Below are 72,089 nucleotides of genomic sequence, written 5' to 3' on the forward strand. Positions count from 1 at the left end.
TATTTATGGACTTTACTATGAGTTTGTGTGTTTTTCTGTGATTTAGGTATTTTTTGGCTGAAATTGAGGGAGTTGAGCAAAAATCTTATTCAGGCTGAAAAAGGACTGTTGATGTTGTTGGATTCTGACCTCCCTGAACTCGGAATGGATTTTTTAGAGCTACAAGAGTCCAATTGGTGCGCCCTCAATTGGGTTGGAAAGTAGACATCCAGGGCTTTCTAGCAATATATAATAGTCCATACTTTGCTCGACGATAAATGATGTAAACTGTCATGTTGCATTCTGGCGTTAAACGCCAGAAACAGGTTACCAGTTGGAGTTAAACGCCCAAAACAGGTCACAACCTAACGTTTAACTCCAGAAACAGCCCAGGCACGTGAGAAGCTCAAGTCTCAGCCCTAGCACACACCAAGTGGGCCTCAGAAATGGATTTCTGCACTATCTATCTTAGTTTACTCATTTTCTCTAAACCCAGGTTACTAGTTTAGTATTTAAACAACTTTTAGAGATTTATTTTGTATCTCATGACATTTTAGATCTGAACTTTGTACTTTTTGACGGCATGAGTCTCTAAACTCCATTGTTGGAGGTGAGGAGCTCTGCAGCATCTCGATGAATTAACGCAGTTATTTCTGTTTTCTATTCAAACACGCTTGTTTCTCTCTAAGATGTTCATTCGCACTTCAATATGATAAATGTGATGATCCGTGACACTCATCACTATTCTCAATCTATGAACGCGTGCCTGACAACCACCTCCGTTCTACCTTCGATTGAATAAGTATCTCTTGGATTCCTTAATCAGAATCTTCGTGGTATAAGCTAGAATCCATTGGCAGCATTCTTGAGAATCCGGAAAGTCTAAACCTTGTCTGTGGTATTTCGAGTAGGATTCAGGGATTGAATGACTGTGACAAGCTTCAAACTCACAAGGGTTGGGCGTAGTGACAGACACAAAAGGATCAATGGATTCTATTCCAGCATGAGTGAGAACCGACAGATGATTTGCCGTGCAGTGACAGCGCACCTGGACCATTTTCACTGAGAGGACGGATGGTAGCCATTGACAATGGTAATCCACCAATACACAGCTTGCCATAGGAGGAACCTTGCGTGCGTAAAAAAGAAGACATGGAGAAAGCAGAGATTCAGAAGACAAAGCATCTCCAAAACTCCAACATATTCTCCATTACTGCGTAACAAACACTCATTTCATGCTCTTTCACTTTTTATAATTGAAACTAAAGAACCCAATTGGTATCTTGACTAAGAATAATAAGATAACTATAGCTTGCTTCAAGCCAGCAATCTCCGTGGGATCAACCCTTACTCACGTAAGGTATTACTTGGACGACCCAGTGCACTTGCTGGTTAGTTGTGCGGAATTATATAGTGTGAGTGTAATTTTCGTGCACCAAGTTTTTGGCACCGTTTCCGGGGATTGTTTGAGTTTGAACAACTGACGGTGAATCTTGTTGCTTAGATTAGGAAAATTTTTGGGTCAGAGTCTTTTATTTTTTTTTTTCAAAAATTTTTCAAAAAATATTATTTTTCTTTATTAATTTTTAGTTTTTCTGTGAGTTTAGTGTCATGTTTTAAGTTTGGTGTCAATTGCATGCTTTTCTTTGTCTTTCAATTTTCAAATTGCATGTTTTTATTTTCCTTTAAAAATACCTTATTAAAACACGTTAAATTTATAGCTCAGTTGGCTAGAGCGTGGGCTTGTGTTCTTAGCAATTGGGTATCTTCCTTTTAAAACTTTTACAAAAATAATTTTTCTTTGATTAAATCTTGTGCCAAACTTTAAGTTTGGTGTTCTCTTGTTAATTTTTCTTTAGTTTTCGAAAATTTTATTTTGGTTTTCTAAAAATTTTAAGTTTGGTGTTATTTCTTTTGTTCTTGTTGTTCTTGTGAGTCTTCAAGGTGTTCTTGAGTCTTCTTTGTGTTTTGATCTTAAAATTTTTAAGTTTGGTGTGCCTTGGTGTTTTCCCTCCAAAATTTTAGAAAACAAGGAGCATTGGATTTAAAAATTTTAAGTCTTGTGTCTTTTGTGTGTTTTTCTCTTTCATAATAAAATTCAAAAATAAAAATATCTTTTCTAACTATTTTAAGCAATTATTTCGAAATTTTTCATAAAAATTCAGATTTCAATTTCAAAATTTTCAAACCATATCCTTTTAAGATTTTTTAAAATCAAATCTTTTTCAAAAATCTTCATAAAATAATTTCAACTTTTTTATTTTAGTTTTTATTTTATTTTATTTTATTATTTCAAAATTTTTTTATAATAAAATAAATAAAATAAATCCACATCATCTCCCTTTATCCATCATGGACCAAAGTGGAAATGAACAGTCCAGAAGGACTCTGGGGTCATATGCTAACCCCACTACTGCTTCATATGGGAGTAGTATTTGTACACCCTCCATCGGAGTCAGTAGTTTTGAGTTGAATCCTCAGCTCATTATCATGGTACAACAAAGTTGCCAGTATTCCGGTCTTCCATAGGAAGAACCTACAGAGTTTCTGGCACAGTTTTTACAAATTGCTGACACAGTACATGATAAGGAAGTAGATCAGGATGTCTACAGATTATTACTGTTTCCATTTGCTGTAAAAGACCAAGCTAAGAGGTGGTTAAATAACCAACCTAAGGCTAGCATAAGGACATGGAAACAGCTGTCAGAAAAATTCCTAAATCAATACTTCCCTCCAAAACGGATGACACAGCTAAGGCTGAACATCCAAGGCTTTAAACAAGGAGATAATGAATCTCTTTATGATGTTTGGGAGAGATACAGAGAGATGCTAAAAAAATGCCCCTCTGAAATGTGTTCAGAGTGGGTGCAGTTAGACATCTTCTATTATGGGCTTACAGAGAAAGCTCAGATGTCTTTAGACCACTCAGCTGGAAGATCTATACACATGAGAAAGACAATTGAAGAAGCTCAAGAGCTCATTGATACAGTTGCCAGGAATCAGCATCTGTACCTAAGTAGTGAACCTTCCATGAAAGAAGAGGCTAAAACAGTAATTGCTGAACTCAGTCCTATAGAACAAGTTACTGAATTCAATCAGCAATTAGATTTTCTAACAAAATAGCTAGCCGAATTCAAGGAGATATTACAAGACACAAGAATGACTAATATGAACATGGAAGTACAGTTGAAGCAAACAGAACAGCAGTTATCAAAACAAATAATAGAAGAGTGCCAATCAGTTCAATTAAGAAGTGGGAAGACATTAAATACCTCACTTCAAGGCCGCAGGAAGCTAAGAAATGAACAAACTGCTACCCAAAATCCCTCTGAGGACAGTAAGAGCCCAGAGAGGAATAATTCTGGCATTTAAACACCAGAAAAAGGTGAAGGGCTGGAGTTAAATGCACAACCCATGCTCAGTTCTGGCGTTCAAATGCCACAAACAGGCAAGGAAGTGGCGTTAAACGCCCAAAGGAAGCTCAGTTCTGGTGTTCAAACGCCAGAAACAGGTAAGGAATTGGCGTCCAATGCCAATCCAGCTTCCAACCCTAGCATTCAGACGCCAGTAGGGTATCAGACACATACAAGTGCTGATAGCAACCCTTCTAAGAAGGCTTTCCCAACCACCTCTCTAGGAAATAAACCTGCAGCAACTAAGGTTGAGGAATACAAAGGCAAGATGCCTTATCCTCAGAAACTCTGCCAAGCGGAACAGGATAAGCAATTTGCCTGCTTTACAAACTATCTCAGGACTCTTGAAATAAAGATTCCGTTTGCAGAGGCACTTGAGCAAATACCCTCTTATGCTAAGTTCATGAAAGAGATCTTAAGTCATAAGAAAGATTGGAGAGAAACTGAAAAAGTTTACCTCACTGAAGAATGCAGTGCAGTCATTCTGAAAAGCTTACCAGAGAAGCTTAAAGATCCCGGAAGCTTTATGATACCATGCACATTAGAGGGTACATGTACCAAGAAAGCTCTATGTGATCTTGGAGCAAGTATCAACCTAATACCTACATCCACTATCAAAAAGCTTGGTTTGACTGAAGAAGTCAAACCAACCCGGATATGTCTCTAACTTGCTGATGGCTCTATTAAATTCCCATCAGGCGTAATTGAAGACATGATTGTCAAGGTTGGGCCATTTGCCTTTCCCACTGACTTTGTGGTGCTGGAAATGGAGGAGCACAATAGTACAACTCTCATTCTAGGAAGACCTTTCCTAGCAACTGGACGAACCCTCATTGACGTCCAAAAAGGGGAATTAACCCTGAGAGTCAATGAGGACGAATTTAAGTTGAATGTTGTCAAAGCTATGCAGCATCCAGATACCCCAAACGACTGCATGAGCATTGATATTATTAACTCTCTGGTGGAAGAGGTCAATATGATTGAGAGTCTCTGACGTTAGGATTTTTGCTAGTGAAGAATTTTATAAAGTCGCGTTGTAGATATAGTTTCTAAACCAACAAAATCCCTTCGTGCAAACATTTTGGTTGTCACAAGTAACAAACCCCTAAATAAATTGATAACCGAAGTATTTAAACCTCGGGTCGTCTTCTCAAGGAATTGCAGGGAGGTATGTTCTTATTATTGGTTATGGAGATTGTAAATTGGGGTTTGAGAATGAGGAATGGATATGGCAAATAATTTAAATGGCAATTAAAATAAATAAATACTGTAAAGCAAACCCTTTGGCAAGGTATGAGAAATTGGAAGTCCAGACTTAGTTATTCTTATCAATAATAATGAAAGTTGAATCTTAATTCCACTTAGTTAACCTTTGCTAAAGCAAAGGAAAGTCAAGGGACTAATTAGTTTTGACCTTCAAATCCTATTTATTTCTTAAGGAAAGGTTGGGATTATTGAAGTTCAATTCAATTAGCAAAGATAACAGTTATCAATTATGTTGAGCTAAGATAACTCCTGAGTTACTGATTTCTTAACCAAGACCAAAAGGAAAGGGATTAAATCTACTGGAATAAAAATGTCTTCAGATTGGGAATAATCAATAACATAAATAAAAGAAAGCAATATTAACCGAAATACCTCAAATAACTTTAATTCGAAAGAGTAATCTGTAACATAGAAGAATTCATAAACTAAATTGAGAAAGCAAGTAATGAAAAAGGAATATTGAACCTGATAAAAAAGATAATACTCAAAGCAAATAAAATCCTAAATCTAAATCCTAATCCTAAAGAGAGAGGAGAGAACCTCTCTCCAACTAAACCTAAATCATGGAAAGTGACTCAAAAATTCCAGACTCCCCTGAATGGATGCATTCCCTCACTTCATAACCTCTGGTCTATGCCTTTTGGACTTGGATTTGGGCCAAAAAGGGCTTCAGAATTCACTATGAGCTTTTTCTGCAATTTCTGGTGCATGGCCTCTGTCACGCGTCCGCGTGGGTCACGCGGTCGCGTCAATTAGAGTTTTCCTTGTCGCGCGGTCACGTCAGTCATGTGGCCGCATCATAGATTTTCTTCTTTAGGTGCACGGTCGCGTCAGTCATGCGGCCGCGTCACTGCTTTTTCACTCTTGGTATGCGGTCGCGTCGTCCATGCGGTCGCGTCGCTGCCAGTTTCTTCACAAACTCCATTTTATGCTTTCCTTCCATTTTTGTATGTTTCCTTTCTACCATTTAAGCCATTCCTGCCTTGGGAGATCTAGAACAACTCAACACTCCAATCACGGCATCGAATGATAATAAAGGGTAATTAAAATAATTAATTTCAAAGCATAGAAAACATGTTTTTCACAAATATCACATAATAAGGAAGGGAAAGTAAAACCATGCAATTTACATGAATAAGTGGGTGAAGGATTGAATAAATCACTCAAATTAAGCACATAATATATCATAAAATATGGGTTTATCAGTCTCAAATCAGAGCTAGAGGATATCTTTAAAGATGTTCAGCCTGATTTGGAGGAACCAGAGAGAATAATAGAACCTCTAAAAATCCCTCAGGAAGAGGAGAAACCTCCTAAACCCGAGCTCAAATCATTACCATCATCCTTGAAATATGCATTTCTGGGAGAATGTGACACTTTTCCTGTAATCATAAGATCTACCTTAGAGCCACAGGAAGAGGAAGCACTAATTCAAGTGCTGAGGACACACAAGACAGCTCTTGGGTGGTTCATCAGTGATCTTAAAGGCATTAGCCCAGCCAGATGCATGCACAAGATCCTATTAGAGGATGACGCTAAGCCAGTGGTTCAACCACAGAGGCGACTGAATCCAGCCATGAAAAAGGTGGTGCAGAAGGAGGTCACTAAATTACTAGAGGCTGTGATTATTTATCCTATCTCTGATAGCCCCTGGGTAAGCCCTGTCCAAGTCGTCCTTAAGAAGGGTGGCATGACAGTGGTTCATAATGAAAAAAATAAACTGGTTCCTACAAGAACAGTTACAGGGTGGCGTATGTGTATCGATTACAGAAGGCTCAATACATCTACTAGAAAGGATCATTTTCATTTACCATTCATAGACCAGATGCTAGAAAGACTGGCAGGTCATGACTACTACTGCTTTCTGGATGGATATTCAGGATATAATCAAATTTTCAGAAGATCTTCAGGATCAAGAGAAAACAGCATTCACATGTCCATCTGGAGTATTTGCAAACAGAAGGATGCCATTTGGTCTGTGCAATGCACCTGCAACCTTTCAAAGGTGCATGCTCTCTATTTTCTCTGACATGGTGGAAAAATTTCTGGAAGTCCTCATGGATGAATTTTCAGTATTTGGAGACTCATTTAGCTCCTGTCTTGACCATCTAGCACTTGTTCTAAAGAGGTGCCAAGAGACTAACCTAGTTTTAAACTGGGAGAAATGTCACTTTATGGTGACTGAAGGAATTGTCCTTGGGCACAAAATTTTGAACAATGGAATAGAGGCGTATCAAGCTAAGGTAGAAGTAATTGAAAAATTACCACCACCTGCCAATGTTAAGGCAATCAGAAGCTTTCTGGGGCATGCAGGATTCTATAGGAGGTTTATAAAAGATTTTTCAAAAATTGCAAAACCTCTAAGTAATCTGCTAGCTGCTGACACACCATTTATCTTTGATAAGGAGTGTCTGCAGGCGTTTGAGACTCTAAAAGCTAAGCTGGTCACAGCACCAGTCATCTCTGCACCAGACTGGACATTACCATTTGAACTAATATGTGATGCCAGTGACCATGCCATTGGTGTAGTGTTGGGACAAAGGCATGACAAGCTACTGCACGTCATTTATTATGCCAGTCATGTTTTAAATGACGCACAGAAGAACTACACAACCACAGAAAAAGAGTTACTTGTAGTGGTTTATGCCATTGACAAGTTTAGATCTTATTTAGTAGGATCAAAAGTGATTGTGTACACTGACCATGTTGCTCCTAAATATCTACTCATAAAGTAGGATTCAAAACCCAGACTCATAAGATGGGTGTTGCTTCTGTAAGAGTTTGATATAGAAATAAGAGACAGAAAAGGGACAGAGAACCAAGTAACAGATCACCTGTCCCGAATAGAACCAGTAGAAGGGGCGTCCCTCCCTCTTACTGAGATCTCTGAAAACTTTTTGGATGAGCAACTCTTTTCCATCCAGGAAGTACCCTGGTTTGCAGACATTGCAAACTACAAGGCTGTGAGATTCATACCCAAAGAGTATAGTAGGCAGTAATCCAAGAAATTGATCTCAGATGCAAAGTACTATCTGTGGGATGAACCTTATCTCTTCAAGAGATGTGCAGATGGAGTAATTCGTAGATGTGTGCCTAAAGAAGAAGCACAAAAGATCCTCTGGCATTGCCATGGATCACAGTATGGTGGACATTTTGGAAGTGAGCGAACAGCCACAAGAGTCCTCCAATGTGGCTTCTACTGGCCTACTTTCTATAAAGATTCCCGAGAGTTTGTACTTAATTATGACAGTTGCCAAAGATCTGGCAATCTACCTCACAGTTATGCCATGCCTCAATAAGGGATCTTGGAGATTGAGTTATTTGATGTATGGGGCATTGACTTCATGGGGCCTTTTCCACCATCATACTCAAACACTTATATTCTGGTGGCAGTGGATTATGTATCCAAATGGGTGGAAGCTATTGCAACACCCACTCATTTCTGTAATAAACAGCTTTACTCTGCTATGGTTCGATATGGAGTTAGCCACAGGGTGGCAACTCCATATCATCCACAGACAAATGGGCAAGCTATGAAGTCTCTAATAGAGAACTTAAAAGAATCCTGGAACGGACGGTGATTAACTGTAGAAGAGATTGGGCAAGAAGCTTGGATGATGCTCTGTGAGCATACAGAACAACATTCAAGACTCCTATAGGGACCTCTTCATACCAGCTTGTGTATGGAAAAGCCTATCACTTGCCAGTGGAACTGGGACACAAGGCCTACTGGGCAACCAGATTCCTAAACCTTGATGCCAAGTTAGCTGGAGAAAAATAATTGCTCCAGTTAAATGAGCTAGAGGAATTCAGACTCAATGCTTTCGAAAATGCAAAAATTTACAAAGAGAAAGCAAAAAGATGGCATGATAAGAAGCTGTCATCCAGAGTCTTTGAGCCAGGGCAGAAAGTTTTGCTGTTTAACTCTAGGCTCAGATTATTTCTCGGAAAGTTGAAGTCCCGGTGGAGAGGACCATATAAGATTACAAGTGTGTCACCATATGGATATGTAGAGCTTCAGGATAATGACTCTAACAAAAAATTCATTGTTAATGGATAGAGAGTCAAACATTATCTTGAAAGCAATTTTGAGCAAGAATGCTCAAAACTGAGACTTGATTAAAGCTCAGTAATAGTCCATCTAAAGACAATAAAGAAGCGCCTGCTGGGAGGCAACCCAGCCATTAACAAAGCTTATTTGTTAAATTAAATGATAATTTTACAGATTCATATTAATTATCTTCAAGGTAAAATAGCAATTGCATGAGTTCACAGAGTTATAGAAGGATTCAGAGGATAAAACAGCAAAAAGAAGCTCACTGGTGCGAAAAAGCCAGTAAGAGCTGTTTTTGGCGTTAAATGACCAAAAGAAGCATCTACTGGGCGTTTAACGCCAGTAGAGATAGCCATCTGGGCGTTAAACGCCAGAAAGAAGCACCTTCTGGGCGTTTAACGCCAGATTTATAGCGTTCTAGGCGTTCAGAAAAATGCCCAGTGATAAAGGAGTTTCTGGCGTTTAACGCCAGCTAGAAGCAGCAGCTGGGCGTTAAGCAGCTGTTGGGCGTTTAACGACAGGATTGTGGAAGGGAGGAAGTTTTTATTCCCAACTTGATTTTTTTTAATTTTCATGTTTCCATCCATAATTTCTTGCAAAAACATATTACAAATCCTAATTTTTCAAATCCTTTTTCAAAGATATCAAATGTATCTTAATTCTAAACAAAATTTGTTTTAAATCCTCTTCAACTTCTTTTCAAATCTTTTTCAAAACTCGTCTCTCTTTTTGAATTCTTTTCAAATCTTTTTAATTTCTTCTCAAATCTTTTTCAAACTCATAATATTATCTTTTTAAATTCAAAGTTATCTTTTTCAAAATCTCATAATATCTTTTGAATTTTCGAAATTGCCTCTCCTTCTATTCCTCTCCTATTCTTTCTTTTGCTTGAGGACAAGCAAACCTCTAAGTTTGGTGTATTTTTCCGTGATCACTGAGCTAAAACTCATTAAGATCATGGCATCTAAGGAAAAACAAACCACTTCAAGAGGCAAGAAAGAGAATATTCCAAAACCACTTTAGAATCAAGAGAAGTTCTTAGCCAAAGAACATGCAGACCATCACCACAAAATAATGGGTCTGAGATCAGTGATTCCGGAAGTTAAATTCAATCTGAAAGAAGATGAATATCCGGAGATACAGGAGCTGAAGCACCAGAAGCTGTCTCTTGAAGGACCAGACACCCCACAGGTTGAAGGAGCACCCATCATCTCCTAAACTAAAGGTTGTTGAGTCCTAATCTTAACCTTAAATCTATGATAAGTTTTATTTTTAGGAACCTATTTGATTATTAGTAATTAGGATCTTTATTTTTATCTCCAAATAAGTTATAATCTATTTCTCTCATCATCATTAAACATGAATAAAATAGTAGATTTTTAGAATAAGAAGGCAATATTTTTTCGAGTTTTTTAATAAGGAAAATTCTAATTATTTATATGTGGTGGCAATACTTTTTGTCTTCTGAATGAATGCCTGAACAGTGCATATTTTTGATATTGAATTTTATGAATGTTAAAATTGTTGACTCTTGAAAGAATGATGAACAAGAGAAATGTTATTGATAATCTGAAAAATCATAAAATTAATTCTTGAAGCAAGAAAAAGCAGTGAATAACAAAAGGTTGCGAAAAAAATATAAAAAAAAGAAAAAGCAAGCAAAAAAGCCAATAGCCCTTAAAACCAAAAGGCAAGGGTAAAAAGGATCCAAGGCTTTGAGTATCAATGGAAAATAGGGCCTAAAGGAAATAAATCCTGGCCTAAGCAGCTAAATCAAGCTGTCCTTAACCATGTGCTTGTGGCATGCAGGTCCAAGTGAAAAGCTTGAGACTGAGTGGTTAAAGTCGTGATCCAAAGCAAAAGAGTGTGCTTAAGAACTCTGGACACCTCTAATTGGGGACTTTAGCAAAGCTAAGTCACAATCTGAAAAGGTTCACCCAGTTATGTGTCTGTGTCATTTATGTATCCGGTGGTAATACTGGAAAACAAAGTGCTTAGGGCCACGGCCAAGACTCATAAAGTAGCTGTGTTCAAGAATCAACATACTAAACTAGGAGAATCAATAACACTATCTGAATTCTGAGTTCCTATGATTGCCAATCATTCTGAATTTCAAAGGATAAAGTGAGATGTCAAAACTATTCGGAAGCAAAAAGCTACTAACCCCGCTCATCTAATTAGAATCTGAGCTTCACTTGAAACTCTGAGATATTATTTCTTCTTAATTTCTTTTTATCCTATTTTATTTATCTAGTTGCTTGGGAACAAGCAACAGTTTAAGTTTGGTGTTGTGATGAGCGGATATTTTATACGCTTTTTGGGGTAATTTCATGTAGTTTTTAGTATGTTTTAGTTAGGTGTTAGTATATTTTTATTTGTTTTTAGGCAAAATTCATATTTCTAGACTTTACTATGAGTTTGTGTGATTTTCTGTGATTTCAGGTATTTTCTGGCTGAAATTGAGGGAGCTGATAAAAAATCTGATTCAGGCTAAAAAAGGACTGCTGATGTTGTTGAATTCTGACCTCCCTGCACTCGGAATGGATTTTGTGGAGCTACAAGAGTTCAGTTGGCGCGATCTCAATTGAGTTGGAAGGTAGACATCCAGGGCTTTCCAGCAATATATAATAGTCCATACTTTGCTCGAAGATAAATGACGTAAACTGGTGTTTAACGCCAGTTCCATGTTGCATTCTGGCGTTAAACACCAGAAACAGGTTACCAGTTGGAGTTAAACGCCCAAAACAGGTCACAACCTGACATTTAACTCCAGAAACAGCCCAGGCACGTGAGAAGCTCAAGTCTCAGCCCCAGCACACACCAAGTGGGCCCCAGAAGTGGATTTCTGCACTATATATCTTAGTTTACTCATTTTCTGTAAACCTAGGTTACTAGTTTAGTATTTAAACAACTTTTAGAGATTTATTCTATACTGGATGACATTTTAGATTTGAATGTGATGATCCGTGATGAATGTGATGATCCATGACACTCATCACTATTCTCAATCTATGAACGCGTGCCTGACAACCACCTCTGTTCTACCTTCGATTGAATGAGTATCTCTTGGATTCCTTAATCAGAATCTTCGTGGTATAAGCTAGAATCCATTGGTAGCATTCTTGAGAATTCGGAAAGTCTAAACCTTGTCTGTGGTATTACAAGTAGGATTCAAGGATTGAATGATTGTGACAAGCTTCAAACTCACAAGGGTTGGGCGTAGTGACAGACGCAAAAGGATAAATGGTTCCTATTCCAGCATGAGTGAAAACCGACAGATGATTAACTGTGCGGTGACAGCGCACCTGGACCATTTTCACTGAGAGGACGGATGGTAGCCATTGACAACGGTGATCCACCAACACACAGCTTGCCATAGGAGGAACCTTGCGTGCGTGAAAAAGAAGACAGGGAGAAAGCAGAGATTCAGAAGATAAAGCATCTCCAAAACTCCAACATATTCTCCATTACTACGTAACAAACACTTATTTCATGCTCTTTCACTTTTTATAATTGAAACTAAAGAACCCTATTGGTATCCTGACTAAGAATAATAAGATAACTATAGCTTGCTTCAAGCTGGCAATCTCCGTGGGATCGACCCTTACTCACGTAAGGTATTACTTGGACGACCCAGTGCACTTGCTGGTTAGTTGTGCGGAATTATATAGTGTGAGTGTAATTTTCGTGCACCAGGGATCACCTTCTTCTTGGCCATAACTTCAGAAGTGGTCTTGATGGACCTTTGAGATGAATCTCTCCATCTCCCATGACTCGGAGGTGGAAGCTTTTGCCTTTTTTTTCCTATTTCTAGAGGTTTCTCTGGCCTTAGGTGCCATAAATGGTTATGAAAAAATAAAAAGCAATGATTTTACCACACCAAACTTAAAAGGTTTGCTCATCCTCGAGCAAAAGAAGAAAGAAAAAAGGGGGAGAAGAAGAAAATAGAGGAGATGGAGGGAGATAGAGGTTCGACCAAGGGGGTAGGAGAGTGTTTGTGATGTGTGAAAATGAAGGAGTGAAGAAGGGTATTTATAGGGAAAGAGAGGGAGAGTGGCCGAATGAAATTGGGTGGGTTTGGGAAGGAAAAGTGTTTGAATTTGAAAGTGAGGTAGGTGGGGTTTTTCGGGAAGAGATATAGAGGTGATTGGTGAAGAGAATATAGGGAAAAGGATAGGATTTGATTGGTGAGTGGTGTTTTGGGTAGAGTGTTATAGAGATGTGTGAGGGGGAGAGAGAGAGAGGTGGGGTAGGTAGGGATCCTGTGGGTCTACAGATCCTGAGGGGTCAAGGATTTCTCATCCCTGCTCCTTTTAGGCGTGCAAAATGCCCTTTCGGTGCAATCCTGGTGTTTAACACCAGACTGCTGCCTATTTTTGGCGTTAAATGCCAACTTTTATACCTTTCCTGGCATTTAACGCCAAGCTGTTGCTTGTTTATGGCGTTAAACGCCATCTTTGTGCCCTTTTCTGGCCTTAAACGCCCAGAATGGTGCCAGACTGGGCGTTTAACGCCCATTCTGCTACTCTTACTGGCGTTTAAACGCTAGTAAGTTCCTCCTCCAGGGTGTGCTGCTTTTAATGCTATTTTTGAATTTGTTTTGAATTTTGCAGTTGTTTTTGGGACTCCACATGATCATCATCCTAAAGAAAACATAAAATAACATAGATGAATAAAAATTGGGTTTCCTCCCAACAAGTGCTTCTTTAATGTCAATAGCTTGACAGTGGGCTCTCATGGAGCCTCACAGATATTCAGAGCATGGTTGGGGCCTCTCAACACCAAACTTAGAGTTTGGTTGTGGCCTCTTAACACCAAACTTAGAGTTTGGTTGTTTGACTCTGTATTGAGAGAAGCTTTTCATGCTTCCTCTCCATTTGTACAGAAGGAGAACATTGAGTCTTGGATACAAGGTAGTCCTCATTCAATTGAAGGACCAACTCTCCTCTGTCAACATCAATCATAGCTTTTGTTGTGGCTAGGAAAGGTCTGCCAAGGATGATGGATTCATCCTAATCTTTCTCAGTGTCTAGGATTATGAAATCAGTAGGGATGTAAAGGCCTTCAACCTTCACTAGCACGTCCTCTACTAGTCCATAAGCCTTTTTCATTGATTTGTCTGTCATCTCTAGTGAGATTCTTACAGCTTGAACCTCAAAGATTCCCAGTTCCTCTATGACAGAGAGTGGCATGAGGTTTATGCCTAATCCCAGGTCACACAGAGCCTTCTCAAAGGTCTTGGTGCCTATGGTACAAGGTATTAAGAACCTTCCAGAATCCTCTTTCTTTTGAGGTAATCTTTGCTGAACCCAGGTATTCAGTTCTTTATGAGCAATGAAGGTTCATCCTCCCAAGTCTCATTACCAAATAGCTTGGCATTCAGCTTTATGATTGCTTCTAAATACTAGGCAACTTACCCTTCAGTAATATCTTCATCCTCTTTAGAGGAGGAATAGTCATCAGAGCTCATGAATGGCAGAAGTAGGTTCAATAGAATCTCTATGGTCTCTAGATGAGCCTTAGATTCCTTAGGTTCCTCAAATGGGAACTCCTTTTTGTCCAGAGGATGTCCCATGAGGTCTTCCTCACTAGGATTCACGTCTTCCTCCTCCTCTCTAGGTTCAGCCACACCAAGTAAGGTTATGACCTTGCATTCTCTTTTTCGATTCTCTTCTGTATTGCTTGGGAGAATACTAAGACGAGTTTCAGTGACTATTTTACTCAGCTGGCCCACTTGTGCCTCCAAATTTCTAATGGAGGACCTTGTTTCATTCATGAAACTTAGAGTGGCTTTAAATAGATCAGAGACTATATTTGCTAAGCTAGAGGGGCTCTGCTCAGAATTCTCTATCTGTTACTGAGAGGATGATGGAAAAGTCTTGCTATTGCTAAACCTATTTCTTCTACCATTATTATTATTAAAGCCTTGTTGAGGCTTTTGTTGATCCTTCCATGAGAAATTTGGATGATTTCTCCATGAGGGATTATAGGTGTTTCCATAGGCTTCACCTATGTAATTCACCTCTGCCATTGCAGGGTTCTCAGGATCATAAGCTTCTTCTTCAGAAGATGCTTCTTTAGTACTGTTGGATGCATCTTGCAATCCATTCAGACTCTGAGAAACCATATTGACTTGCTGAGTCAATATTTTGTTCTGAGCCAATATGGCAATCAATGCATCAATTTCAAGAACTCCCTTCCTCTGAGGCGTCCCATTACTCACAGGATTCCTTTCAGGGGTGTACATGAACTAGTTATTTGCAACCATTTCAATGACTTCCTGAGCTTCTACAGGCATTTTCTTCAAGTGAATAGATCCACCTGTCAGAAGGACTCTTTTTGGTCAATTGCTTGTATCTTTCCCAAGCTTCATAGAGGGATTCACCTTCTTTCTGCTTGAAGGTTTGAACATCCACTCTAAGCTTGCTCAGCTTTTGAGGAGGAAAGAACTTGGCTAAGAAAGCCGTGACCAGCTTATCCCAAGAGTTCAGGCTATCTCTAGGTTGAGAGTCCAACCATGTTCTAGCTCTGTCTTTTACATCAAAAGGGAAAAGCATAAGCTTATAGACCTCATGATCAACTCTATTGGTCTTAAAAGTATCACAGATCTGCAAGAATTCAGTTAAGAACTAAAAAGGATCTTCTGATGGAAGTCCATGAAACTTACAATTCTGTTGCATCAGAGAAACTAATTGGGGCTTTTGCTCAAAATTGTTTGCTCCAATGGTAGGGATTGAGATGCTTCTTCCATGGAAGTTGGAATTTGGTGCAGTGAAGTCACCAAGCATCTTTCTTGCATTGTTGTTGGGTTCGGCCATTACTTCTTTTTCGAGATTCTCTGTAAGGTTTTCTCTAGATTGTTGTGCTTTAGCTTCTCTTAGCTTCTTCTTCAAAGTCCTTTCAGGTTCAGGGTCAGCTTCAACAAGAATATCCTTGTCCTTGCTCCTGCTCATATGAAAAAGAAGAGGACAGAAAAGAATAGAGATCCTCTTTACCCAGATATAGTGGTTCCTTTATGTGAGTAGAAGAAGAGAGGAGTAGAAGAAGGAGAAGAGAAAAATTTGAACACGGAGAGGGAGAGAGGGTTTGAATTATAAGAAGAAGAGAAAAGTGTTAATGATTAAATAGATAAATAGAAATAGATGAGAGAGAGAATTCGAAAATAATTAAAAGGAAAAGGAAGGAAAATATTTTTGTTTTTATTTTAAAATTTAGTTAGAATTCAAAAGTTAAGAGAAGAAATAAAATTAAAATTAAAATTTGAAACAATTAGTTATTTAAAAGAATTTTGAAAAAGGGTGAGGAGTTTTCGAAAATTAGAGAGAGAAAATTAGTTAGGTGGTTTTGAAAAATATAAGAATTTTTAAAATCAAACAAAAAGTTAAGTAGTTAATTGAAAAAGATTTGAAAATCAATTTTGGAAAGATAAGAAGTTAGAAAAGATTTTGAAATTGCTTTTGAAAAAGATATGATTTGAAAAAGATATGTTTGAAAAGAGATGATTAAAAAGATATGATTGAAATTTATTTTGAAAAAGATTTGAAAAAGAAATTTAGAAAGATTTGATTTTGAAAATTAAAGTTAATGGCTTGACTAACAAGGAACTAAAAGATACGATTCTAGAATTTAAAGGTTGAACCTTTCTTAACAAGAAAGTAACAGACCTGAAATTTTTGAATCAATCACATTAATTGTTAGTAAAGTTTTTGAAAATTTGAAATGAAAATAAGAAAAAGATTTTAAAAATCAATTTAAATTTTTTTTTCGAAAAACATAAAAATGAAAAATATTTGATTTTTGAAAAAGTTTTAAAAAGATAGGATTTTTTTTAAATTGAAATTTTGACTTGACTAACAAGAAATAACTAAATTTTAAAAATTTTTGACTCAGTCAACCCAAAATTTCGAAATTTATGAGAGAAATAAGGGAAAAATATTTTTTTGATTTTTGAATTTTTAATGAGGAGAGAGAAAAACACAAAAATGACTCAAAACATGAAAATTTTGAATCAAAACCAATGATGCATCCAAGAACACTATGAATGTCAAGATGAACACCAAGACCACTTTGAAGATCATGATGAACATTAAGAACTTATTTTTGAAAAATTTTCAAGAGAAGAAAAAATATGCAAGACACCAAACTTAGAAATTTTTCATGTTTAGAAACTATGAATTCAAAAATGCATATGAAAAACAAGAAAAGACACAAAACAAGAAAATATGAAGATCAAACAAGGAGACTCATTAAGAATGCAATGCATGAATTTTCAAAAATTTTTTAGAAAAATTAAAACATGCAATTGACACCAAACTTAAAACATGACTCTAGACTCAAACAAGAAACACAAAAATATTTTTGATTTTATGATTTTATAAAGTTTTTTGGATTTTTTGAAAATTATTTTTAAAAAACGAAAAAGAAGTAAAATTTTGAAAGATTTTTGAAAACTTTTTGAAAATAAAATAACGGTTAAAACAAGAAGAAAATTACGTAATCAAAGCAACAAGATGAACCGTCAGTTGTCCAAACTCGAATAATCCTCGGCAACGGCGCCAAAAACTTGATGCACGAAATTGTGATTTCAATGGCGCCAACAACTTTGTACGCACAATTGTAATCTCAACTCTTTTTCACAACTTCACACAACTAACTAGCAAGTGCACTGGGTCGTCCAAGTAATAAACCTTACGTGAGTAAGGGTCGATCCCACGGAGATTGTCGGCTTGAAGCAAGCTATGGTCATCTTTTAAATCTCAGTCAAGCGGATTCAAATGGTTATGGAGTTTTGATAATTAAAAGATAAATAAACATAAAATAAAGATAGAGATACTTATATAATTCATTAGTGGGAATTTCAGATAAGCGTATGAAGATGCGTTGTTCCTTCTGAATCTCTGCTTTCCTACTGTCTTCATCCAATCCTTCATACTCCTTTCTATGGCAAGCTGTATGTTGGGGGAGCACCGTTGTCAATGGCTACCGTCTGTCCTCTTAGTGAAAATGGTCCAAATGTGCTGTCACCGCATGACTAATCATCTGTCGGTTCTCACTCATGTTGGAATAGGATCTATTGATCCTTTTGCGTCTGTCACTACGCCCAACACTTGTGAGTTTGAAGCTCGTCACAGTCATGCCATCCCAGATTCTACTCAGAATACCACAGACAAGGTTTAGACTTTCTGGATCACAAGAATGCTATCAATTGATTCTAGCTTATACCACGAAGACTCTGATCGTGAACCAGAAGGCTAAGAGATATGCATCCAAGCTTGTTTGCATGTAGAACGAGAGTGTTTGTCAGGCACACGTTCATAAGTGAGAATGGTGATGAGCGTCACACAATCATCATATTCATCATGTTCTTGTGTGCGAATAGATATCTTAGAACAGGAATAAGCATGAATTCAATAGAAAATAGTAGTAATTGCATTAATACTCGAGGAACAGCAGAGCTCCACACCTTAATCTATGGTGTGTAGAAACTCCACTGTTGAAAATACATAAGTGATGATGGTCCAGGCATGGCTGTGAGGCCAGCCCCCAATGTCTAAGATAGCATAAAACTGATCAAAGATTCCAACATGTCTAATACAACAGTAAAATGTCCTATTTATACTAGACTAGTTACTAGGGTTTACAAAAATAAGTAAATGATGCAGAAATCCACTTCCGGGCCCACTTGGTGTGTGCTTGAGCTGAACATTGAAGCTTTCATGTGTAGAGACTTCTCTTGAAGTTAAACGCCAGTTTGCAGCCTATTTTGGGCGTTTAACTCTAGCTTGTAACCTGTTTCTGGTGTTTAACGTCAGAATAGGGCAGGGAGTTGGCGTTTGAATGCCCATTTGTATCGTCAAAACTCGAGCAAAGTATGGACTATTATATATTTCTGGAAAGCCCTGGATGTTTACGTTCCAATGCAACTAAGAGCGTGCCATTTGGGTTTCTATAGCTCCAAAAAATCTATTTCGAGTGCAGGGAGGTCAGAATCCAACAACATCAGCAGTCCTTTTTCAGCCTCTGAATAAGATTTTTGCTCAGGTCCCTCAATTTCAGCCAGAAAATACCTGAAATCATAGAAAAACACACAAACTCCTAGTAAAGTCAAGAAATATGAATTTTGCTTAAAAACTAATAAAAATATACTAAAAAGTAGCTAGATCCTACTAAAAATTATCTAAAAATAATGCCAAAAAGCGTATAAATTATCCACTCATCAGTTGGCACCATCATTGCCACACTAACACTAAAACTATTAATTGAGGTGATAAATGAATGTTGGTTAATGGTGACCAATGTGGTACTTAACTCTCTTTAAAACCCTAAATATATTAATCCTCCTTAAACCCCAAATTGAATCAGTTTGTGTTCATACTTATTCTTTCCATCATTTCTTTCTTATAGTATCCTTTTAGTAACTATAAACTTTGATAGGAGGTAGGAGTCAGGTGTTGGAAAAAACTCAACAAAAGGTTGAAATAAGAATTTGTCTAATAGTAGAAGCACCAAAAATAATTTTTTTCACAATCTGTGCGATTAAATAGGCAATACCAAAGATACTTCAAGCAGCAAATATAATGGCAGAAATTAAATAATCAGACACCAGAATTTTAACGTGGGAAAACCACCAAAAGAGGGTCAAAAAATCTACGGGACCTAGTCTAGAAAAATCTTCCAGTATCAAAATAATGGGTACACTATTAGTCTTTCTAGTAGCACTAGGGCATCTCAACAATCAACAAAATACATCATCAAATATGATGGAATCAACATAAACCCTCCACAAAGTGGGTATCTTAAATCAAACAAAAGAGAAGGCAATACAACTAGCAAGTTATATCCTAATGTTCATCTCTACACTAGGAATAACATACTAAAATTTCATAAGAAATGGAGCAAGTTACCAGTTCAATCGGATAAAACATGGCTTGCCCTTTTCCCCCAATTTTCTTCTCCTCTTCGACGTCAAAGACACTCATCACTCTCTCTGTTTTCCTTTGTTTTGAAAAAGAGGGCTTCCAAATCTCTCTCTCTCTCTCTCTCCTTACCGTGGCTTATTAGCCACTTTTCTTTTATTTATTTATTTTTTGTTTTAAAAGTTGTGTGGGCCCCACTTGAAGTTAGGGATCCACAAAAAAATCTCACGCTGACCAACTCAAGTAGGGATAGGCTGCTCCACCAAGCCCGCCTTCTCTTTGCAAGAATCAAACTTTACTGCAGGTAAACTCTTAGTCATCATATTTGAATCATTATCATCAGTATGGATCTTCTCAAGTGCATATGACTTCATCTCAAGCGCTTGACATATCCAATGATACCTCACCTCTATGTGCTTCGATCTGGAATGAAATGTCAGATTCTTGCTAAGATGGATAGCACTTTGACTGTCACAAAATAACATAAACTTCTCTTGATTGATGCTTAACTCTTGTAGAAACTTTTCCATCCATAAGAGTACTTTAGAAGTTTCAACAACAGCAATGTATTCTGCCTCTATAGTAGACAAAGTAACAGATTTCTAATGTCGAGATTGCCACGATACAGCTCCCCCTGCAAAAGTCATCATATAACCAAAAGTAGACTTCCTTGAATCAAGATCTCCAACCATATCCGCATCTGTGTAACCATCCAACACAGGTTGGCCACTTTGAAAGCATAAACAAATTTTGGAAGTAATATTAAGGTATCTGAGAATCCACTTCACTGCTTGACAGTGTTCCTTGCCAGGATTAGAGAGAAACCGACTAACAACTCCAACGGCATGAGCAATATCTGGCCTGGTGCAAATCATAGCATACATCAAACTGCCAACTGTAGATGCATATGGAATCTTCTTCATTTTTGCTTTCTCTTTCTCACTTGTAGGACATTGCTGTGAACTCAACCTGAAATGACTAGCAAGTAAAGTACTAATAGGTTTGGAATTACTCATGATAAACCTCTCTAAAACCTTCTCACTATACTTCTGTTGTGACAACCACAATTTTCCATTCTTCTCGTCACGAGTGATACTCATGCCAGGGATTTACTTTGCAGGACCCAAATTCTTCATAGCAAAGGATCTGTTCAAGTCTTTCTTAAGACTTTCAATTTTCTTAGTGTCATAACAAACAATCAACATGTCATCAACATAAAGTAAGAGAATTATAAAATCACCATCAGAGAATTTCTTAACATACACACAATGATAAGAAGAAGTCTTACTATACCGATGTCCTTCCATGAAGGAATCAAACTTTGTGTACCACTGCCTTGGCGCTTGCTTCAACCCATATAAGCTCTTCTTCAACTTGCATACAAGGTGCTCCTTTCCTTTAACCTTGAAACCCTCTGGTTGCTTGATGAGCAGATAATTTATATGCTTTTTGGCATTGTTTTTAGGTAGTTTTTAGTAGGATCTAGCTACTTTTTGGGATGTTTTTATTAGTTTTTATGCAAAATTCATATTTCTGGACTTTACTATGAGTTTGTGCATTTTTCTGTGATTTTAGGTATTTTCTGACTAAAATTGAGGGACCTGAGCACAAATCTGATTCAGAGGCTAAAAAGGACTGCAGATGCTATTGGATTTTGACCTCCCTGCACTCGAAGTGGATTTTCAGGAGTTACAGAACTCCAAATGGCGTGCACTCAATTGAGTTGGAAAGTATACATCTAGAGCTTTCCAGCAATATATAATAGTTCATACTTTGCTCGAGTTTTGATGACGCAAACTAGCATTCAAACGCCCCTTCTCTGCCCTACTCTGAAGTTAAACGCCAGAAACACGTTACAAACCAGAGTTAAACGCCCAAACTGGCATAAAAGCTGGCGTTTAACTCTAAGAGAAGCCTCTACACGTGTAAAGCTCAATGCTTAGCCCAAGCACACACCAGTGGGCCCCAGAAGTGGATTTCTGCACCATTTTCAATTTTATAAACCCTAGTAGCTAGTTTCATTATAAATAGGACTTTTTACAATTGTATTAGAAACTGGGGGATCTTGGTATCTATCTTTGATCAGTGTATGTGATCTTAGGCATTGGGGGCTGGCCTCACGGCCATGCCTAGACCTCTATCACTTATGTATTTTCAACGGTGAAGTTTCTACACACCATAGATTAAGGGTGTGGAGCTCTGCTGTTCCTCGAGTATTAATGCAATTAATATTGTTTTCTATTCAATTCATGCTTATTCTTATTCTAAGATATTCATTCGCACTTCAACCTGATGAATGTGATGATCCGTGACACTCATCACCATCCTCACTTATGAACGCGTGCCTGACAAACACTTTTGTTCTACCTGCGAAAGCTAGCGTGTGTATCTCTTGGATTCCTGGTCCACGACGCATGGTTGCCTCTCCTGACAATAGAGCCTTCCATTCTGTGAGATCAGAGTCTTCGTGGTATAAGCTAGAATCCATTGGCAGCATTCGTGAGATCCAGAAAGTCTAAACCTTGTCTGTGGTATTCCGAGCAGGATCTGGGATGGCATGACTCTGACAAGCTTCAAACTCACGACTGTAGGGCATGGTGACAGATGCAAAAGGATAGTAAATCCTATTCCTACACGATCAAGAACCAACAGCTGATTAGCTATGCGGGAAACCGTAGAGGACTTTTTTCACTGAGAGGATGGGAAGTAGCCATTGACAATGGTGACGTCCTACATATAGCTTGCCATAGAAATGAGTATGAAGGACTGGATGAAATTCCCACCAATGGATTACATAAGTATCTCTATCTTTATTTTATGTTTATTTATCTTTTTAATTATCAAAACCCTATAACCATTTGAATTCGCCTGACTGAGATTTGCAAGGTGACCATAGCTTGCTTCAAGCTGACAATCTCCGTGGGATCGACCCTTACTCACGTAAGGTTTATTACTTGGACGACCCAGTGCACTTGCTGGTTAGTTGTGCGAAGTTGTGAAAAAGAAGTGAGATTACAATTGTGCGTACCAAGTTGTTGGCGCCATTGTGTATCACAATTTCGTGCACCAAGTTTTTTGCGCCATTGCCGGGGATTGTTCGAGTTTAGACAACTGACGGTTCATCTTGTTCCTCAGATTAGGTAATTTTTATTTTCTTTTCAAAAAGCTTTCAAAAATCTTTTAAGATTTTTTCTTCTTTTTTGTTCTTCTAAAAATAATTTTCGAAAAAAAACCCAAAAAAATTCATAAAATCATAAAAACTCAAAAATATTTCATGGTTCTTGTTTGAATCTAAGGCCAAATTTTAAGTTTGATGTCAATTGCATGATTTTTATTGTCTTGCAATTTCGAAACACATACATTGTGTTCTTGATGATCTTCAAGTCGTTCTTGATGAATTGCCTTGTTTGATCTTCATGATTTATTAATTTGCACTGCATGATGTTCTACATATGCATTCTTGCATTCATATGGCCCAAACTTGAGAAAGTTCTAAGTTTGGTGTCCTCCATGTTTTCTTTTATTAAGAAAACTGAGTTCTTGATGTTCATCTTGATCTTCAAGATTGTTCTAAGTGTTCATCTTGCATATATCTTATGTTTTGATCCAAGAATTATATGTTTCGACTCATTTTGTTGTTTTTCAAAATTGAAAATATATCTTCTTGAATAAAGGATTTAGCAAAATGAAGATCCAAGAACATAAAGCAGAGGAATTACAGAGAAAAAGCTGGGCGTTCAAAATGCCCAGTGAAGAAGGAAAACTGGCATTTAAACGCCAGCCAGGGTACTTGGCTGGGCGTTTAAACGCCCAAACCATGCAGCAATTGGGTGTTAAACACCCAAAACATGTAGCTCTTGGGCGTTTAACGCCAGGATGACACAAGGAGAGGAATTTTGTTTTCAAATCAAATCTTTTTCAAATCAAATATTTTCTATCATATCTTTTTCAAAGTCATATCTTTTCAAACATATCTTTTTCAAAAATAAAATCTTTTCCTCATATTTTCAAAAATCTTGATTCAAAAATTTCAAGTTTGTTACTTTCTTGTTAAGAGAGATTCAATATTTGAAATTTAGAATCATATCTTTTAGTTTATTGTTAATCAAGTCATTAACTTTTTAAAAGTCAAATCTTGTTAATTTTATCTTTTCAACCATATCTTTTCAAATCATATCTTTTTCAAATCACATTTTTTTTAAATTCTAATTTCAAAATCTTTTTATAACTTCTTATCTTTTTCAACTTTATTTCTTATCTTTTTCAAAACCACAACCAATTTTTCAAAAATTTATTTTAAATTTTATTCTTTTTATTTTAAAAAATTCTCCCTCCTCTCTTATCTTTTTCTATTTAAACACTAACATTCCTCCTCCATTGTCAATTTGAACTCCATCTCTCTTTGTGTGTTCGAATTCTTCGTTACCTACCTCATCCTTCCATTCTTGTTTTCCTCTAACACCTTAAGGAATCTCTATACTATGACATAGAGGATTCCATATTTTCTTTGTTTTCTTCTCTTTCATATGAGCAGGAACAAAGATAAAGGCATACTTGTTGAAGCTGATCCTGAACCTGAAAGGACTCTGAAGAGGAAGCTAAGAGCAGCTAAAGCACAAAACTCTGAAGAGGACCTCACTGAAATTTTCAAAAAGGAAGCAGCAAAATAAACAATTATGGCCGAACCAAACAATAATGCAAGGAAGATGCTTGGTGATTTTACTACACCAACTTCCAACTTCTATGGAAGAAGCATCTCAATCCCTGCCATAGGAGCAAACAATTTCAAGCTAAAGCCTCAATTAGTTTCTCTACTGCAACAGAACTGCAAGTTTCATGGACTTTCATCAGAAGACCCTTATCAGTTTTTAACTGAATTCTTGCAGATCTGTGATACTGTTAAGACCAATGGAGTTGATTCTGAGGTCTACAAGCTTATGCTTTTTCCTTTTGCTGTAAGGGACAGAGCTAGATCATAGTTGGACTCACAACCTAGAGATAGCCTAGACTCTTGGGATAAGCTGGTCACAGCTTTCTTAGCCAAGTTCTTTCCTCCTCAAAAGCTGAGCAAGCTTAGAGTGGATGTTCAGACCTTCAAACAAAAAGATGGTGAGTCCCTCTACGAAGCTTGGGAAAGATACAAGAAACTGCCCAAAAAGTGTCCTTCTGACATGCTTTCAGAATGGACCACATTAGATATATTCTATGATGGTCTGTCTGAATTTTCCAAGATGTCACTGGACCACTCTTCAGGTGGATCCATTCACCTAAAGAAAACGCTTGTAGAAGCTCAGGAACTTATTAAAATGGTTGCAAATAACCAGTTCATGTATACCTCTGAGAGGATTCCTGTGAGTAATGGGACGCCTCAAAAGAGAGGAGTTCTTAAAATTGATGCTCTGAATGCCATACTGGCTCAGAACAAAATATTGACCCAACAAGTCAATATGATCTCTCAGAGTATGAATGGATTGTGACGTGGCAGAAATTGGTAGATTAAGAAATTAATATGAGAGAAACGTTGCAAGTACAGTTCTTAACCAACAAAAATCCACTTGTCAATTTAGAAAAGAGTTGTCACAAAATTAGAATTAAAATACTCGGAGTATGAATCCCAGGTTGTCTCCCAACGAGTTGCAGAAAGGTATGCTACTCTATTAATCAGAGGTTTTCAAAAATGGTTTTGAGTTTGATAAACAGGAAATTAAATCAGAGAATTTATGTAATTTAAATAAAAATCTTGATCGGGAGTAGATTAATTGGAAGTTCTATCCTTGTTGGAGTTCTCCCAAGATCAATTGATAATTGAAGGTTGTTCTACTTAGTTATCCTTTACTAGGTAAAGGAAAGTCAAGTAAGTTGGAAGTCTACTTCTATTCACAAGTTCTAATCCTCTCCCTTAGGAAGGATTAGTGTCAATGACTAGAGAGCCATCCAACAATAAACCCAATTACAATTTTACTCTTGAGCATTCCAACTCAAGGTTCTCCTTTCAATCAACTCCCATTCAAGTTAGAGAACTACTCGCTCATCATGAATGTAAACTTCACAAAATAAAAATAAGAATTAAAGAAAGACATGACAGATAATAATACAAAAGATCAATTAAAAGTAAAAATGGTTCTTGTATTAATAAATTCTAAAAATACTCCAATTGTAACTCTGAACAAATTAAGGATATGAAAGAGTAAGTAAAAGGTAGAGAAAACAAACTAGAGAGATGAAGTCTTGCAGAGGAAACAACTCTTCTCATTATCCTAATCCAAAAAGCAATAAAAACAAAATCCTAAGAACTATGAATGTGTAGAGAGAAAACCTAGAAGAGGAGTAAAATCAGGTCTAAAACTAAAAATTATGCAGAATGAATGTTGTCCCTGGTCTCTGCATGTTCCCTAGCTCTAATCTGCATTTCTGGGCAGAAAACTGGGTTGAAATACGGCCCAGAATCCACGTCAGCAATCTCTGTAAATTCTGTAGATCGCGCATGCCACGCAACCGCGTCATCCACGCGTTCGCGTCATCCAGCGTTTTTTCTTGCCACGCGTGCACGTCATCTACGCATTTGCATCACTCGTGCAACTTCCAAGCCACGCGTTTGCGTCAGGCACGCGAGCGCGTAACTGCGATTTCCTTCATTTCATGCGGTCGCGTGAGCCATGCGCCCGCGTCACTTCTCGCTGGTCATCTCCTCAATTTCTTGTGTTCCTTCCATTTTTGCAAGCTTCCTCTCCATTCCCTAAGCCATTCATGCCCTATGAAGCCTGAAACACTTAACACATAGATCACGGTATCGAATGGTATAAAGAAGAATAAAAATATACAATTAAAAGATCTTTAGGAAGCAAGTTTTCAATCATAGAACAATTTTGGAAAGGACTTACAATATCATGCTAATCATATGCACCATTGCTCCATATAAATTTCTTTATCTATGTCACCGTGAATGAATGTAGTCTTTATATCAAGCTGCTTAACCTCTAAATTCAAGCTAGCCGCTAATCCAAGTACAACTCAAATAGAGGACATCTTCACAACTGGAGAAAAATCTCCTCAAAATCAATACCTTTCTTTTGCTCAAAACCTTTCACAGCAAATCGAGCTTTGTACCTTGGTCGTGAGGCATTTTCATTCGCTTTCAATTTGAACATCCATTTATTCTTGAATGCTCTCTTACCATTTGGTAGCATCACCAATTCAAACGTATAATTCTCATGCAAGGATTTCATTTCTTCTTGCATGGCCTTCAACCAATCTTCCTTATGCTCATCAGACATAGCTTCCTGGTAGCTCTCTGGCTCTCCAGTCTAAGTGTTCATCACATACTCATGAGAAGAGTATTTCTGAGAAGGATGATGATCTCTAGTAGATCTTCTCAATTCAGGCTCAACTGGTGGTTTAGGTGAAACTTCAACTTCTAGTGAAACTTTTGCATCTGGTACCTCAGGTTGAGGTGTAGGTTTATCATGCAAATCATGACGATCATTATCAACTTATACATGTCCCCCATCAATAGAATGTCTAGTGGAAGGACCAGGTTCATCATCAACAGAGCGTCTAATAGTTATTGTTGGCTTATCTGTCTTCTCCAAATCTTCAATAGTTTGGTCTTTAAGAAAAATTACATCTAGGCTTCTAATTATCTCACCGGATCCCATAATCAGTAACCAAAGTCTTTGTGACCATAACCCATGAAGATACATTGCTTTGACTTTCCATCAAGTTTGGACCTTTCATCTCTTAGAATGCGAACAAAAGCTCTGCAGCCGAACACTTGCAAGTGACTATAGGAGACATCTTTCCTTCTCCAAACTTTTTCTGGAACATCACCATTTAGTAGAACTAAAAGAGAAAGGTTGATCAAATCTATTGCAGTCCTCATTGCTTCACCCAAAAAGATTTTGGCCACTTTGCATGAGAGAGCATACACTTGACTCTATCATTGATAGTGCGATTCATTCTCTCTACAACTCCATTATGTTGAAGAGTCTTAGGAACCATCTTCTCAAGCTTGATCCCATGTCCTTTACAATAATCTTCAAATGGACTCCTGTATTCACCACCATTATCTGCTCGAACACATTTCAATTTCCTTCCTATTTCTCTTTCAACACTTGCATGAAAGTGTTTGAAGATTATGAGCACCTGGTCTTTAGATTTCAAAACAAAAGCCCACACTTTTTGAGAATAATCATCAATAAAAGTAACAAAATATGATGCATCACCTAGTGTCTTAGCACTCATAGTACAAACATCAGTGTGAACTAAATCTAGAACATGTGATATCCTATGAGGTACAAAACTATGAAATGATACTCTAGCATGCTTTCCAACAAAATAATGAGTACAAGTATTTAAAGTTGTACCTTTCATGGGAAGTGAGTACTTCTTGGCTAAGACGCTTAGTCCTTTATCGCTCAAGTGACCAGGACGCATATGCCACAAATCATAAGAGGAATCATCAGCTTTATTTACCTCTTCTTTGCACAACTTTTCTTGTAACCGGTAGAGAGAAGTGAGACTATTGTCTTCTTTAGCAACAATGGGAGCCCCTTTGGTAATCTTGCATTGTGATCATCAATGGCGCCATCAACATGGTACGCACAATTGTAATCTCACTTCTTTATCACAACTTCGCACAACTAACCAGCAAGTGTACTGGGTCGTCCAAGTAAGAAACCTTACGCGAGTAAGGGTCGATCCCACAGAGATTGTTGGTATAAAGCAAGCTATGGTCACCTTGTAAATCTTAGTCAGGCAAACTCAAATGGTTATGAATGATGAATAAAACATAAAGATAAAGATAGAGATACTTATGTAATTCATTGGTGGGAATTTCAGATAAGCGTATGAAGATGCTTGTCCCTTCCGTCTCTCTGCTTTCCTACTGTCTTCATCCAATCCTTCTTACTCCTTTCCATGGCAAGCTGTATGCAAGGGTTTCACCGTTGTCAGTGGCTACCTCCCATCCTCTTAGTGGAAATGTTCAACGCACCCTGTCACGGCACGGCTATCCATCTGTCGGTTCTCAATCAGGCCGGAATAGAATCCAGTGATTCTTTTGCGTCTGTCACTAACGCCCCGTGGTGCGCGAAATTGTGAACAATACTTTTTCACAACTCTCATAATCCCCGGTCATGAACCCCAAAAACTTGGTAGCTCAATACCATGGCATTACACAACTTCGCACAACTAACCAGCAAGTGCACTGGGTCGTCCAAGTAATAAACCTTACGCGAGTAAGGGTCGATCCCACGGAGATTGTTAGTATTGAAGCAAGCTATGGTCATCTTGTAAATCTTAGTCAGGCAAACTCAAATGTATATGGTGATGAACGAAAATAACATAAAAGATAAAGATAGTGATACTTATGTAATTCATTGGTAGGAACTTCAGATAAGCGTATGAAGATGCCTTCCCTTCCGTCTCTCTGCTTTCCTACAGTCTTCATCCAATCCTTCTTACTCCTTTCCATGGCAAGCTCGTGTAGGGTCTCACTGTTGTCAGCAGCTACCTCCCATCCTCGCAGTGAAAGCTAATGCACACACTCTGTCACAGTGCTGCCAATCACCGGTGTGGTTCCCTCCCCTACTGGAATAGAATCCAGTGATTCTTTTGCGTCTGTCACTAACGCCCAGTAAGTTACAGGTTTGAAGCACGTCACAGTCATTCAGTCATTGAATCCTACTCAGAATACCACAGACAAGGTTAGACCTTCCGGTTTCTCTTGAATGCCGCCATCAGTTCTTGCCTATACCACGAAGACTCTGATCTCACGGAATGGTTGGCTCGTTTGTCAGGCGAGCACTCGGTTGTCAGGCGATCAACCATGCATCGTGCAATCAGGAATCCAAGAGATATTCACTAAGCCTCAAATGCTTGTAGAACAAGAGTGGTTGTCAGTCACTTTGTTCATGGGTGAGAATAGTGATGGGCGTCAATCATCACCTTCATCAAGTTGAAGAACAAGTGATATCTTGGAACAAGAACAAGAGGAATTGAATGGAAGAACAATAGTAATTGCATTAATACTCGAGGTACAGCAGAGCTCCACACCTTAATCTATGGTGTGTAGAAGCTCCACCGTTGAAAATACATAAGCATAAGGTCTAGGCATGGCCGAATGGCCAGCCTCCCAAAGAGGGTTCAATCATCAAAACATGATCAAAAGATCAAAATACAATAGTAAAAGGTCCTACTTATAGAAAACTAGTAACCTAAGGTGTACAAAGATGAGTAAATGACATAAAAATCCACTTCCGGGCCCACTTGGTGTGTGCTTGGGCTGAGCAATGAAGCATTTTTCGTGTAGAGACTCTTCTTGGCGTTTAACTCCAGCTTTTATGCCAGTTTGGGCGTTTAACTCCCAATTAGGTGCCAGTTCCGGCGTTTAACGCTGGGAATTCTGAGGGTGACTTTGAACGCCGGTTTGGGCCATCAAATATTGGGCAAAGTATGGACTATCATATATTGCTGGAAAGACCAGGATGTCTACTTTCCAACGCCGTTGAGAGCGCGCCAATTGGGCTTCTGTAGCTCCAGAAAATCCACTTCGAATGCAGGGAGGTCAGAATCCAACAGCATCTGCAGTCCTTTTCAGTCTCTGAATCAGATTTTTGCTCAGGTCCCTCAATTTCAGCCAGAAAATACCTGAAATCACAGAAAAACACACAAACTCATAGTAAAGTCCAGAAAAGTGAATTTTAACTAAAAACTAATAAAAATATACTAAAAACTAACTAAATCCTACTGAAAACATACTAAAAACAATGCCAAAAAGTATACAAATTATCCGCTCATCACAACACCAAACTTAAATTGTTGCTTGTCCCCAAGCAACTGAAAATCAAATAGGATAAAAAGAAGAGAATATACTATAGACTCCAAATTATCAATGAAACTAAGCTCCAAATTAGATGAGCGGGACTAGTAGCTTTTTGCCTCCGAACAGTTTTGGCATCTCACTCTATCCTTTGAAATTCAGAATGATTGGCTTCTTTAGGAACTCAGAATCCAGATAGTGTTATTGATTCTCCTAGTTAAGTATGATGATTCTTGAACACAGCTACTTTATGAGTCTTGGCCGTGGCCCAAAGCACTCTGTCTTCCAGTATTACCACCGGATACATACATGCCACAGACACATAATTGGGTGAACCTTTTCAGATTGTGACTCGGCTTTGCTAAAGTCCCCAATTAGAGGTGTCCAGGGTTCTTAAGCACACTCTTATTGCCTTGGATCACAACTTTATTTCTTTCTTTTTCTTTTTCTCCCCTTTTTTTTCGTTTTTCTCCTTCTCTCTTCTCTTTTTTTTTTTTTTGTATTCACTGCTTTTTCTTGCTTCAAGAATCATTTTTATGATTTTTCAGATCCTCAGTAACATGTCTCCTTTTTCATCATTCTTTCAAGAGCCAACAATTTTAACATTCATGAACCACAAATTCAAAAGACATATGCACTGTTTAAGCATACATTCAGAAAACAAAAGTATTGCCACCACATCAAACTAATTAAGCTAGTTTTAAAGATGAATTCGAAATCCTGTACTTCTTGTTCTTTTGTGATAAAAACAGTTTTCATTTAAGAAAGGTGATGGATTCATATAACTTTTTGGCATAGACACTAAGACACTAATGATCACAAGACACAAACATGGATAAACATAAGCATAAAATTCAAAAAACAGAAGAATAAATAGCAAGGAAATCAAGGATCGGGTCCACCTTAGTGATGGCGGCTCTTTCTTGCTCTTGAAGATCCTATGGAGTGCTTGAGCTCCTCAATGTCTCTTCCTTGTCTTTGTTGCTCCTCCCTCATGATTCTTTGATCTTCTCTTAATCTCACTGAAAGGATGATGGAGTGTTCTTGATGCTCCACCCTTAGTTGTCCCATGTTGGAACTCAATTCTCCTAGGGAGGTGTTTAGTTGCTCCCAATAGTCTTGTGGAGGAAAGTGCATCCCTTGAGGTATCTCAGGGATCTCATGATGAGGGGGGTCTCTTGTTTGCTCCATCTTTTTTTTCTTAGTGATGGGCTTGAGGTCATGCCTTCTCAGTTGAACCGGCTTTGGATGCCATAAATGGTTATGGAAAAGCAAAAAGCAATGCTTTTACCACACCAAACTTAAAAGGTTTGCTCGTCCTCGAGCAAAAGTAGAAAGAAGAGAGTAGAAGTAGAAGGAATGAGGAAGAAGGGAATGGCTTTGTGTTCGGCCAAAGAGAAGGGGAGAAGTGGTGTTTAGGTTGTGTGAAGATGAAGGGGTGAAGAAGGGTTTATATATGGGTGTTGAGGTGATTGGTGAATGGGTGAAGAAGAGAGAGGGTGGTGGGGTTGGTGGGGATCCTGTGGGGTCCACAGATCCTTAGGTGTCAAGGAAAAGTCATCCCTGCACCAAATGGCATCAAAATCCACGTTTTGAGCCATTTCTGGCGTTAAACGCCGGGCTGGTGCCCATTCCTGGCGTTTAACGCCAGGTTCTTGCCCTTTCCTGGCGTTTAACGCCAGTCTGGTGCCCCTTTCTGGCGTTAAACGCCCAGAATGGTGCCAGACTGGGCGTTAAACGCCCAACTGCTAGGCTTACTGGCGTTTGAACGCCAGCAGCATCTTCCTCCAGGGTGTGCTGTTTTTCTTCCTGTTTTTCATTCTGTTTTTGCTTTTTTCATTATTTTTGTGACTTCTTATGATCATCAACCTACAAAAAAGATAAAATAACAAAAGAAAATAATTAATTATAAAACATTGGGTTGCCTCCCAACAAGCGCTTCTTTAGTGTCACTAGCTTGACAGAGGACTCTCATGGAGCCTCAGAAATGCTCAGAACCGTGTTGGAACCTCCCAACACCAAACTTAGAGTTTGAATGTGGGGGTTCAACACCAAACTTAGAGTTTGGTTGTGGCCTCCCAACACCAACTTAGAGTTTGACTGTGGGGGCTCTGTTTGGCTCTGTTTTGAGAGAAGCTTTTCATGCTTCCTCTCCATGATGACAGAGGGATATCCTTGGGCCTTAAACACCAAGGATTCTTCATTCACTTGAATGATCAACTCTCCTCTATCAACATCAATCACAGCCTTTGCTGTGGCTAGGAAGGGTCTGCCAAGGATGATGGATTCATCCATGCATTTCCCAGTCTCTAGGACTATGAAATCAGTAGGGATGTAATGGTCTTCAACTTTAACAAGAACATCCTCTACAAGTCCATAGGCTTGTTTTCTTGAGTTGTCTGCCATCTCTAGTGAGATTTTTGCAGCTTGCACCTCTAAAATTCCTAACTTCTCCATTACAGAGAAGGGCATGAGGTTTACACTTGACCCTAAGTCACACAAGGCCTTTTTGAAGGTCATGGTGCCTATGGTACAAGGTATAGAAAACTTCCCAGGATCTTGCCTCTTTTGAGGTAGTTTCTGCCTAGACAAGTCATTCAGTTCTTTGGTGAGCAAAGGGGATTCATCCTCCCAAGTCTCATTTCCAAATAACTTGTCATTTAGCTTCATGAATGCTCCAAGGTATTTAGCAACTTGCTCTTCAGTGACATACTCATCCTCTTCAGAGGAAGAATACTCATCAGAGCTCATGAATGGCAGGAGTAAGTCCAATGGAATCTCTATGGTCTCAATTTGAGCCTCAGATTCCCAAGGTTCCTCATTGGGGAACTCATTGGAGGTCAGTGGACGTCCAGTGAGGTCTTCCTCAGTGGCGTTCACTGCCTCTTCTTCCTCCCAGAATTCGGCCATGTTAATGGCTTTGCACTCTCCTTTTGGATTTTCTTCTGTATTGCTTGGAAGAGTACTTGGAGGGAGTTCAGTAATTTTCTTGCTCAGCTGACCCACTTGTCCTTCCAGATTTCTGATGGAGGACCTAGTTTCAGTCATGAAACTTTGAGTGGTTTTGATCAGATCAGAGACCATAGTTGCTAAGTCAGAGGTATTCTGCTTAGAACTCTCTGTCTGTTGCTGAAAAGATGATGGAAAAGGCTTGCTATTGCTAAACCTGTTTCTTCCACCATTATTGTTATTGAAACCTTGTTGGGGTCTCTGTTGATCCTTCCATGAAAGATTTGGATGATTCCTCCATGAAGGATTGTAGGCGTTTCCATAGGGTTCTCCCATGTAATTCACCTCTTCTATTGAAGGGTTCTCAGGATCATAAGCTTCTTCCTCAGATGAAGCTTCCTTAGTACTGCTTGGTGCATTTTGCATCCCAGACAGACTTTGAGAAATCATATTGACTTGTTGAGTCAATATTTTATTCTGAGCCAATATGGTATTCAGAGTGTCAATCTCAAGAACTCCTTTCTTCTGACTAGTCCCATTGTTCACAGGATTTCTTTTAGAAGTGTACATGAATTGGTTATTTGCAACCATTTCAATCAGTTCTTGAGCTTCAGTAGGCGTCTTCTTCAGATGAAGAGATCCTCCAGAAGAGCTATCCAAGGACATCTTGGACAGTTCAGAGAGACCATCATAGAAAATACCTATGATGCTCCATTCAGAAAGCATATCAGTGGGACACTTTCTGATCAATTGTTTGTATCTTTCCCAAGCTTCATAGAGGGATTCTCCTTCCTTCTGTCTGAAGGTTTGGACTTCCACTCTAAGCTTACTCAATTTTTGAGGTGGAAAGAACTTTGCCAAGAAGGCATTGACTAGCTTTTCCCAAGAGTCCAGGCTTTCTTTAGGTTGAGAGTCCAACCATGTTCTAGCTCTGTCTCTTACAGCAAAAGGGAATAGCATCAGTCTGTAGACCTCAGGGTCAACCCCATTAGTCTTGACTGTGTCACAGATTTGCAAGAACTCAGCTAAAAACTGATGAGGATCTTCCAGTGGAAGTCCATGGAACTTGCAATTCTGTTGCATTAGAGAAACTAATTGAGGCTTAAGCTCAAAGTTGTTTGCTCCAATGGCAGGGATAGAGATGCTTCTCCCATAGAAATCGGGAGTAGGTGCAGTAAAGTCACCAAGCATCTTCCTTGCATTGTTGGCATTGTTGTTGTTTTCGGCTGCCATGAGTTCTTCTTCCTTGAAGAGTTCGTTCGGGTGCTCTAAAGAGAGTTGTGCTTTGGCTTCTCTTAGCTTTCTCTTCAAGGTCCTTTCAGGTTCAGGATCTGCCTCAACAAGAATGCCTTTGTCTTTGCTCCTGCTCATAAGAAAGAGAAGGAAACAAGAAAATATGGAATCCTCTATGTCACAGTATAGAGATTCCTTGAAGTGTCAGAGGAAAAGAAGAGTAGAAGACAGAAGTGGAAAATTCGAACTTATCAAAGAAGATGGAGTTCGAATTTTGCATTAAGGGATAGTGTTAGTCCATAAATAGAAGGATGTGAGAAGGAGGGAAGTAATTTTCGAAAATTAAGTGAAAATTTTGAAAGCATTTTTGAAAAACATTACTTAATTTTCGAAAATGAAAGTGGAAAAGAAATCAAGTGATTTTTGAAAAAGATTTTGAAATCAGAAATCAAAAAGATTTGATTGAAAACTATTTTGAAAAAGATGTGGTTAAGAAGATATGATTAGTTTAAAAAAAATGTGATTGAGAAGATATGATTTGAAAACAATTTTAAAAGATATGATTTGAAAGCAATTTGAAAAGATATGATTTTAAAAATTAATGACTTGCCTAACAAGAAAAGATATGAATCAAACATAAAACCTTCCTCAACAGAAAAGGCAAAAAATGTTCAATCAAATCATTAATTGTTAATAAGTATTTTTGAAAAAGGAAAGAAATTGATTTTGAAAAAGATTTGATTGAAAAGATTTGATTTGAAAAAGATTTGATTTTGAAAAACTTTGAGAACTTAAAAAAAAATTGATTTTGAAAACAAAATCTTCCCCCTTGTGCCATCCTGGCGTTAAACGCCCAGAATGGTATCCATTCTGGCGTTTAACGCCCAAAATGCTACCCTTTTGGGCGTTAAACGCCCAACCAGGTACCCTGGCTGGCGTTTAAACGCCAGTCTGTCCTTCTTCACTGGGCGTTTTGAACGCCCAGCTTTTTCTGTGCAATTCCTCTGCTGTATGTTCTGAATCTTCAATTCTCTGTATTATTGACTTGAAAAGACACAAATTAAAAATATTTTTGGATTTTTAATAATAAGGACAAACCAAAATGCAACAAGAATCAAATGACAATGCATGCAAGACACCAAACTTAGCAGTTTGTATACTACTGACACTAACAAAACGAAAATGCATATGAGACACACAAAACACTCAAGTCAATAGAATTCAAAGATCAGAACAAGGAAATCATCAAGAACAACTTGAAGATCAATGAGGACACATGCATGAATGCAATAAGAACAGAAACATGCAATTGACACTAAACTTAAGATGAGACTCTAGACTCAAAAAAGAAATATTTTTGGATTTTATGATTTTATAATTTTTTTTTGGATTTTTCGAAAATTATGTAGAAAAAGAAAATAAAGGTATCAAAATTCTTAATGAGAATTCCAGGAATCATGCAATGTTAGTCTAAAGCTTTAGTCTAAAGAAATTAGACATGGCCGGCCAAGCTTCAGCAGGACATTGCATTCAAGAGCTAAATTGATGAAGATCAATCAGCTTTGGTGATGATAAGAACATCACCTTGAAACACTAGAATTCATTCTTAAGAGCTCTGAAAAAAAAATACCTAATCTAAGCAACAAGATGAACCGTCAGTTGTCCAGCCTAAACAATCCCGGGCAATAACACCAAAAACTTGATGTTGTTGCCAGATCTTGGCACTGATGTTACCAAAAGCTTGCTCAAAACTTGAACAATCCCCGGCAACGGCGCCAAAAACTTGGTGCGCGAAATTGTGAACAATACTTTTTCACAACTCTCATAATCCCCGGTCATGAACCCCAAAAACTTGGTAGCTCAATACCATGGCATTACACAACTTCGCACAACTAACCAGCAAGTGCACTGGGTCGTCCAAGTAATAAACCTTACGCGAGTAAGGGTCGATCCCACGGAGATTGTTAGTATTGAAGCAAGCTATGGTCATCTTGTAAATCTTAGTCAGGCAAACTCAAATGTATATGGTGATGAACGAAAATAACATAAAAGATAAAGATAGTGATACTTATGTAATTCATTGGTAGGAACTTCAGATAAGCGTATGAAGATGCCTTCCCTTCCGTCTCTCTGCTTTCCTACAGTCTTCATCCAATCCTTCTTACTCCTTTCCATGACAAGCTCGTGTAGGGTCTCACTGTTGTCAGCAGCTACCTCCCATCCTCGCAGTGAAAGCTAATGCACACACTCTGTCACAGTGCTGCCAATCACCGGTGTGGTTCCCTCCCCTACTGGAATAGAATCCAGTGATTCTTTTGCGTCTGTCACTAACGCCCAGTAAGTTACAGGTTTGAAGCACGTCACAGTCATTCAGTCATTGAATCCTACTCAGAATACCACAGACAAGGTTAGACCTTCCGGTTTCTCTTGAATGCCGCCATCAGTTCTTGCCTATACCACGAAGACTCTGATCTCACGGAATGGTTGGCTCGTTTGTCAGGCGAGCACTCGGTTGTCAGGCGATCAACCATGCATCGTGCAATCAGGAATCCAAGAGATATTCACTAAGCCTCAAATGCTTGTAGAACAAGAGTGGTTGTCAGTCACTTTGTTCATGGGTGAGAATAGTGATGGGCGTCAATCATCACCTTCATCAAGTTGAAGAACAAGTGATATCTTGGAACAAGAACAAGAGGAATTGAATGGAAGAACAATAGTAATTGCATTAATACTCGAGGTACAGCAGAGCTCCACACCTTAATCTATGGTGTGTAGAAGCTCCACCGTTGAAAATACATAAGCATAAGGTCTAGGCATGGCCGAATGGCCAGCCTCCCAAAGAGGGTTCAATCATCAAAACATGATCAAAAGATCAAAATACAATAGTAAAAGGTCCTACTTATAGAAAACTAGTAACCTAAGGTGTACAAAGATGAGTAAATGACATAAAAATCCACTTCCGGGCCCACTTGGTGTGTGCTTGGGCTGAGCAATGAAGCATTTTTCGTGTAGAGACTCTTCTTGGCGTTTAACTCCAGCTTTTATGCCAGTTTGGGCGTTTAACTCCCAATTAGGTGCCAGTTCCGGCGTTTAACGCTGGGAATTCTGAGGGTGACTTTGAACGCCGGTTTGGGCCATCAAATCTTGGGCAAAGTATGGACTATCATATATTGCTGGAAAGCCCAGGATGTCTACTTTCCAACGCCGTTGAGAGCGCGCGAATTGGGCTTCTGTAGCTCCAGAAAATCCACTTCGAATGCAGGGAGGTCAGAATCCAACAGCATCTGCAGTCCTTTTCAGTCTCTGAATCAGATTTTTGCTCAGGTCCCTCAATTTCAGCCAGAAAATACCTGAAATCACAGAAAAACACACAAACTCATAGTAAAGTCCAGAAAAGTGAATTTTAACTAAAAACTAATAAAAATATACTAAAAACTAACTAAATCCTACTGAAAACATACTAAAAACAATGCCAAAAAGTATACAAATTATCCGCTCATCACCCCGCCCTCAGGAGTTTGAAGCTCGTCACAGTCATTCAATCATTGAATCCTACTCAGAATACCACAGACAAGGTTTAGACCTTCCGAATTCTCTTGAATGCTGCCATCAGTTCTAGCTTATACCACGAAGATTCCGGTTAAAGAATCCAAGAGATATCCACCCAATCTAAGGTAGAATGGAGGTGGTTGTCAGGCACACGTTCATAGGTGAGAATGATGATGAGTGTCACGGATCATCACATTCATCAAGTTGAAGAACAAGTGATATCTTGGAACAAGAACAAGCGGAATTGAATAAAAGAACAATAGTAATTGCATTAATACTCGAGGTACAGCAGAGCTCCACACCTTAATCTATGGTGTGTAGAAACTCCACCGTTGAAAATACATAAGAACAAGGTCTAGGCATGGCCGTGAGGCCAGCCTCCCAATGATCAAAAGATCTAAAGATCAAAAGATTCCAAAGATCAGAAGATGAAAATACAATAGTAAAAGGTCCTATATATAGAGAACTAGTAGCCTAGGGTGTACAGAGATGAGTAAATGACATAAAAATCCACTTCTGGGCCCACTTGGTGTGTGCTTGGGCTGAGCATTGAAGCATTTTCGTGTAGAGACTCTTCTTGGAGTTAAACGCCAGCTTTGGTGCCAGTTTGGGCGTTTAACTCCCATCCTTGTGCCAGTTCCGGCGTTTAACGCTGGGAATTCTGAGGGTGACTTTGAACGCCGGTTTGGGCCATCAAATCTTGCGCAAACTATGGACTATCATATATTGCTGGAAAGCCCAGGATGTCTACTTTCCAACGCCATTGAGAGCGCGCCAATTGGGCTTCTGTAGCTCCAGAAAATCCACTTCGAGTGCAGGGAGGTCAGAATCCAACAGCATCTGCAGTCCTTTTTAGTCTCTGAATCAGATTTTTGCTCAGGTCCCTCAATTTCAGCCAGAAAATACCTGAAATCACAGAAAAACACACAAACTCATAGTAAAGTCTAGAAAAGTGAATTTTAACTAAAAACTAATAAAAATATACTAAAAACTAACTCAAACATACTAAAAACATACTAAAAACAATGCCAAAATGCGTACAAATTATCCGCTCATCAGTTCACCGCCTCCTGAAAAATGCTCAAGTGCTCCGGTATTGATTTACCTTCAACATACCTCATATTGACAAGCTTCCTAATCAACAACGCTTTGTTTTGCACATTCTTCCTCTCACATAACTCCTTCAATTTGTTCCACATATTCTCGGCATTCATTTTGGTGTCAACATGTGGATACATGCTAAGATCAAGCCATTTTCTAATCAAAGCAACTGCCTTCCAATTCAGCTTCTTCTATTCAGCATCAGATTTGGTACCTTTAGATTTATCCCTATACAATATATCTTCCATGAGAGTCTTCCAAATTGAGTAATTTTGGGAATTCAATTTGACTATATTCGGTCCATGAGTATTTTCCTCCATTTAATCAGTACAGAGATAAACAACTAAAGCTTTAGATATCACTTTGTTGGAAAAAACTCAACAAAATGTTCAAATAAGAACCTATCTAATAGTAGGAGCACCAAAAATAATTTTTCACAAACTATGTGATTAAATAGGCAATACCAAAGATACTCCAAGTAGCAAATATAATGGCATAAATTAAATAATCAGACACCAAAATTTTAACGTGGGAAAACTCCCAAAACAAGGACAAAAAACTCATGGTACCTAGTGCAGAAAAATCTTCCACTATCAAAATAATGGGTACCAGTCTTCCTAGTAGCACTAGGGCATCTCAACAATCTACAAAATACATCATCAAAACTGATGAAATCAACATAAATCCTCCATAAAGTAGGTATCTCAAATCAGATAAAAGAGAAGACAATACAACTAGCAAGTTATATCCTAATATTTATCTCTATACCAGAAATAACATACTAAAATTTCATAAGAAATAAAGTTAGTTTACCGATTCAATCGAATCAAAAATAGCTTGTCCTTTTTCTCTAATTTTCTTCTCCTCTTCAACACTGAAGACACTCCTCACTCTCTCTGCTATCCTTTGTTTCAGAAAGAAGGCTTCCAAATCTCTCTCTCCTTACCGTGGTTTATTAGCCACTTTTCTTTTTATTTTTTTATTTTATTTATTTTTGTTTTTAAAATTGTGTGGCCCCACTTGAAGTTGGGACCCACCAACATTAGGCAACAAAGATCTTGATTTAGTCACTATCCAAAATAAATAGCAAGGACCCCAAATCAAAGCAAGATTGTGTGGTTGCCAAAATGGTCTGGTTGTAGGTGTCATCCCATTTTTTTTGGTGGTTTGGAATAAATTTAAACTCTAATAAAATATTTTTTTTAATGTCGCAATTAAAATATGAATGATGGAAATAACTTTTTTATTCATTTTTTCTTTATTTTCCTAATTGTTAATGTGGAAGGGCAATGACATTGCTTGGTTTTAGACTAGTAGAAAAAGGTAGTGTGAGTTATTTATTTATACAAATAATGTGCATGAAGTGACTAGAAAGCAGACTCTATTAGTATGAAAATAATGAATTTTGGATGAATAATTTTGTTTAGAGACTTGGGAGGTTGGAAGCTAATGTAAAGAATCGAAAATTGATAAACCAAGTATTGTTTCTGGTTGTGTTTCTACTTTCTAGTGTCTGGTTAAGTAATGATGTGTAAGATTTGAGAAGAATGTGATCAATGTATATAATTAGTAGTGATTTATAATTCTATTTAATCCTTTTATGAATGAAAATAATTGGTCGCACCAAATATTGATGTCATCCTGCTCCTATTCTATGAACACATTTAATGAACACGTGATAATACATCCTATCTTATACATGAAAAGTTTAGAATAGAAAACTTCTTTAAAAGCTTATAACCAAACAAGGTATTGTCATCATTAAAAAATTGTCATAGATGCAAATGTCAACGTGGCAACGGAAAAAAAGGCCCTATCATATACATTTAGGAATAAATCTTATATATATCATTAAAAATTTTTATTCTTTTTTTTATGGTTTGAAATCCAGAGTTGGAACAAACTTCACAAAGTTGGCTAATTTTATGTTGTACCCTAATTTAGAGGCCTTTCTTCTAGTTGGCAACTTCATTAATATTAGTATTAGGATCTTATTTATTTCAGGTGCCTATACTAATTAAATAAAATTAACTCAAAGTTCAAACTTAGTAAACTTAAAACTTATAACCAAACTTTTGTGAAACTCAAAAGTTTGTACTTAATTGAAAGTCTTTTGGTTCAGCATAAATTGGTTAAGAGAGGTTAATCTTAAAAGATTAGATGTTTGAAATAATAAGAAAAATATGTGCATCAGGAATGGTGTTGCAATAATAAAATGAGAATCAACATCAGCTGGTGATTCACTTTCAATGAGGTTGGACATTAGCTAAGGGCGAAGCTAGATAATATTTAATAGGGGAGAGTTTTTTTTAGTTTTTTTTTTGTTTTAACAAAAAATAATTAAAAATAAATATATAACAACAACAACAACAACAACAGAGTTTTGTCCCACTAAGTGGGGTCGGCTACATGAATCAAACGATACTATTGTGTTTCTGTCATGTATCATGTCTACAGAGAGACCGTTTACATTTAGATCTCATTTGACCACCACATGGATGGTCTTCTTATGTCTTTCTCTGCCCTTCGCCCCTTGTCCATCTTCCATCTCATCCACCCTCCTGACTGGATGTTCTATCGGTCTTCTTCTCACATGTCCAAACCACCTGAGACGTGATTCAACCATCTTTTCCACAATGGGTGCTACTCCAACTCTCTCCCTTATATCTTCGTTCCTTATTTTATCCAATCGCGTATGACCACTCATCCATCTCAACATCTTCACCTCTGCCACACTCAACTTATGTTTGTGCTTGGTGGACGAAATTGTGATCACATCAATGTAGTATTCTTTGTTGTTGTATGGAATCATTATTGTGGCTCTTGGCTATGTGTGTACACAACTCCGTTCAACTAGCCAGCAAGTGTACTGGGTCGTCCAAGTAATACCTTACGTGAGTAAGGGTCGATCCCACAGAGATTGTTGGTATGAAGCAAGCTATGGTCATCTTGTAAATCCCAGTCAGGAGGATAAAATTATGGAATTTAGAAAATCAAATATGATTAATAAAAATAAACAGAAAATAAAATGGATAGAGATACTTATGTAAATCAATAGTGGAAATTTCAGATAGGCGTATGGAGATGTTGTGCTCCTCTTGAATCTCTACTTTCTTATTACATTCATCCTATCCTTCTTACTCCTTTCCATGGCAAGCTGTATGTAGGGCATCACCGTTGTCAATGGCTACATCCCATCCTCTCAGTGAAAACGTTCCTATGCTCTGTCACAGCACCGCTAATCATCTGTCGGTTCTCAATCAGGTTGGAATAGAATCCCTTGATTCTTTTGCGCTTGTCATCACGCCCAGCCTTTAGGAGTTTGAAGCTTGTCACAGTCATTCAATCCCAGAATCCTACTCGGAATACCACAGACAAGGTTTAGACTTTCCGGATCCTCATGAATGCCGCCATCTATCTAGCTTATACCACGAAGATTCTGTTGGGGAATCTAAGAGATATGCGCCCGGCCTAAGGTAGAACGGAAGTGGTTGTCAGTCACGCGCGTTCATGGGTGAGAATGATGATGAGTGTCACGGATCATCACATTCATCAAGTTGAAGTGCAACGTATATCTTGGAATAAGAATAAAAGAGAATTGAATAGAAAGTAATAGTAATTGTATTGAAACTTGAGGTACAGCAGAGCTCCACACCCTTAATCTATGGTGTGCAGAAACTCCACCGTTGAAAATACATAAGTGAAAGGTTCAGGCATGGCCGAATGGCCAGCCCCCAAAACGTGATCACAGGATTCAAAATACAATCCAGGATGATAATATGATAGTAAAAAGTTCTCTTTATAATAAACTAGCTCCTAGGGTTTACATGAGTAAGTAATTGATGCATAAATCCACTTCCGGGGCCCACTTGGTGTATGTTTGGGCTGAGCTTGATCTATCCACGAGCTGAGGCTTCTCTTGGAGTTGAACTCCAAGTTATAACGTGTTTTGGGCGTTCAACTCCGGATCATGACGTTTTTCTGGCGTTTAACTCCAGACAGCAGCATGTACTTGGCGTTCAACGCCAAGTTACGTCGTCAATTTCCGAATAAAGTATGGACTATTATATATTGCTGGAAAGCTCTGGATGTCTACTTTCTAACGTCGTTGAGAGAGCTCCAATTGGAGTTCTTTAGCTCCAGAAAATCCATTTCGAGTGCAGGGAGGTCAGATTCCAACAGCATCAGCAGTCCTTTTGTCAGCCTTTTTCAGAGTTTTGCTCAAGTCCCTCAATTTCAGCCAGAAATTACCTGAAATCACAGAAAAACACACAAACTCATAGTAAAGTCCAGAAATGTGAATTTAACATGAAAACTAATGAAAACATCCCTAAAAGTAGCTTGAACTTACTAAAAACTACCTAAAAACAATGCCAAAAAGCGTATAAATTATCCGCTCATCACAACACCAAACTTAAATTGTTGCTTGTCCCCAAGCAACTGAAAATCAATTAGGATAAAAAGAAGAGAATATACTATAAATTCCAGAATATCAATGAATATTAATTATAATTAGATGAGCGGGACTTGTAGCTTTCTGCTTCTGAACAGTTTTGGCATCTCACTTTTTCCTTTGAAGTTCAGAATGATTGGCTTCTCTAGGAACTTAGAATTTCGGATAGTGTTATTGACTTTCCTAGTTAAGCATGTTGATTCTTGAACACAGCTACTTATGAGTCTTGGCCATGGCCCTAAGCACTTTGTTTTCCAGTATTACCACCGGATACATAAATGCCACAGACGCATAACTGGGTGAACCTTTTCAGATTGTGACTCAGCTTTGCTAGAGTCCCCAGTTAGTGGTGTCCAGAGCTCTTAAGCACACTCTTTTTGCTTTGGATCACGACTTTAACCACTCAGTCTCAAGCTTTTCACTTGGACCTTCATGACACAAGCACATGGTTAGGGACAACTTGATTTAGCCGCTTAGGCCTGGATTTTATTTCCTTGGGCCCTCCTATCCATTGATGCTCAAAGCCTTGGATCCTTTTTACCCTTGCCTTTTGGTTTTAAGGGCTATTGGCTTTTTCTGCTTGCTTTTTCTTTTTCTTTCTATTTTTTTTCGCCACTTTTTTTTTCGCAAGCTTTCTTTTTCACTGCTTTTTCTTGCTTCAAGAATCAATTTCATGATTTTTCAGATCATCAATAACATTTCTCTTTGTTCATCATTCTTTCAAGAGCCAACAATTTTAACATTCATAAACAACAAGATCAAAAATATGCACTGTTCAAGCATTCATTCAGAAAACAAAAAGTATTGTCACCACATCAATATAATTAAATTAAATTCAAGGATAAATTCGAAATTCATGTACTTCTTGTTCTTTTGAATTAAAACATTTTTCATTTAAGAGAGGTGAAGGATTAATGGATTTATTCATAACTTTAAGACATAGTTACTAACTACTAATGATCATGTAATAAAGACACAAGTATAGATAAACATATAACATAAAAAAAATGAAAAGCAGAAGAAAAATTTAAGAACAAGGAATAAGTCCACCTTAGTGAGGGTGGCGCCTTCTTGAAGGACCATTGATGTCCTTGAGCTCTACTATGTCTCTGAATTGTTGTAATTTAGTTTCTCTTAGTTTCCTCTTCAGAGTCCTTTCAGGTTCTGGATCAGCTTCAACAAGAATGCCTTTTTCCTTGTTCCTGCTCATATGAAAGAGAAGAGGAAAAGAAAAGGAAGAGGAATCTTCTATGTCATAGTAAAGAGGATCCTTATTATTAGTAGAAGAAGAAAGGGGATAATGGAAGGAGAGGGATGAATAGTCTGTATAAAGAGTAAGGATAGGGGAGGTGATAAGAGATGAAGAGAAGTGTTAGTAAATAAATAAATAAATAAATAAATAGAAGAAGATGAGAGAGGGATTTTCGAAAATATTTTTGAAAAGGAGTTAGTAATTTCGAAAATTAAAGATGAATTAAAATTAAAATTAAAAGTTGAAACAATTAGTTAATTAAAAAGAATTTTTTGAAAAAGAGGGAGGTATTTTCGAAAATTAGAGAGGGAAAGGTAGTTAGGTGGTTTTGAAAAAGATAAGAAACAACCAAAAAGTCAAATTTGAAAAAGATAAGAAAATAAGTTAGATAAGATATTTTGAAATCAAATTTTGAAAAAGATAAAATTTTGAAAAAGATAAGATAAAAAGATAAGATAATTAGATAAGATAAAAAGATATGAAAAGATAAGATTAAAAAGATATTTTTTTGAAAAGATATGATTTTAAAAGATATGGTTTTAAAAAGATATGATTGAAATTAGTTTTGAAAAAGATTTAATTTTTTAAAAGTAAAATTAATTACTTAACTAACAAGAAACTAAAAGATAAGATTCTAGAATTTAAAGATTGAACCTTTCTTAACAAGAAAGTAACAAACATCAAATTTTTGAATCAATCACATTTACTTGTTAGCTAATTTTCGAAAATATGATGTAAAAGATAAGAAAAAGATTTTGAAAAATATTTTAAAAAAAATTTCGAAAATTAATAAAAAAAAGGAAAAGATTTAATTTTTGAAAAAGTTTTGAAAAGATAAGATTTTTAAAATTGAAACTTTGACTTGACTTGTAAGAAACAACTAATTTTTAAAATTTTTGACTAAATCAACTCAAATTTTCGAAAATTAGGAGATAAAAAAGGAAAAGATAATTTTTTTATTTTTTTGAATTTTTTTTATGATGAGAGAGAAAAACACAAAAATGACCCAAAACATAAAGATTTTGGATCAAAACACAAGATGCATGCAAGAACACTATGAATGTCAAGGTGAACACCAAGAACACTTTGAAGATCATGATGAACATCAAGAACATAATTTTGAAAAATTTTTGATGCAAAGAAAACATGCAAGACACTAAACTTAGAAATCTTTAATGCATGGACTCTAACAAACGAAAAATGCATATGAAAAACAACAAACAACACAAAACAAGAAAACCTCAAGATCAAACAAGAAGACTTGTCAAGAACAACTTGAAGATCATGAAGAACACCATGAATGCATGAATTTTCAAAAAAATGCAAGAAAAAATTTTTAAAGCATGCAATTGACACCAAACTTAAAAATTGACTCAAGACTCAAACAAGAAACACAAAATATTTTTGGTTTTTATGATTTTATGATTTTTTTTGTATTTTTATTATTTTTTTCGAAAATATTTTTGGAAAAACGAAAAATAAAAGAAAAAATTTTGAAAAAGATTTTTGAAAAGAAAATTACCTAATCTGAGCAACAAGATGAACCGTCAGTTGTCCATACTCGAACAATCCCCGGCAACGGCGCCAAAAACTTGGTGGACGAAATTGTGATCACATCAATGTAGTATTCTTTGTTGTTGTATGGAATCATTATTGTGGCTCTTGGCTATGTGTGTACACAACTCCGTTCAACTAGCCAGCAAGTGTACTGGGTCGTCCAAGTAATACCTTACGTGAGTAAGGGTCGATCCCACAGAGATTGTTGGTATGAAGCAAGCTATGGTCATCTTGTAAATCCCAGTCAGGAGGATAAAATTATGGAATTTAGAAAATCAAATATGATTAATAAAAATAAACAGAAAATAAAATGGATAGAGATACTTATGTAAATCAATAGTGGAAATTTCAGATAGGCGTATGGAGATGTTGTGCTCCTCTTGAATCTCTACTTTCTTATTACATTCATCCTATCCTTCTTACTCCTTTCCATGGCAAGCTGTATGTAGGGCATCACCGTTGTCAATGGCTACATCCCATCCTCTCAGTGAAAACGTTCCTATGCTCTGTCACAGCACCGCTAATCATCTGTCGGTTCTCAATCAGGTTGGAATAGAATCCCTTGATTCTTTTGCGCTTGTCATCACGCCCAGCCTTTAGGAGTTTGAAGCTTGTCACAGTCATTCAATCCCAGAATCCTACTCGGAATACCACAGACAAGGTTTAGACTTTCCGGATCCTCATGAATGCCGCCATCTATCTAGCTTATACCACGAAGATTCTGTTGGGGAATCTAAGAGATATGCGCCCGGCCTAAGGTAGAACGGAAGTGGTTGTCAGTCACGCGCGTTCATGGGTGAGAATGATGATGAGTGTCACGGATCATCACATTCATCAAGTTGAAGTGCAACGTATATCTTGGAATAAGAATAAAAGAGAATTGAATAGAAAGTAATAGTAATTGTATTGAAACTTGAGGTACAGCAGAGCTCCACACCCTTAATCTATGGTGTGCAGAAACTCCACCGTTGAAAATACATAAGTGAAAGGTTCAGGCATGGCCGAATGGCCAGCCCCCAAAACGTGATCACAGGATTCAAAATACAATCCAGGATGATAATATGATAGTAAAAAGTTCTCTTTATAATAAACTAGCTCCTAGGGTTTACATGAGTAAGTAATTGATGCATAAATCCACTTCCGGGGCCCACTTGGTGTATGTTTGGGCTGAGCTTGATCTATCCACGAGCTGAGGCTTCTCTTGGAGTTGAACTCCAAGTTATAACGTGTTTTGGGCGTTCAACTCCGGATCATGACGTTTTTCTGGCGTTTAACTCCAGACAGCAGCATGTACTTGGCGTTCAACGCCAAGTTACGTCGTCAATTTCCGAATAAAGTATGGACTATTATATATTGCTGGAAAGCTCTGGATGTCTACTTTCTAACGTCGTTGAGAGAGCTCCAATTGGAGTTCTTTAGCTCCAGAAAATCCATTTCGAGTGCAGGGAGGTCAGATTCCAACAGCATCAGCAGTCCTTTTGTCAGCCTTTTTCAGAGTTTTGCTCAAGTCCCTCAATTTCAGCCAGAAATTACCTGAAATCACAGAAAAACACACAAACTCATAGTAAAGTCCAGAAATGTGAATTTAACATGAAAACTAATGAAAACATCCCTAAAAGTAGCTTGAACTTACTAAAAACTACCTAAAAACAATGCCAAAAAGCGTATAAATTATCCGCTCATCACAACACCAAACTTAAATTGTTGCTTGTCCCCAAGCAACTGAAAATCAATTAGGATAAAAAGAAGAGAATATACTATAAATTCCAGAATATCAATGAATATTAATTATAATTAGATGAGCGGGACTTGTAGCTTTCTGCTTCTGAACAGTTTTGGCATCTCACTTTTTCCTTTGAAGTTCAGAATGATTGGCTTCTCTAGGAACTTAGAATTTCGGATAGTGTTATTGACTTTCCTAGTTAAGCATGTTGATTCTTGAACACAGCTACTTATGAGTCTTGGCCATGGCCCTAAGCACTTTGTTTTCCAGTATTACCACCGGATACATAAATGCCACAGACGCATAACTGGGTGAACCTTTTCAGATTGTGACTCAGCTTTGCTAGAGTCCCCAGTTAGTGGTGTCCAGAGCTCTTAAGCACACTCTTTTTGCTTTGGATCACGACTTTAACCACTCAGTCTCAAGCTTTTCACTTGGACCTTCATGACACAAGCACATGGTTAGGGACAGCTTGATTTAGCCGCTTAGGCCTGGATTTTATTTCCTTGGGCCCTCCTATCCATTGATGCTCAAAGCCTTGGATCCTTTTTACCCTTGCCTTTTGGTTTTAAGGGCTATTGGCTTTTTCTGCTTGCTTTTTCTTTTTCTTTCTATTTTTTTTCGCCACTTTTTTTTTCGCAAGCTTTCTTTTTCACTGCTTTTTCTTGCTTCAAGAATCAATTTCATGATTTTTCAGATCATCAATAACATTTCTCTTTGTTCATCATTCTTTCAAGAGCCAACAATTTTAACATTCATAAACAACAAGATCAAAAATATGCACTGTTCAAGCATTCATTCAGAAAACAAAAAGTATTGTCACCACATCAATATAATTAAATTAAATTCAAGGATAAATTCGAAATTCATGTACTTCTTGTTCTTTTGAATTAAAACATTTTTCATTTAAGAGAGGTGAAGGATTAATGGATTTATTCATAACTTTAAGACATAGTTACTAACTACTAATGATCATGTAATAAAGACACAAGTATAGATAAACATATAACATAAAAAAAAATGAAAAGCAGAAGAAAAATTTAAGAACAAGGAATAAGTCCACCTTAGTGAGGGTGGCGCCTTCTTGAAGGACCATTGATGTCCTTGAGCTCTACTATGTCTCTGAATTGTTGTAATTTAGTTTCTCTTAGTTTCCTCTTCAGAGTCCTTTCAGGTTCTGGATCAGCTTCAACAAGAATGCCTTTTTCCTTGTTCCTGCTCATATGAAAGAGAAGAGGAAAAGAAAAGGAAGAGGAATCTTCTATGTCATAGTAAAGAGGATCCTTATTATTAGTAGAAGAAGAAAGGGGATAATGGAAGGAGAGGGATGAATAGTCTGTATAAAGAGTAAGGATAGGGGAGGTGATAAGAGATGAAGAGAAGTGTTAGTAAATAAATAAATAAATAAATAAATAGAAGAAGATGAGAGAGGGATTTTCGAAAATATTTTTGAAAAGGAGTTAGTAATTTCGAAAATTAAAGATGAATTAAAATTAAAATTAAAAGTTGAAACAATTAGTTAATTAAAAAGAATTTTTTGAAAAAGAGGGAGGTATTTTCGAAAATTAGAGAGGGAAAGGTAGTTAGGTGGTTTTGAAAAAGATAAGAAACAACCAAAAAGTCAAATTTGAAAAAGATAAGAAAATAAGTTAGATAAGATATTTTGAAATCAAATTTTGAAAAAGATAAAATTTTGAAAAAGATAAGATAAAAAGATAAGATAATTAGATAAGATAAAAAGATATGAAAAGATAAGATTAAAAAGATATTTTTTTGAAAAGATATGATTTTAAAAGATATGGTTTTAAAAAGATATGATTGAAATTAGTTTTGAAAAAGATTTAATTTTTTAAAAGTAAAATTAATTACTTAACTAACAAGAAACTAAAAGATAAGATTCTAGAATTTAAAGATTGAACCTTTCTTAACAAGAAAGTAACAAACATCAAATTTTTGAATCAATCACATTTACTTGTTAGCTAATTTTCGAAAATATGATGTAAAAGATAAGAAAAAGATTTTGAAAAATATTTTAAAAAAAATTTCGAAAATTAATAAAAAAAAGGAAAAGATTTAATTTTTGAAAAAGTTTTGAAAAGATAAGATTTTTAAAATTGAAACTTTGACTTGACTTGTAAGAAACAACTAATTTTTAAAATTTTTGACTAAATCAACTCAAATTTTCGAAAATTAGGAGATAAAAAAGGAAAAGATAATTTTTTTATTTTTTTGAATTTTTTTTATGATGAGAGAGAAAAACACAAAAATGACCCAAAACATAAAGATTTTGGATCAAAACACAAGATGCATGCAAGAACACTATGAATGTCAAGGTGAACACCAAGAACACTTTGAAGATCATGATGAACATCAAGAACATAATTTTGAAAAATTTTTGATGCAAAGAAAACATGCAAGACACTAAACTTAGAAATCTTTAATGCATGGACTCTAACAAACGAAAAATGCATATGAAAAACAACAAACAACACAAAACAAGAAAACCTCAAGATCAAACAAGAAGACTTGTCAAGAACAACTTGAAGATCATGAAGAACACCATGAATGCATGAATTTTCAAAAAAATGCAAGAAAAAATTTTTAAAGCATGCAATTGACACCAAACTTAAAAATTGACTCAAGACTCAAACAAGAAACACAAAATATTTTTGGTTTTTATGATTTTATGATTTTTTTTGTATTTTTATTATTTTTTTCGAAAATATTTTTGGAAAAACGAAAAATAAAAGAAAAAATTTTGAAAAAGATTTTTGAAAAGAAAATTACCTAATCTGAGCAACAAGATGAACCGTCAGTTGTCCATACTCGAACAATCCCCGGCAACGGCGCCAAAAACTTGGTGGACGAAATTGTGATCACATCAATGTAGTATTCTTTGTTGTTGTATGGAATCATTATTGTGGCTCTTGGCTATGTGTGTACACAACTCCGTTCAACTAGCCAGCAAGTGTACTGGGTCGTCCAAGTAATACCTTACGTGAGTAAGGGTCGATCCCACAGAGATTGTTGGTATGAAGCAAGCTATGGTCATCTTGTAAATCCCAGTCAGGAGGATAAAATTATGGAATTTAGAAAATCAAATATGATTAATAAAAATAAACAGAAAATAAAATGGATAGAGATACTTATGTAAATCAATAGTGGAAATTTCAGATAGGCGTATGGAGATGTTGTGCTCCTCTTGAATCTCTACTTTCTTATTACATTCATCCTATCCTTCTTACTCCTTTCCATGGCAAGCTGTATGTAGGGCATCACCGTTGTCAATGGCTACATCCCATCCTCTCAGTGAAAACGTTCCTATGCTCTGTCACAGCACCGCTAATCATCTGTCGGTTCTCAATCAGGTTGGAATAGAATCCCTTGATTCTTTTGCGCTTGTCATCACGCCCAGCCTTTAGGAGTTTGAAGCTTGTCACAGTCATTCAATCCCAGAATCCTACTCGGAATACCACAGACAAGGTTTAGACTTTCCGGATCCTCATGAATGCCGCCATCTATCTAGCTTATACCACGAAGATTCTGTTGGGGAATCTAAGAGATATGCGCCCGGCCTAAGGTAGAACGGAAGTGGTTGTCAGTCACGCGCGTTCATGGGTGAGAATGATGATGAGTGTCACGGATCATCACATTCATCAAGTTGAAGTGCAACGTATATCTTGGAATAAGAATAAAAGAGAATTGAATAGAAAGTAATAGTAATTGTATTGAAACTTGAGGTACAGCAGAGCTCCACACCCTTAATCTATGGTGTGCAGAAACTCCACCGTTGAAAATACATAAGTGAAAGGTTCAGGCATGGCCGAATGGCCAGCCCCCAAAACGTGATCACAGGATTCAAAATACAATCCAGGATGATAATATGATAGTAAAAAGTTCTCTTTATAATAAACTAGCTCCTAGGGTTTACATGAGTAAGTAATTGATGCATAAATCCACTTCCGGGGCCCACTTGGTGTATGTTTGGGCTGAGCTTGATCTATCCACGAGCTGAGGCTTCTCTTGGAGTTGAACTCCAAGTTATAACGTGTTTTGGGCGTTCAACTCCGGATCATGACGTTTTTCTGGCGTTTAACTCCAGACAGCAGCATGTACTTGGCGTTCAACGCCAAGTTACGTCGTCAATTTCCGAATAAAGTATGGACTATTATATATTGCTGGAAAGCTCTGGATGTCTACTTTCTAACGTCGTTGAGAGCGCGCCAATTGGAGTTCTGTAGCTCCAGAAAATCCATTTCGAGTGCAGGGAGGTCAGATTCCAACAGCATCAGCAGTCCTTTTGTCAGCCATTTTCAGAGTTTTGCTCAAGTCCCTCAATTTCAGCCAGAAATTACCTGAAATCACAGAAAAACACACAAACTCATAGTAAAGTCCAGAAATGTGAATTTAACATAAAAACTAATGAAAACATCCCTAAAAGTAGCTTGAACTTACTAAAAATTACCTAAAAACAATGCCAAAAAGCGTATAAATTATCCGCTCATCAGTGCTCTCCTTTAGCCACCCAACACTCCGTACCATAAATCATAGCCGGTCTTATGGTGGTGCGATAGAATTTACCTTTAAGTTTTAAAGGCACTTTTTGTCGCATATAAAACCAGATGCCTCCGCCATTTTGACCAACCTGCTTGAATCCTATGATTTACATCCTGTTCAATCTCTCCATTATTCTGTATGATGTACCCAAGATACTTAAAATTTTTAACTTTTTGTAGGATGTTTTCTCCAATCTTCACCTCTATATTAGGGTTTTCCCTTCTCAGACTGAACTTACATTCCATATATTCCATCTTGCTACGGCTTATGCGTAAATCATACACTTCTAGAGATTCTCTCCATAACTCCAACTTCTTATTTAGGTCTTCGCTTGACTCTCCCATAAGGACAATATCATCAGCAAAAAGCATGCACCATGGCACAGGCTTTTGGATGTGCTCTGTGAGTACTTCCAAGACTAATGTGAAAAGGTATGGACTTATGGATGATCCCTGGTGTAATCTTATACCAATAGGAAATTCCTCTGTCACACCACCTTGAGTCTTCACACTAGTTGTGGCCCCATCATACATGTCATTAATTGCACGAATATATGCGATCCTTACTCTCTTCTTTTCTAAAACCTTCCATAAGACCTCCCTTGGTACTCTATCATACGTCTTTTCCAAATCAATAAACACCATATGTAGATCCCTTTTATTACTATGATACCTTTCCATCATCCTTCTTAATAGGTATATCGCTTAAGTGGTAGATCTGCCTGGCATAAATCTAAATTGGTTCTCTGTTACTTGTGTCTCTTTTCTCAACCTCTATTCTATCACCCTTTCCCATAACTTCATAGTATGACTCATAAGCTTGATTCCTCTATAGTTTTCGTAACTTTGTATATCCCACTTATTCTTGTAGATAGGTACCAAGGTGCTCTTTCTCCACTCATTAGGCATCTTCTTTGACCTTAAAATCTCATTAAAAAGATTGGTTAACCAGTTCATGCCTTTTTCTCTAAGACCCTTCCAAACCTCAATCGGGATATTATTAGGTCCTACTGCCCTACCATTTTTCATCTGCTTTAGAGCCTCTTTCACCTCGAAGTCTTGGATCCTTTGATAGTAGTCAAAGTTTTGATCTTCTTCCCTTGTGCATAACCGACCAAGGCTCGGAAGAGTCTTCTGTCCCTCATTAAATAATTCATAGAAGTAGCTCTTCCACCTTTCATTAATCTTTTCCTCTTGAGCATGTGATGACTTGCATCATTTACCCTTCTTTCCTGCATAAAGAAGAACATAAAAGAGCATAAATCTCATTTGATCAGTACAATTCATGCATTATATGATGAATATTATGGTACACTGCTTTGAGATGAGTTGTGCTGAATTTCAGGTGAAAAATGCATCAAAAATGGGTAGAAGACAAACAAAAAGTTGGGCGTGCGAAACTAGCATGCCACTTGGAGCAAACGCCACAAAAATGCACTGGCGTGGCACGCCAGTACTAAATTCCTAAGGGGAAATCCAAGCATGCATGTGGGTGTGGCACGCTAGTGCGAAATTCCAGAGAGCAAAATGGAGGACACAAAGGGGGCGTGGCACGCCAGGTTGGGCGTGGCACGCCTGACTTATCAACTACTATGGGCGTGCCACTTGAGCGAAGGGGCGTGGCACGCCAACCTCACCATCTCAAGAAGAACCTCCACTATGGCATGCCACCTGGTGTCGAAGGCATGGCACGCCAGCTCCAAGAAGTCACTTCGGCGTGCCACTTGAGAACCCAAGCGTGGCACGCCAAGCTTGAAGAGTGCACAAATGCATGGGCGTGCCACTTGAGCATCATGGTGTGGCACGCTGGTACAATAATCCAGAAAAGGAGCTGAAGGCAACTAAAGCCTGGGCATGCCACTTGAAGTCGAAGGCATGGCACGCCAACCTCTCAATTTCACTTGGGCGTGCCACTTGGTATCGAAGGCGTGGCACGCCAACCCAAGCATGTCACTATTACGTGCCACTTGAGGGCCGAGGCGTTGCACGCCAACTACTGGAACAAGACAAGATCATAGGCGTGGGACGCCAACCTATAGGCGTGGCATGCTAGTATAAGTTTCCAGAGAGGATGAAGTATGCCAATTGCATGGGGCGTGGCACTTGGTATCGAAGGCGTGGCACGCCACTCACTATTCTTCACTTAGGCGTGCCACTTGAGCAACCAGGCGTGGCACGCCAGTGTCATTCAGAGGGCAAAGAAGCATTAGGGCATGCCACTTGAGTTCGTGACGTGGCACGCCAAACAGAGGAACCACTCACTCATAAAGGGGCGTGGCACGCCAGACCTTAGGCGTGCCACACTAGTTCAAGTTTCCAGAGGCAAAGGAAAATGGAAAGGCAAAGGGTGTGCCTCTTGAGTTCGAAGGCGTGGCACGCCAACAGAAGAATCCCACTATGGCATGCCACTTGAGTTTGAAGGCGTGGCACGCCAAGGTTGATAGAGAGATAAGCGTGCCACTTGAAGGATTTGGGCGTGGCACGCCAAGCTAGAAATGAAGGGCACGTGACACACCAGTAAAGTGCCAGCCACATGCCAGCTGAGAAGCCACGCTCATTGAGTGTTTTCTTTTCCCTCCAAAAATGTAATTTTCCCTTTTCACTTTCGTAATTCTTTTATTTTACTAGGAGTAGTATAAATAACCCCAAGGAGTACTGAAGAGGGGTTAAGCAATTAGTTTTAGATCTACTTTTACACTTCACTTTTGAGTACTTTTTGAGCTATGAGTAGCTAACTTCCCTCTCATTGAGAGAGGGAGCTCTGTTGTACTTGATGGATTGATAATAGTGAAATTCTTCTTCTCTTCATCTTCTCTTTGATTTTCTAGAAAGAATTTCATTCTTAATGCTTAGTGTTCAATTATCCTGGGAAAGAGATTAAATACAATTGGGTTTCATGGGAACCTTGGGAAAGGAAACATGAAACCATGCTTGAAATCCCTTCTCACACTTGAGTAGAATATGGGTTTTGATGTTTGGATACGTGACATATAATACTCCCTCTACCTGGACCTATAAGGGTGTGTGGTATAATCAGGGACCAAGCATATCTCTCTTCATGAGCAATTAGACCAAGGAATTGGCTATTGATCAAGATCTGAGAGATTGAGTCACCAAGAGATTGGGGCTCAAACAATCATGATTGCCAAGAGGTCAATGAGTTGCATGATTGAAGAGGATATAAGCTAGATTTGATCCAAAGAGACAACATCTCCCAATCTCAATGAAATTCCCCATTCTTATCTATCCATTTCTTTACAGCTTAATTTTTACATTCAACAATTCCCCGCTCCCATTTACATTCAAGTCATTTATGATTCAGCATTTTACATTCTGTAATTTCTGTTTCTATACTTTATTGTTTTTCTTTATATTCTAGTCATTTACATTTATGTCATTTACAATTCTGCACTTCACAATCTTATTGATCCGCTTGACTAATTCATCAACCAATTAAAACTGCTTGAATTTACCAATCTCTGTGGATACGATCCCACTCCTCTGTGGGTTATTACTTGGCGATAATTTTGGTGTGCTTGCCAAAAGAACTAATTCACTAATTTTTGAATGGGGTGTGAATTAGAAACCCATCAAGTTTTATGGCGCCGTTGCCGGGGATTGGCTTAAATTTGACAGTGATTAAATTGAATGGAGAGCTAGATTAAGCAATTTAAATTCATTGTTATTTAAATTTCTTTTATTTAGAATTTTTTTGTTTTTATTTTGAGCTCTATTTCTTTCTTCTTTGATTATTTTATTTAGTGTCCATATTTCCACTCTTCTAACTGTTTGATCAATTGCACCACTCATACTAACAACTACTCTAACAAAAGTAAATCTTTATCCATTTTCTTTCTTGCTTTTTGCCTTGATTGGTTGTATGACAGGTAGGAGAAGCGGGGCTTCAACTTCCTTTGATCCTGACCTTGAGAGGACCTTCCTTAGATTAAGGAGGGAAGGAAGAGGGAAGAGAGTCGTTGGTGCTGAGGAAGAGGAAGAGTATTTTAAAACAAACATGGAGGAGAATATGGAGAATCACCATGAGGAAGAAGTTCATAACCATGCCAGAGGAGGCCCAATCAATCATGATGGGTAAGAAAGGAGAGTCTTAGGCTCCTACATCAACCCAAACCTAGGAAATTATGGCAGCAACATCCTAAAGCCAACAATTCATGCCAATAATTTTGAGCTGAAGCCTCAGCTCATCACACTTGTTCAGAATAATTGCTCATATGGAGGAAGTGCCCAAGAAGACCCTAATCAACATCGCAGCACATTCGTGAGGTTATGTGATACTATAAAGTCCAACGGGGTACACCCTGACATCTACAAACTACTCTTGTTCCCTTTCTCACTCAGAGATAAGGCAGAAAAGTGGTTGGAATCATTCTCCAAGGATAGCCTAACTACATGGGAGGAGGTCGTGAACATATTCCTTGCAAGATTTTACCCTCCACAAAGGATCAACAGGCTAAAAGCTGAGGTGCAAACTTTCAGACAACAAGATAGAGAAACATTCTATGAGGCCTGGGAGAGATTCGAAGATCTGACAAGAAGATGCCCACCGGAAATATTCAATGACTAGGTACAACTACATATCTTTTATGAGGGACTATCCTATGAAGCAAAGAAGGCAGTGGATCATTCTTCAGGAGGCTCACTCAACAAAAAGAAAACCATTGAAGAGGCCATAGATGTCATTGAAACGGTAGCTGAAAATGAGTATTTCTATGCTTCAGAAAGGACTCAGAAGAAGGGAGTGCTAGAACTCAACTCTGTAGATGCTTTGTTAGATCAGAACAAGGTAATTGCAGCACAAATAGTAGCCTTAACCAAGAGGATGGAGGCCAACCAAGCCTTAGTCATTCAAGACCAAACTCCTCAACAAGAAGGGAATGCACCAGAATCTGAAGGTGACTGGGAACAAGCTAGTTATGTGAACAATTCATCCAGAACACCATATGACCCACACTCTAAGACATACAACCCAGGTTGGAAGAACCACCCAAACTTTGGGTGGAAAAATCAACAAAACCACAACTAGGACCACAACAAGCCTTATTCATCAAATCAGCATCCCAACCACAACCCCAACCATCAAACAAGGAACCATAGATCCTACCATAACTCACAAAACACATCATACCATAACAACCAACCCATACACAACAACCTCAATCAAGATGCACCATCCTCAACTATGCAACCATGCGAAATCAAGAGCAACTTTGAGAGGATGGAGGCTGCAATAGCACAACTGTCATCCCAGATTACAGGGGCAGTTTCCACCCTCATGGATAGACAAGCACAAACTGACAGGGAATACAGGTCAAATCTGAAAAATCAAGGCGCAACAATCTCAAAATTGGAAGCACAAGTGGGGATTTTCTCCAAGCAAATCCCACTTCCCACACACACATTTTCCAGCGATACCATGGCTAACCCAAGAGGGGAATGCAAAGCCATAACTCTAAGAAGTGGGAAGGTTGTAGAAGAAGGAACCCCAAGAAAAGATAATCATGAAGAGGTTGCATCAAAGCATGGGAATGAGGGTAAAGGGGAGATCCCAGCTTCACCTCCACCAAAACCAGTCTTGAAGCCCTATGTGACAAAGGCACCATACCCACAAAGACTGAGAAAAGATGGGAAGGATGGCCAGTTCTCTAAGTTCCTAGAGATCTTCAAGAGGCTCCAAATCAACATACCATTTGCTGAGGCATTAGAAAAAATGCCACTTTATGCCAAGTTCTTAAAGGAGCTTATAAGCAAAAAGAGGAACTGGGAGGCAAAAGAGACCATAGTATTGACTGAGGAATGCAATGCCATCAAACAGAAGAAGCTGCCTCAAAAGCTGAAAGACCCAGGGAGTTTTCAAATCCCCTGCATCATAGGGGACATCACTATTGAGAAAGCTTTGTGTGATTTGGGAGCTAGCATAAATCTTATGTCCCTAACCATGATGAGAAGGATGAAGATTGAGGAAGCCAAACTAACAAGAATGGCACTCCAATTGGCTGACAAAACATTTAAGTTTCCATATGGGGTGGTGAAAGACTTGCTAATGAAAGTAGGAGAATTTATTTTCCCTGCTAATTTCGTTGTGCTGGACATGGAAGAAGATGCCAACACGTCAATTATCCTAGGAAGATCATTTCTAGCTACAGCTGGAGCCATCATTGATGTGTAGAAAGGGGAACTAGTCTTGAGATTGCATGAAGAGAAAATGGTCTTCAACATCTTTAAAGCAATGAGTTACCCCAAAGAATCCATAGGAGAATGCATGCTGGTAGACATCATGGAACAGATAGTTCAAGAAGTCATGGAAGAAAAACAATTTGGAGAAAGCATTGAGTTAGAACAAGCACCAGATGGAGACTACCACAAGCAACCATGAGGAACTCAATCATGCCAACTACCACAGACAACAAAGATGCAGAGCCACCAAAACTAGAGCTGAAAGCCTTACCACCCAGCTTGAAATATGCATATCTGGGTGCTAACAACACTCACCAAGTCATCATAAATTCAAGTCTGAGTAAGGAACAAGAAGAGGAACTTATCCAAGTGCTGAGACAACACAAGGATGCCATAGGCTGGACACTTGCAGATTTAAAAGGGATTAGTCCTTCAATGTGTATGCGTAAAATCTTACTTGAAGAGGATGCCAAACCCTCAAGACAGCAATAAAGGAGGCTGAACCCAACTATGACTGAAGTGGTTCAGAAAGAAGTGTTAAAATTGTGGCAAGCAGGGGTGATCTACCCCATCTCAGACAGTCCTTGGGTAAGCCCAGTGCAAGTAGTCCCTAAGAAGGGAGGGATCACTATTGTTGCAAATGAGAAGAATGAATTGATACCCACAAGGACAGTGACCAGATGGCGCATGTGCATTGACTATCGGAAACTTAATGAAGACATCCAGAAGGATCACTTTCCCCTACCCTTCATGGAACAGATGCTTGAAAGATTAGCAGGACATGAGTATTATTGTTTCCTGGATGGATATTTGGGCTACAACCAAATTGTTGTAGACCCCAAGGATCAGGAAAAAACTTCATTTACTTGTCCATATGGTGTCTTTGCTTATAGGAGAATGCCCTTTGGATTGTGTAATGCACTTGCAACATTCCAAAGGTGCATGCTCTCCATTTTTTAGATATGATTGAGAAGTTCATAGAAGTATTTATGGACGACTTCTCTGTGTTTGGGAACTCATATTCTGATTGCCTATACCATCTTAGTCTTGTGCTAAAAAGGTGTCAAGAAACCAACCTGGTTTTAAATTGGGAGAAGTGCCATTTTTTGGTGACTGAAGGGGTGGTTCTTGGTCACAAGATTTCAAAAGATGGCATAGAAGTAAACAGGGCAAAAGTGGAAGTAATTGAAAAATTACCTCCATCTTGCAATGTCAAAGCAATCAGAAGCTTTTTGGGACACGCTGGGTTCTACAGGAGGTTTATTAAAGATTTTTCAAAGATTGCAAAACCCCTAGCAACCTACTTATCTCAAATACTCCTTTTTTTATAGAGAGTGCATGGTAGCCTTTAATGAACTCAAAAAGAAACTCTCATCTGCACCTATTATAGCACCACCAAGCTGGGACCTTCCCTTTGAACTAATGTGTGATGCATCTGATTTTGCTGTTGGTGCTATTCTAGGACAGAGGAAAGACAAGCTAGTACATGTTATTTACTATTCTCACAATGTCCTTAATGAGAATCAAAGGAACTATACCACCACGAAGAAAGAACTTTTAGCCATAGTTTTTGCTTTTGATAAGTTTAGATCATATCCCATTGGCTCAAAAGTAATTGTGTTCATTGATCATGCAGCACTCAAATACTTGCATACCAAACAAGAGTCTAAGCCCAGACTAATAAGGTGGATCCTGCTACTCCAGGAATTTGATATTGAGATTAAAGATAGGAGTTGAGCAGAGAACAAGGTAGCTGACCACCTCTCAAGAATCCCACAAGAAGAAGAAATGCAGCAAGTAGCAGTAAATGAAAGCTTTCCTGATGAACAATTGATGATGATTCGAGTAGCCCCTTGATAAACCACTATTTTATGGTTTATCTTGTGCTCAATTGAGTGGTTTTTATCTACTCTTTACCCACTTATTCATACTATTTGCATGGTTTTATATTTCCTTCCTGATTATGTGCTTTGATTGAAAACATGCTTCTTTGGACTTATATATTTGCTTATTATTAATCCTCTCTTATCACCATTAGATGTCTTGATATGTGTGTTAAGTGATTTCAGAGATTACAGGGCAAGAATGGCTTGGAGGATGGAAAGGAAGCATGCAAAAGTGGAAGGAATGCAAGAAGTTGGAAAAACTGCTAAGCTGTCTAGCCTGACCTCTTTGCACTCAAATGGCTATAACTTTAGCTACAGAGGTCCAAACGACGCGGTTCCAATTGTTTTGGAAAGCTAACGTCCGGGGCTTCAATTTGATATATAATTTTCCATAGTTGCCTCGACACCAGGCAACGCAAACGCGTGGGTCACGCGGACGCGTGACCTAGCCAACACCCAATCCGCGCGGTCGGGTGGACGACGCGGCCGCGTGATAAACCCCATTTGTAGGGTTTATCTTGTATTGATTTTTGGGGATTTTATCACATTTTACCCACATTTACTCAATGAAATAGCATGGTTTTGTATATTCTCCTTTAATTGTGCTTAAGAGTGAACATATGCTTTTTAGGACTTAAAATAGCTAAATCTAATTCTCCTTGATTCCATTAGATGCCTTGATATGTTTGTTAAGTGATTTAAGATTTAGGAGGCAAAGATTGGATCAAGGGAATGAAGAAAGAAGCATGAAAAGTTGGAGAACTCATGAAGAAATGAAAGAACCGGAAAGCTGTCAAGCCGACCTCTTCCCACTTAAACGACCATAACTTGAGCTACAGAGGTCCAAATGATGCGGTTCCAGTTGGGTTAGAAAGCTGACATCCGGGGCTTCGAAACGATATGGTTGCGCGCACGTGCATAGTACGCGCACACGCCGTTGCTGCCACCTGGTTCACTTAAAGCAAAATGTGGCCAGCGAATTCTAAAGCCTTGTGGGCCCAATCCAACTCATTTCTGATGCTATTTAACCCAAGGAATGAAGAGGGAAATATAAGTTAGTTACCATTAGTTTAAGTTTAGTTTTAGAAGTAGTTTCTAGAGAGAGAAGCTCTCACTTCTCTCTAGGATTAGGATTAGGATTAGGTTTAGTTCTTAGATCTAGATTTTAATACATCTTCTTCTACTTCTATCTTCTCAATTCTTTGTTGTTACATTCATCTTCCTCTACTCTTTTGTTGCAATTTCCTTTATGTTGTTCTTATGTTTTGTTGTAGATCTACTTTTGTTTCTTCTACTCTCTTTCAATTCAATTCAAGGTAAATCATAATAATTGTGTTCCTTTTGATTTGTTGTTATTAATTCTTTGCAATAATTGTTGTTAGATTTTGTTCTTGTTGTTGATTTACTATGTTTTCCTTTTATGCCTTGCAAGTGTTTGATGAAATGCTTGGTTGGATTTTAGAGTAGAATTTTATACTCTTGGCTTGGAAAGGTAACTTAGGAACTCTTGAGTTACTAATGTCCAAGTAATTGATGATTGGGAGCCATTTACTCTAATTGAATTAGTGGAGAGTTAGGAATTATGGACTAGGATTGATATAGCTCATTTGACTTTCCTTTACTACTAGTTAGAGGATGATTTAATGAGATTAATCCTTGCCAATTCTCATATTGTGGTTAGTGATTAGGATAGAGATCCTTGACCACCAACCCTTGCCAAGACCTTTTTAGGCCTTAGTTTACTTTCTTGCCATTTATTTTTCATGCTTCATATCAAAACCCCAAAATAACTCACAACCAATAACAAGACACTCTATTGTAATTCCTAGGGAGAACGACCTGAGGTTTCAATACTTCGGTTTATAAATTTAGGGGTTTGTTTTAGTGACAAACAACTTTTTGTATGAAAAGATTATTGTTTGGTTTAGGAACTATACTTGCAACGAGAATTCATTTGTGAAATTCTAAACCATCAAAAATCCAATCATCAAAATGGCGCCGTTGCCGGGGAATTGCAATGGTGTTATGTTATTGGTTATTGTATATTTGTGAATATTGTGAATATATTGCCCTTTGCTTTATTTGCTAGTTGTAGAATTTTGTTTCTCTTAATTTCTATTAGCTTTTGAATTTTACTTTCTCTTTTCATCATGAATTCTCATTTTGGCTATGAGTATGATTACAACTATGTTGTAGGAGATGTGAATTTCAATGACAACATGCATCAAGAATGGGACAACCAAAGGTGGGAGGAGCCATATGCATATGATCAATCTTCAAGGCAACAACCTCCACCAATGCACTATGACGAAGAGCCATTCTATGATGCATACCAATCCAATGGCTATGGTGAATCTTCTTGTGACTTTCAAGAACCACCACCATATGCCTATGAATTATCTTCTCAACATGATCATCAACTATACTCACAAGCCTCTTTTCACCAAATACCTCCATATGACTCTAATCCTTATCCACCATACCAACCACCTTTTGAACCATATGAGCCCTACATGGAATCACCATTCCAAGATTATTACTTCCAAGAGCCACCTCAATACACACCACCACCTTACCAAGAAGAACCACCTTCCTATAATGAACCCTTTCTCCAAGACAATGAACCCTCTTATCCACTCCAATCCTCAATGGATGAAATTCTTAGCCTTATACTTCAAGGACAAGGAGAAATGCAAAGGGAGACACTAGAATTTATGGCTACCTTAACTAAGGTAGTAAGCATTTTAGCCTCCCAATGCTTGAGTACTCAAAGCACTCCCATGGTCACATGTGGAGAATCTAAAGAGGAACAAAGCATGAAGGAGAGATTGGAAACTCCGGCGGAAAATGAGGAATGCCACTTTGTATTAGAACAATTGGAGAAGCCTATGATTATTGAAGAAAAGGAAGAAATGGTTGAAGACTTAGGAGATGCGGAACCTCCATGGGAACCTAGAGTTATAGAAAACTCCTCCAAGAAGATTGAAGTTGATGTTGAGGAGGAATGTGCACAACCTCCAAGGCATATCCCATATGAAGACTTGGAAGGAGTGAAGCAAGAATTGAGTTCCCTTGGTGATGAAGATCATGCATCCAACCTTCTTGGTGAAGAATCCTTTGAATTTGAAGAACCTTCTCCTAATGAATTTGAAAGTGATATAGAGGTGGAGGCAATCAAGGAAGAAAATAAGGGAGTGGAGCTTACTAGCACATTGGAAATACCTCTCCCCAAGCCACCACCATCCACTCTCTCATTCAAGTGGGTAAATTCCTCATACTCAAGCTTTATTATTCCCCTTGAATATGGTTTGCTTGAAACGGATGGTCAACTTAGATATATTTGTGGCTTTAAGAGTAAAAAGGAGATGGTTAGTGGTTGGAAGCATCATTCTAGGTTCATTATGGTCACATGTCCAAAGCTTGATAGCAAAGGTTGGTGTATAACTAGAGTACATGGGTCTAGAAGGATGTTTGGTCACTTTGTTGAGAATTAACCTTGCTCACTGATGTGTGAAAAATGATCCAACACAAAACTCACCGGCAAGTGTACCGGGTCGCATCAAGTAATAAAACTCACGGGAGTGAGGTCGATCCCACAGGGATTGAAGGATTGAGCAATTTTAGTTTAGTGGTTGATTTAGTCAAGCGAATCAAGTATTGGTTGAGTGATTTTGTAGCCAACAGTAAGTAAATAGCAGGAAATGTAAAGGGAGAGGGATGAATTGCAGAAATTAAAGAGAACTGAAAGTAAATGTGTTGAATCTTAAAGAACAAGAAATTAAATGACTGAAACTTAAAGTACAAGAAATGTAAATTGCAGTAACTTAAAGTGCAAGAAATATAAATTGCTTGAATGGAAAAAGGGAGTTGAGGACTGGGAATTTAGAATTTAAGCAAGGGAAATTAAATTGCAACAATTATCAAAGCAAGAGATGATTTGGAAGTAACTAGAATTCAAACAGCAAGGAAATTAAATTGCAGCAGGGGTTCACAGAAGAACCAAAAGGGGAAATGGGATCTCAGGGCTCTAGAGACTAGATAGCAAAGTCTAGATCTCAATTGCCTTCCCAGATCCAAGTTCACAAAGCAATTAACAAGAAATTAAAGAAGAAGCAGTAAAGGAAATGTAATTGAACTCAATCATGCAGAAGAGAAATTAAAGAGATCTTGAATGGAGATTGAGACAGAAATTCCTCAATTCTTCACATCCAAAACTCAAACAAGAAAAGTAAAAATGCTCAAGCAAGAACGAGGAAGAAGAGAGATCAATTCTCCTCCCCAATTCTCTCAAATCTCAGTTCCTAGCTCTCAATGAAGTCTCAAAATTCAAAAATCCAAAGAAGGTTCAAAAGTCAAAAAGTAAAAGTAGAGGTCTTAATTACATCAAACTATCTCCTATTTATACACTTTCTATTCTTGGATTTTGGAATTTGGATGGGCTTTTGATTTGGTGAAGAAATGAATTAAATTGGATTTTTAATCCAATTTTCAGCCCATGAGAAAGTGGCTTCTAAGAGGCTGCCCTGCCCTTGTGGAGGGCAGGGCAGAGTTTTTATGGTGCGCAAGCTTGCTGCCCGTGCATGCTTGCTGCTGGCCGATACTCATGCCTGTGCGTCCAACATGCTACGCCATGCATCACAAAATGCTGCCCTGCCCTTGTGGAGGGCAGGGCAATGTTGCCAGAAGGTGGGGTTCCAAGTTCGAAACTTGGTGGAGGCACACGCTGCTTCTTTTCCTTGGTTTTCTTGGCACAAAGTAATGCTTAGTTCCTTGTTTCCTAATGGTGCCGTGTTCGATCCGGGAGAATGAAAGCAAGCCAATTTTTGCTTGATTTTATTGTGCTTGAGCGCTACTCCTTTCCTCTTTGTCCTTGGGTTCGAAACCCATAAGAAGCAGTATGAAGCAATTTCTTTTGAATTGTTCTTGGGTGAAGCCCGATATTGCTCTTGAGGAGGGCAGGGCAGAGTTTTTGCTCCCTTTGGTCCTTGGCATCAAATTGTGCTCTGCCCTTGTTGTGGGCAGGGCAGTGTTGCTTTTCAAAGTTTGGCTCATTATGTTGCTCTCATGGAGGGCAGTGTAGCTTCCTCCCTTCCATGTGCAACACTTCTTATCTCTTGGCCACACTTCTTAAGCCACGTTTTTCTTCTTTTCTTCCCTTCTTCACCTACAAGAAACCAAAACAACCACTCAAAGTATCTCTAAATTCATAAGGTTTATAATTCATTAAAAATCAATTAATTCTTGCTCAAACCTCATGATTTAGCATCAATTTAATGGTAGTTGCTTGATTTAAAGAAGTTATGCATTTTCATTCCAAATCACTTACTTAGGATGCAAGAAAGTGCATAAAGACTAATAAAACAAGTGAAATTAGCTTGAAAAATGGGTATATGATGACCTGTCATCACAACACCAAACTTAATTCTTGCTTGTCCCCAAGCAAGCATCAAAACTAAGAGAAAATGAAATGAACAAGAAGAGCAATTATATCCTTATTAGGCATATAGCAGAACTTGATTTATGGAGTTTTTATGCAGATAATGACAACCCAAGTTGTTGTTTGCTGTTACATAATATACATTTTTCCTCAAAGGCTTACTAAACTTGCTGTTATAAGGTTTACTCTTTACTTGCTCCCTTGCTAACTTTTCTTTTCTCATGTTGCTTAACAAGCTTATTATTCTTTGAAGGCTTGGTGTCTAATGTTGCAGTAGTAGCCTTTGGCTTTATTTTTACTCAACATCTTTCTACCACAGACACATGGCTCACTATTTCCTCCTAGGATCATTGATGCCCAGTATCTCTTTGGATAACTAAATGCTCTGTATCTAGGTTGCTCTTTATTGTAGACTTTCAATTGGCCATCCCAAATCAGTTGATCTAAGTGACCGGGTTTTGAAATACCCCTCAGAATTTACTTGTCCAAGCATATCCTAGTACAAGAACACCATAGGCATATGTCCTAGTGTCCAAGCTATTGGTGTCCAGCCTTTATTCTTTGTTTTTCTTGCCACATTGGCTTTTTCTTCTTCCTTTTCTTTCTGTTTTATTTTGTTCTCAAGGGATTTTTTTCTTTACTGATAAGAACCTTTATAACAGCAAGCTAGCTCACACTTCAATGAAAATGATACTATGCAGCAATTATTTCATGAGTTATGCATTTAATCAAACACATACACCACCATTAATTTCCATTCTAACTTATGCAACATTGGATATTTACTTTCCAATTCAAACAATTCTCTTTTATTCAAGCATATGGGAAACAAAACAAAATTCAGCTAGGTGATGAATGACAAGCATTATGCAGATCAGCATTCTTATCAAACAATTTCACTTGCAACTAGATAAACACTTTAACAGGACATACAATGGTTTCCAGATTTAAAACACTTCACATCAGCAAGGATTAAGTTTAGATACAACCTTTGAAGTTACAGCCCTTTGATTCTTCCTTCTGTTGTATCCTCTTTGAGTTAAGATGCACAATATCTTTAATGGCTGGCTATTGTCCTGCATAGTTCTCAAAGATTGCTTGCTCCTCAAGTCTTTGTCCGATTGGTCAGTCTAAAAATGATTATGGCTTTTTTTGAACTTACTTTGGTGTATGAACACCAAACTTAGTTCCTTGCCACTAGTTTTCATGCATCAACTTAACCATATGTGAAACCCTGTGTCCTTGATAAAGGTTATGGAATTAAAACTAGAAAGCAGTTAAATAGTTGGATAATTTGTTTGATTGCTTGGAGCTAGCATTCTGCAAGAGGTGAGAATGTGTTTTTAAATGAGATTTTCGGTGGAACACCAAACTTAGAATCTTTCATTCTCCCTTAAATTGTTTTGGTGTGCAACACCAAACTTAGCTCCTTGCAATGCATACCAATTATTCAACATTTTTATTGAAAAAGCTATGAAAAGAAAACTACCTCAGGTTGGGTTGCCTCCCAACAAGCGCTTCTTTATTGTCACTAGCTTGACATCTTCTGTTTTTACTTCAAGAAGGATTTAGGTTCTGAACCTCTTTTTCCTTGTCCCATTGTCCTCCTAGGTATAGCTTTGCTCTGTGACCATTTGCTGTGAATCGACTCTTTGTTGCTTCGTCTAGCAATTCAATACTCCCATAAGGAAAGACCTTAGTTACCAAATATGGACCAGTCCACTTAGACTTAAGCTTGCCAGGGAATATCTTAAGTCGTGAGTTGTACAAGAGTACTTGTTGTCCAGGTTTGAATTCTTTCTTCAAAATCTTCCTGTCTTGCCACCTCTTGGCTTTTTCCTTGTATATCTTGGTATTTTCATAGGCTTCTAGCCTAAATTCATCCAGCTCATTTAACTGTAACAGCCTTTTCTCCCCTGCTACTTCAGAGTCAAGGTTTAGAAGTTTAGTAGCCCAAAAGGCTTTGTGTTCAAGCTCTACAGGGAGGTGACAAGATTTGCCATATAATAGCTGAAAGGGGGACTTCCCAATGGGAGTTTTGAAAGCTGTCCTGTACGCCCAGAGTTCATCTTCCAACTTCCTAGCCCAATCCTTTCATGTGCTACCTACTGTTTTCTCTAGGATTTTCTTCAATTCTCTGTTTGCTAATTCAGCCTGCCCATTAATCTGAGCGTGATATGGTGTGGCTACTTTATGAATAACTCCATATTTATGAAGAAGTTTCTCCATTTGTTTGTTACAAAAATGACCACCACCATCACTGATAAGACCCTTGGGTACTCCATATCTAGTGAAAATGTGCTTCTTGAGGAATTGAAGGACAATTTGTGCATCACAGGTAGTTGTGGCTATGGCTTCCACCCACTTTGAAACATACTCCACTGCTACCAAGACATATCTGAAAGAATAGGAAGGGGGAAAGGGTCCCATGAAATCAATGCCCCATATATCAAATAATTCTAATTCCAAAATGAAATTCTGCGGCATCTCATTCCTTCTTGTCAATCCTCCTGCTCTCTGGCATTCATTACATTGGTGGACAAACTCTCTGGCATATTTGAAGATAGTTGGCCAATAGAAACCACTTTGCAATATCTTTGCAGCTGTTCTTTCTGGACCAAAATGTCCACCATAAGCTGAGCCATGGCAATGCCACAATATATCTCTTATTTCACTCTCAAGGACACATCTCCTAATTATTCCATCAGAACATCTTTTGAATAGATAAGGTTCATCCCACAAGAATTTCCTCGCTTCATTGATTAGCTTCTTCACTTGTTGCTTAGTGAATTCTTGAGGTATCTTCCTCCCCACTTTGTAGTTTGCTATGTCAGCGAACCACGGTATTTGTTGAACCAGCAGAAGGTGTTCATCTGGGAGGCTTTCATTCACAGGTTGTGAGGCTTCTTGAATTGTTTCTTGTGGCAACCTTGACAAATGGTCAGCAACTCAGTTTTCAGTACCTTTCCTGTCCCTTACCTCAATGTCAAACTCTTGTAGAAGTAGTATCCACCTGATAAGTCTTGGTTTAGCATCCTGCTTTGACATCAAATACTTGAGGGCAGCATGGTCAGTATAAACCATAATTTTAGATCCTATCAAGTATGATCTAAACTTATCAAACGCATAAACTACAGCTAACAATTCCTTCTCTGTTGTGGTGTAATTTTTTTGAGCCTCATTCAACACCTTACTTGCATAATATATGACATGATGCAAGTTTCTCCTTTTTTGTCCAAGTACAACACCAATTGCAATATTACTTGCATCACACATGAGTTCAAAAGGTAATTCCCAATCTGGGGGTGTGATAATTGGTGCTGTTGTGAGTTTGTGTTTTAAAGTTTCAAAGGCGTGCTTGCAGTTTTCATCAAAAACAAAAGGATTATCAATCATTAACAGATTACTCAAAGGTTTAGCTATTTTAGAAAAATCCTTGATAAACCTTCTATAAAATCCTGCATGTCCCAAGAAACTTCTAACAGATTTCACATTAGTTGGTGGGGGAAGCTTCTCTATAATTTCCACCTTTGCCTTGTCAACCTCTATCCCTTTTCTTGAAACTTTGTGACCAAGAACAATCCCCTCAGGCACCATGAAATGGCACTTTTCCCAGTTCAAAACCAAAGTAGTTTCTTGGCACCGTTTCAAAACAAGAGTTAGATGTTTCAGGCAAGTATTGAAATTATCACCAAAAACAGAAAAGTCGTCCATGAAAACCTCTAAAAACTTTTCGACCATATCTGAAAAAATGGAGAGCATACACCTTTGAAAAGTGGCTGGGGCATTGCATAGTCCAAATGACATTCTTCTATAAGCGAAAACTCCAAATGGACATGTGAATGAAGTCTTTTCTTGGTCCTTTGGATCTACCACTATCTGATTATACCTAGAATAGCCATCCAGGAAGCAATAGTAAGCATGGCCGGCCAATCTTTCAAGCATCTGATCAATGAAAGGAAGTGGGAAATGATCTTTGTGTGTGGCATCATTCAGCCTCCTATAATCAATACACATCCTCCATCCTGTCACAGTTATTGTGGGAATGAGTTCATTCTTCTCATTAACAATGACTGTCATTCCACCCTTCTTTGGTACCACTTGGACTGGGCTTATCCATGAGCTATCAGAGATAGGGTATATTATCCCTGCATTCCACAATTTCATTACTTCCTTCTGGACAACTTCCTTCATTGCAGGATTTAACCTTCTCTGAGGTTGAACTACTACTTTGAAATTGTCCTTCCAAGAGAATTTTATGCATACATAATGCAGGGCTAATGCCTTTCAGATCATCAATGGTCCATCCTAAAGCATCCTTGTGAGCTCTGAGTACATCAAGAAGCTCTCCTTCTTCTTTTTTTGTCAGGGATGAATTGATGATCACTGGAAAACTTTTTGATGTGCCAAGGAATGCATATTTGAGATGAGTAGGTAATGGCTTCAGTTCTTGTTTATGCACTTCTTCCTTCTTGCTTGGTTTCACCTCCTTGTCAATAGAGATCTCAGCTGCGTGTTCCTCTACTGTCTCTTGATTCATTTCTTCTTCTTGCTCATGCTGATTAGTGTCTAATATTTCTTCCACCAGACTCTCTATCATATCCACCCTTAGGTAATCTTCTTGCTCAGGAAGGTGTTGCATTGACTTGAAAACATTTATGATCATTTGCTCATTGTGTACTCTGAAGATCATTTCTCCTTTTTCCACATCTATAATGGCTCTTGCAGTTGCTAGAAATGGTCTTCCCAAGATGATTGAATTGTTTCCTTCCTCGTCAGTGTCCAAGATCACAAAATCCGCAGGGAAGATAAACTTCCCAACCTTCACTAACAGATTTTCCACAATTCCATTGGGTGTCTTGATTGATCTGTCAGCCATGACTAGTGACATCCTGGTGGGTTTGAGTTCTTCTATAGCAAGCTTCCTCATCATGGACAGGGGCATTAAGTTGATACTAGCGCCAAGATCACAGAGAGCTTTGTCCAAGGTTAATTTGCCTATGGTGCATGATACTACAAAACTCCCTGGATCTTTAAGCTTTGGTGGAATTCCTTTTTGTAGCACAGCGCTACATTCCTCACTGAGCATTACCGTCTCCTTCTCATTCCAGTCTCTTTTCTTGTTGATGAGCTCCTTTAAGAACTTGGCATACAGAGGCATTTGCTCCAATGCCTCAGCCAAAGGTATGTTGATTTCTAGCTTCTTGAAAGTCTCAAGGAATTTGTGGAAATGTTGATCCTTTGTCTCTTTGTGGAATCTTTGGGGATAAGGCAGTGGAGGTGTCAAGCTCTTCTCCACTTGATGTTGTCTTGGATTTGGTTCTTTCATGAGCTGCTTTCCCTTCTTTAAATTTTGTGGTCTATCTTCTTTTTCTTGAGGTTGATTCTGAGGGTGCTTGCTTGCTGTTGCATCTTCATCATTGGCTGCTGATGAGCGGATAATTTGTACACTTTTTGGCATTGTTTTTAGTATGTTTTTAGTATGTTTTAGTTAGTTTTTAGTATATTTTTATTAGTTTTTAGTTAAAATTCACTTTTCTGGACTTTACTATGAGTTTGTGTGTTTTTCTGTGATTTCAGGTATTTTCTGGCTGAAATTGAGGGACTTGAGCAAAAATCTGATTCACAGACTAAAAAGGACTGCAGATGCTGTTGGATTCTGACCTCCCTGCACTCAAAGTGGATTTTCTGGAGTTACAGAAGCCCAATTGGCTCGCTCTTAACGGCGTTGGAAAGTAGACATCCTGGGCT

General features: G+C 38.0%; 1 non-coding gene across 1 annotated transcript; it reads left to right on the forward strand.

Moving 5' to 3' along the window:
* Positions 1-34,116: 34,116 nt before the first annotated feature.
* On the forward strand, positions 34,117-34,224 carry LOC112793471 (small nucleolar RNA R71). Its single transcript, XR_003198160.1, has one exon. It is a non-coding gene; the product is annotated as a small nucleolar RNA R71 (small nucleolar RNA).
* The last annotated feature ends 37,865 nt before the right edge of the window (positions 34,225-72,089 follow it).

This window comes from Arachis hypogaea, chromosome 3 (genome assembly GCF_003086295.3).
Source record: "Arachis hypogaea cultivar Tifrunner chromosome 3, arahy.Tifrunner.gnm2.J5K5, whole genome shotgun sequence".
NCBI classification, from domain to species: Eukaryota; Viridiplantae; Streptophyta; class Magnoliopsida; order Fabales; family Fabaceae; genus Arachis; species Arachis hypogaea.